This window comes from Ranitomeya imitator, chromosome 1, assembly GCF_032444005.1.
Source record: "Ranitomeya imitator isolate aRanImi1 chromosome 1, aRanImi1.pri, whole genome shotgun sequence".
Taxonomy (NCBI): Eukaryota; Metazoa; Chordata; class Amphibia; order Anura; family Dendrobatidae; genus Ranitomeya; species Ranitomeya imitator.
In genome coordinates, this window is record NC_091282.1 from 17,622,282 (window position 1) to 17,683,229 (window position 60,948).

Consider the following 60,948-nt stretch of genomic DNA (forward strand, 5'->3'; position numbering starts at 1 on the left):
GTGATAGAGACCCTGTAAAAAGGCTCGAGTCACCTGTCATACGGGTTTGTGTCTTAAGCTATATGGAGGACAGAGAGGAACTGTGAGAACCTTATCAGAAGCCATAGGCAGTAAGGGACTACATCACCACCGCGCTTTGAGGAAGGCTTTCATCTCCGCTTGGTAAAGGGGACTTTGGATTCACTTCCAAGCCGACCGGACCCTGTCTGTACCTGTGATCTGGTGCCCTGGACTGCAGTTGCCTGAAGCTTCAGTAAGCCAGGTAAAAAGACTGCAAACCTGTGTCTTTGTTCTTACTGCACCATTCACCATCTTCACCTATACACCGGGAGCCCTGGAGACCTACTTCGCCTGTGGGAAGTTATACAATCTTGCTGCTATTGCATCACCACAGCGGATCCCTTTCAGCAGCATCGGTCCCCTCTGACCGAATACCACAGGTGGCGTCACGAACATAAACTTTAATCAACATTCCTTTTACATGGGCGCCCAGGGCTATGGACCGGGTCGCCGCTGTGACACATCCCCTTAAGTACTGGACCCAGTACCGAGTGTCCCACTGCCCTGGCGAGTGTTCCATTTTTGGCATCACGAACAGGATGGACCGACCCATTGAAGTGGGTCATGTGCGCCTTAGAGACTGTGCTTAACTGTGTGACTATTGAACTGTAAATTGCACCAAAATCGCCACCATTATAGCACCATGTGGCGTGCAGGAGGAAATGGGCACGTTGTCGTGGGCGGCACCTGGAGGAACGATGCGAAAACCATGGCCACCCCTCATCATTACTAAGTGAGAGAAATATGGTCATCAACTAGAGAGGTCCGCCTCCTGATCTGGGATGGCAGGGCGAAAAGAAAGAACCGCCCATGAAGACGGGCGTGGTGCAGAAAAATCGCGGGAGCGAGGCTGAGGAGGTAGATCCGGAAATCAACATGGCGGAGGGAGGTGAGCGGACACCGGAGCATGGGATGGAGCAGGAGGACTCTCCCATCTGGGACCTACATGAACTGTACCTGTCACCATGGATGAATCCGGACCTCCTGTGAAGAGAAGTGGAGGAACTGACCCAGCAGCTCACGCAGATACAGCAGGAGACCATGGCCGGGTGGAGTGAGACCTTCATAGGGAGTCTTGCCGGACGACCTCTATCTACCCTGACCAGTCTGGAGCCAAAAAGATGTTCCGGTGCTCCGGAGGCAGAGGTAAGGGGCATGACCCTGACAACCCCGGCGGTGGAAGGCCCGACAGATATCCCCGACTCACCTCCACGGCTGTATACACCTGACCAGAGTTACGAGGCCCTCGATGAGACGCCACCGCACGTTGAGGGTATCCCTGCCGCCTGCTCTACGCCAACCCCTAGGCCCGACAACACCCTGCTAGGCCCCTTCCCGATCCCACCAGCATCGACACCTGGACGGGCATGTCACCGGCTACTGCGGGATGACAGCAGCCTGAGGCAGATGACAGCTCAGCTAATCCCAGTCAGTGGACCCCAGGCTAGCTCCCCAGAGCCCATGGCATTTGCAGGGGGAACCGCAGAGGACCTGATAGCGTTCCAGGGTGAGATCCCCATAATTACCTGGCGGGAGCACTGCAGACGTCGGGAGGAGAGGGAGAGACAGGAATCCCTAGCCCGTGAAGCAGCGTTTGAGAAGAGGAATCTGGCAGGGAAGGCCCGGATGCGTAATATCCCACGGGCAGAAAGGACCACTGCGGCAGGGGAAGGTAGTTGTCTTCAATAAGCAGAGAGGCTGGGGATTTATAAAGGAAGCCGGCATGATAAATGAGATCTTCATCAACCGGAGGGATGTGGAATCCCATTTAATGGAGGGACACCCTGACAGGGACCTAAACGCTGGTGACTGATTGACATACAGCCGCCACATCGGTGAAAAAGGATGGTACGCGGTAGACTGTAAGAGACATGTAACATCCTTAGTTCCTGCAGGCACAGCAGGCCAGGCCAACGCCCACATGTGATCAATCCACCCAGACACCAGTGGTGGAACCAGCCAGCAGGCCCTGGTGTGCAGTACCAAGGGAACGTTATGATTCTCAGTTTTGAATCTGCACGTTTGATATGACTGTGAATAGTTAAAAATTGAACGTTAACTTGAAAAGCTAAATGACTGTTAAAGTTCGATTAACCTGACCAGGTTTCCGTTTAAGGAGTTTATTTGTTTAAAAGACATTTGGATCATTGACAGTGAATGATTCACACAGTGTATTGTACATAGTTGGCACTTCTTAAGGTGCTTTCTACTGGTTTTACATAAAATTCTAAAAGGGACTGTGAATTAACGTTTGCCTTAAAGTTGAAATTTGTTTACAAAGACCTGAAGGAAAAAAAAAACCCGTTTGGCGCGGCAGAACACCGGGTCTGGATACACGTCTTGTAGCCCGCTCAAAGCCCACATTGGGGTTTAATGACAGGTCCCTCGCTCGTTGCTGCTGTTTAACTGATTGACTTGAATGATAAATTACACTTTTGAAAATGTTACCTCAGTTTATATAGTTGATAAGAAAATATGCAGAAGAAAGCATAGAAAAATGTTAAATTAGTTGCACTTTGTTTAATGCAGAATAGAAAGGAACAGTACTTAGAAATTCTTGAATGACTTGAAAAATGTTTGCACCCTTAAAGGAAATGTTGACTTGCTGCACTTTATTAAAGTGATAATTATTAATAGTATTAAAGTTAGTTCATGTATGCACAAATGATAGTGAGTACTACAGAGAGAGTCTAGTAAAAAGCTAAAGTTTGGTTTTGAATCCTACGTAGTTAATATGTTTAGTAACGTTAAAGAATCAATTCCTCCCATAAAGGGAAGCCAATATAAGCATTTAAAAATGTGTACGTCTTTTAATATCCTGTATTGTTGTTTTCTTTTCCAAGTCCAGGAGTACTGGATTTAACGGGGGGGAGTGTGATGCTCCAGGGTCCTGTTCATCACAGTGCCATTGCTTTCCCCACGGGGAGAGTGATGTCACGCTTGGATGCGATGAAGGATACCTTTCACCAGGTAATCACAAACACACAACACGTTCATACTCCATACCAGAAGGGGGAGCTCTGAACCCGGATTAAGGGGAACTTCACTGATATATTCTGGCTGGAAAGGAAGTGAGGGAGCATTCTGTCAGAGGACAGAGATGAAAGCAGACAGACATGGAGTGTCAAAAGGTCTGAAAGAGCCGTATAGTCAGATTTACTAGATCTCCTGGAGAGAGGAAACTTAGAAGCAAAGAACAACTTGTGGAAAATGTGCAAGAGAGAAAAGGCACAGGAGAGTGACACCAGGGGAGCAGAGCAGTGATTTGGCTACCTCCCTGGCTAGCGCAGATTCCGGTAGCTGGAAGATCGAGGCCGTGCCGGACTCTAAGGGGCATAGCAGAAACCAACAGGACAGCTGAACTTTAAGTTACCTGTCCGCCTTTACACCCAGGAGGCACAGTGACATATAGGGCCCGGGTTCTGATAGCGACCCTGTAAAAAGGCTCGAGTCACCTGTCATACGGGTTTGTGTCTTAAGCTATATGAAGGACAGAGAGGAACTGTGAGAACCTTATCAGAAGCCATAGGCAGTAAAGGACTACATCACCACCGCGCTTTGAGGAATGCTTCCATCTTCACCTGGTAAAGGGGACTCTGGATTCTCTTCCAAGCCGGCTGGACCCTGCCTGTACCTGTGATCTGGTGCACTGGGAGCCCTGGGGACTTACTTCACCTGTGGGAAGGTATACCATCTAGCTGCCATAACATCACCCCAGCGGACCCCTTTAAGCAGCTTCGGTCCCCACTGACCGAATACCACAGGTGGCGTCACGAACATAAACTTTAATCAACATTCCTTTTACATGGGTGCCCAGGGCCACGGACTGGGTCACCACTGTGACACTTCCCCTTAAATACTGGACCCAGTACCGAGTGCCCCACGGCCCTGGCGAGTGTTCCAGCTGTCCTTCAGTGATTTTGGAGAGGGAATTTATGGGATTAGGGCATTGGTCTGGCATACAAAGGGGTTGTGGTGGTCGGACAACAAAGATTTGCCTATCTTATTTTTGAAGTGTGTGGCAAAGTCCTCAGCAGAGATTAAGGAAGTCGGAGGGGGCAGTGGTGGGCGGAGGAGGGAGTTAAAGGTGTTGAACAACTGTTTGGGCTTGTGGGATAAAGAAGATACGAGGGTTGTGAAGTCGCCTGTTTAGCAGAGGTGAGAGCTGATTTGAATGCGAGTGTTGCTTGTCTGAGTGCAGTGAAATCATCTTGGGAATGCGTTTTCTTCCAACGCTGTTCTGCAATTCTGGATACTTCTCGAAGCTTTGTAGTGATGTTATTGTGCCAGGGTTGTCTCGTGATTTGTTGCACTCTGCTATGCATGACAGGGGCGACCGAGTCAATGGCTGATGCCAGAGTGGCATTGCAGAAACTAGTGGCAGTGTCTGTGTCGTGGAGTGAAGCTATGGAGGACAGTGGCTGAGTAGAGTCAGAGAGTGTGCAAGGGTCTAGATGTGTGAGGTTTCTGCCGGGGTGCGCATCTTGCTGGACATGTGTGACAGGTGTGGAGGACAGTGATGAGAAAGTGAGTAGATGGTGGTCAGATAGAGGGGAGGTGGTGAAGCTAGATAGGGAGCAGAAACGAGTGAAGACCAGGTCTAATGTATGTCCTGTGTGAGTGGCTGAGAAGAACCACTGAATAATTCCAAAAGATGAAGGGACAGGAGTTTGGAGGCTGTTGACTGGTGATTGTCAATGGGGATGTTGAAGTCATGATGATGGTGGGAATGTCATCAGACAAAAAGTGAAGGAGCCAGAGGAAGAATTGGTCAGTAAAGATGGTGGTCGGGCCCGGAGGTTGGTATATGACGGCTGTTACAGAACCCCCCAGCACCAAGAATGTTATGCAGTATATGTATGTATAATAGTTTCCATGTGAAATGCATCAGTCCACATGCTGTGCCCCTGGACAAGATATTCTCTTTCTGACCTCCCCCCACCTTTGTAATTCCCACAGTAAATATTGGCAGGCTCCGGCCCCCTGCGGCTATTGTAATGTGGGTCTGGCCTGCTGTGTTCCTATTGGCCTGCCCTGTGTATCTGTGTTATATATTCTGTGTGCTGTAAATAAAGGTTGTTCTTAGACTGGAAATACGTGGAGAAGCAGTCAGCTTTTATATGCTCTCATGTAATCAAGAAATTCCTGCCAGCGTCCTTCATTCAGAATCTACATTAAAAGCAGAGTGGACTTCCTGAAACACGGGGTGGTACTGAAAGAGGTACCCCAGCTTGGTAGACCCCGTTACAACGGCCATTTGGAGGCTGGAGGGAGAGTAGATGCGGACAGAGTGGACTTCAAAAGAGGGGAGGATAAGGGAGGGCATTGGGTTAAAGGTACAGATGGAAGAAAGGAGAAGGCCCACTCCTCCACCTTGTCTGTTGCCAGGACGAGAAGTGTGGGTGAAGTGGAGGCTGCCATAACATAGCGCAGCAGGGGAGGCTGTGCCAGAGAGTGTCAGCCATGCTTTGGTGAGGTCCAGGAAAAAAAAGAGTACGAGAGGTAAAGAGGTTGTGAATCACGTGGAGTTTATTGCAGATGGAGCAGGCATTCCAGAGTGATCCAGAGAGATGGAGCAGGGTGGTGGGCGTCAAGGGCACAGATTTGAGGTGGGCAAGAGTTCGAGTGTTTATGTTGGGTTGGGAGCGATAGAAGTGGGTAATAATGGGAGGTATGAGCTGTGGGGGTCCAGGATTGGGAGATATGTCGCCAGCAGTGAGGAGAAGCAGAGAGAGACGGAGCAGGTGGGAAAAGGAGAGTGGGCGGCTTGTTCTGTGTACTATTAGGAGAGATCTGAGGTTGAGGAGCAGGTCAGCAGAGGAGGTCAGGTGGGGAGGCAGGAGGGAAGGAGAGATTATTACTTGGTTAGAGGGTGCTGGGGCTTGGGGATAGCAAAGGAGAGGGAGGAGTAAAGGATCCAAAACTGTTAGAGCGTATGTCAACATGATGAGTAAGTGTGGTGGAAAGGGAAATTTAGAACATTTATTAACAGTGGTTAGTCGTACCTTCTGTTCACTTCTGGCATATTTCTGCTGTCATCCTTTTAGAGCCATCCATATAGAGACAGACCACGGTCCGACAGACCTGTGTCTCTGAATTTATAAGAAGCTAAGTGCACATGATATAGGCCGGGTGTGATCAGGAGGGAGGAGCAGTAGGGAGACTGATCACAGACACAGGAGGGGATTAATTAGAAGTCAGAAGGGAAAATGCCAAAGGAAATAGTCAGAATCAAATGGAAGGTTAAAGCCAACTGTGTGTTAGCATCAAAGAATTATGGTGGGAAAACATGCATTAAGGAAAAAAACTAGCCAGAGGACATACTAGGGCAGATACATGGCGAGAGGGATCAGGAAAGATGGGTGATGGTGATGATATTACAGCCACTGGACATACTAGGAATAGCAGACGGATACAGGGGGATAGGGATCAGGAAAGATGGGTGATGTTGATGATATTACAGCCACTGGACATACCAGGAATAGCAGACGGATACAGGGTGATAGGGATCAGGAAAGATGGGTGATGGTGATGATATTACAGCCACTGGACATACCAGGAATAGCAGACGGATACAGGGTGATAGGGATCAGGAAAGATGGGTGATGGTGATGATATTACAGCCACTGGACATACCAGGAATAGCAGACGGATACAGGGTGATAGGGATCAGGAAAGATGGGTGATGTTGATGATATTACAGCCACTGGACATACCAGGAATAGCAGACGGATACAGGGGGATAGGGATCAGGAAAGATGGGTGATGTTGATGATATTACAGCCACTGGACATACCAGGAATAGCAGACGGATACAGGGGGATAGGGATCAGGAAAGATGGGTGATGTTGATGATATTACAGCCACTGGACATACCAGGAATAGCAGACGGATACAGGGTGATAGGGATCAGGAAAGATGGGTGATGGTGATGATATTACAGCCACTGGACATACTAGGAATAGCAGACGGATACAGGGTGATAGGGATCAGGAAAGATGGGTGATGGTGATGATATTACAGCCACTGGACATACTAGGAATAGCAGACGGATACAGGGTGAGAGGGATCAGGAAAGATGGGTGATGGTGATGATATTACAGCCACTGGACATACTAGGAATAGCAGACGGATACAGGGGGATAGGGATCAGGAAAGATGGGTGATGGTGATGATATTACAGCCACTGGACATACCAGGAATAGCAGACGGATACAGGGTGATAGGGATCAGGAAAGATGGGTGATGGTGATGATATTACAGCCACTGGACATACCAGGAATAGCAGACGGATACAGGGTGATAGGGATCAGGAAAGATGGGTGATGTTGATGATATTACAGCCACTGGACATACTAGGAATAGCAGACGGATACAGGGGGATAGGGATCAGGAAAGATGGGTGATGGTGATGATATTACAGCCACTGGACATACTAGGAATAGCAGACGGATACAGGGGGATAGGGATCAGGAAAGATGGGTGATGGTGATGATATTACAGCCACTGGACATACTAGGAATAGCAGACGGATACAGGGTGATAGGGATCAGGAAAGATGGGTGATGTTGATGATATTACAGCCACTGGACATACCAGGAATAGCAGACGGATACAGGGTGAGAGGGATCAGGAAAGATGGGTGATGTTGATGATATTACAGCCACTGGACATACTAGGAATAGCAGACGGATACAGGGGGATAGGGATCAGGAAAGATGGGTGATGTTGATGATATTACAGCCACTGGACATACCAGGAATAGCAGACGGATACAGGGTGAGAGGGATCAGGAAAGATGGGTGATGGTGATGATATTACAGCCACTGGACATACCAGGAATAGCAGACAGATACAGGGTGAGAGGGATCAGGAAAGATGGGTGATGGTGATGATATTACAGCCACTGGACATACCAGGAATAGCAGACAGATACAGGGTGAGAGGGATCAGGAAAGATGGGTGATGGTGATGATATTACAGCCACTGGACATACTAGGAATAGCAGACGGATACAGGGCGAGAGGGATCAGGAAAGATGGGTGATGGTGATGATATTACAGCCACTGGACATACCAGGAATAGCAGACGGATACAGGGGGATAGGGATCAGGAAAGATGGGTGATGTTGATGATATTACAGCCACTGGACATACCAGGAATAGCAGACGGATACAGGGTGATAGGGATCAGGAAAGATGGGTGATGGTGATGATATTACAGCCACTGGACATACCAGGAATAGCAGACGGATACAGGGTGATAGGGATCAGGAAAGATGGGTGATGGTGATGATATTACAGCCACTGGACATACTAGGAATAGCAGACGGATACAGGGGGATAGGGATCAGGAAAGATGGGTGATGTTGATGATATTACAGCCACTGGACATACCAGGAATAGCAGACGGATACAGGGTGATAGGGATCAGGAAAGATGGGTGATGGTGATGATATTACAGCCACTGGACATACCAGGAATAGCAGACGGATACAGGGTGATAGGGATCAGGAAAGATGGGTGATGGTGATGATATTACAGCCACTGGACATACCAGGAATAGCAGACGGATACAGGGTGATAGGGATCAGGAAAGATGGGTGATGGTGATGATATTACAGCCACTGGACATACCAGGAATAGCAGACGGATACAGGGTGATAGGGATCAGGAAAGATGGGTGATGGTGATGATATTACAGCCACTGGACATACTAGGAATAGCAGACGGATACAGGGTGAGAGGGATCAGGAAAGATGGGTGATGGTGATGATATTACAGCCACTGGACATACCAGGAATAGCAGACGGATACAGGGTGATAGGGATCAGGAAAGATGGGTGATGGTGATGATATTACAGCCACTGGACATACCAGGAATAGCAGACGGATACAGGGCGAGAGGGATCAGGAAAGATGGGTGATGTTGATGATATTACAGCCACTGGACATACTAGGAATAGCAGACGGATACAGGGGGATAGGGATCAGGAAAGATGGGTGATGGTGATGATATTACAGTCACTGGACATACTAGGAATAGCAGACGGATACAGGGTGATAGGGATCAGGAAAGATGGGTGATGTTGATGATATTACAGCCACTGGACATACTAGGAATAGCAGACGGATACAGGGTGAGAGGGATCAGGAAAGATGGGTGATGTTGATGATATTACAGCCACTGGACATACTAGGAATAGCAGACGGATACAGGGGGATAGGGATCAGGAAAGATGGGTGATGGTGATGATATTACAGCCACTGGACATACCAGGAATAGCAGACAGATACAGGGTGAGAGGGATCAGGAAAGATGGGTGATGGTGATGATATTACAGCCACTGGACATACCAGGAATAGCAGACGGATACAGGGTGATAGGGATCAGGAAAGATGGGTGATGGTGATGATATTACAGCCACTGGACATACTAGGAATAGCAGACGGATACAGGGTGAGAGGGATCAGGAAAGATGGGTGATGGTGATGATATTACAGCCACTGGACATACCAGGAATAGCAGACGGATACAGGGTGAGAGGGATCAGGAAAGATGGGTGATGGTGATGATATTACAGCCACTGGACATACCAGGAATAGCAGACGGATACAGGGTGAGAGGGATCAGGAAAGATGGGTGATGGTGATGATATTACAGCCACTGGACATACTAGGAATAGCAGACGGATACAGGGTGATAGGGATCAGGAAAGATGGGTGATGGTGATGATATTACAGTCACTGGACATACTAGGAATAGCAGACGGATACAGGGTGATAGGGATCAGGAAAGATGGGTGATGGTGATGATATTACAGTCACTGGACATACTAGGAATAGCAGACGGATACAGGGTGAGAGGGATCAGGAAAGATGGGTGATGGTGATGATATTACAGCCACTGGACATACCAGGAATAGCAGACGGATACAGGGTGATAGGGATCAGGAAAGATGGGTGATGGTGATGATATTACAGCCACTGGACATACTAGGAATAGCAGACGGATACAGGGGGATAGGGATCAGGAAAGATGGGTGATGTTGATGATATTACAGCCACTGGACATACCAGGAATAGCAGACGGATACAGGGTGATAGGGATCAGGAAAGATGGGTGATGGTGATGATATTACAGCCACTGGACATACCAGGAATAGCAGACGGATACAGGGTGAGAGGGATCAGGAAAGATGGGTGATGTTGATGATATTACAGCCACTGGACATACTTGGAATAGCAGACGGATACAGGGGGATAGGGATCAGGAAAGATGGGTGATGTTGATGATATTACAGCCACTGGACATACCAGGAATAGCAGACGGATACAGGGTGATAGGGATCAGGAAAGATGGGTGATGATATTACAGCCACTGGACATACCAGGAATAGCAGACGGATACAGGGTGATAGGGATCAGGAAAGATGGGTGATGGTGATGATATTACAGCCACTGGACATACTAGGAATAGCAGACGGATACAGGGGGATAGGGATCAGGAAAGATGGGTGATGATATTACAGCCACTGGACATACCAGGAATAGCAGACGGATACAGGGTGATAGGGATCAGGAAAGATGGGTGATGGTGATGATATTACAGCCACTGGACATACTAGGAATAGCAGACGGATACAGGGTGATAGGGATCAGGAAAGATGGGTGATGTTGATGATATTACAGCCACTGGACATACCAGGAATAGCAGACGGATACAGGGTGTTAGGGATCAGGAAAGATGGGTGATGGTGATGATATTACAGCCACTGGACATACTAGGAATAGCAGACGGATACAGGGGGATAGGGATCAGGAAAGATGGGTGATGTTGATGATATTACAGCCACTGGACATACCAGGAATAGCAGACGGATACAGGGTGATAGGGATCAGGAAAGATGGGTGATGGTGATGATATTACAGCCACTGGACATACTAGGAATAGCAGACGGATACAGGGTGAGAGGGATCAGGAAAGATGGGTGATGGTGATGATATTACAGCCACTGGACATACCAGGAATAGCAGACGGATACAGGGTGATAGGGATCAGGAAAGATGGGTGATGTTGATGATATTACAGCCACTGGACATACTAGGAATAGCAGACGGATACAGGGGGATAGGGATCAGGAAAGATGGGTGATGGTGATGATATTACAGTCACTGGACATACTAGGAATAGCAGACGGATACAGGGTGATAGGGATCAGGAAAGATGGGTGATGGTGATGATATTACAGTCACTGGACATACTAGGAATAGCAGACGGATACAGGGTGAGAGGGATCAGGAAAGATGGGTGATGGTGATGATATTACAGCCACTGGACATACCAGGAATAGCAGACGGATACAGGGTGATAGGGATCAGGAAAGATGGGTGATGGTGATGATATTACAGCCACTGGACATACTAGGAATAGCAGACGGATACAGGGGGATAGGGATCAGGAAAGATGGGTGATGTTGATGATATTACAGCCACTGGACATACCAGGAATAGCAGACGGATACAGGGTGATAGGGATCAGGAAAGATGGGTGATGGTGATGATATTACAGCCACTGGACATACCAGGAATAGCAGACGGATACAGGGTGAGAGGGATCAGGAAAGATGGGTGATGTTGATGATATTACAGCCACTGGACATACTTGGAATAGCAGACGGATACAGGGGGATAGGGATCAGGAAAGATGGGTGATGTTGATGATATTACAGCCACTGGACATACCAGGAATAGCAGACGGATACAGGGTGATAGGGATCAGGAAAGATGGGTGATGGTGATGATATTACAGCCACTGGACATACTAGGAATAGCAGACGGATACAGGGGGATAGGGATCAGGAAAGATGGGTGATGATATTACAGCCACTGGACATACCAGGAATAGCAGACGGATACAGGGTGATAGGGATCAGGAAAGATGGGTGATGGTGATGATATTACAGCCACTGGACATACTAGGAATAGCAGACGGATACAGGGGGATAGGGATCAGGAAAGATGGGTGATGGTGATGATATTACAGCCACTGGACATACTAGGAATAGCAGACGGATACAGGGGGATAGGGATCAGGAAAGATGGGTGATGGTGATGATATTACAGCCACTGGACATACCAGGAATAGCAGACGGATACAGGGTGATAGGGATCAGGAAAGATGGGTGATGGTGATGATATTACAGCCACTGGACATACTAGGAATAGCAGACGGATACAGGGTGATAGGGATCAGGAAAGATGGGTGATGTTGATGATATTACAGCCACTGGACATACCAGGAATAGCAGACGGATACAGGGTGTTAGGGATCAGGAAAGATGGGTGATGGTGATGATATTACAGCCACTGGACATACTAGGAATAGCAGACGGATACAGGGGGATAGGGATCAGGAAAGATGGGTGATGGTGATGATATTACAGCCACTGGACATACCAGGAATAGCAGACGGATACAGGGTGATAGGGATCAGGAAAGATGGGTGATGGTGATGATATTACAGCCACTGGACATACTAGGAATAGCAGACGGATACAGGGTGATAGGGATCAGGAAAGATGGGTGATGTTGATGATATTACAGCCACTGGACATACCAGGAATAGCAGACGGATACAGGGTGAGAGGGATCAGGAAAGATGGGTGATGGTGATGATATTACAGCCACTGGACATACCAGGAATAGCAGACGGATACAGGGTGATAGGGATCAGGAAAGATGGGTGATGGTGATGATATTACAGCCACTGGACATACTAGGAATAGCAGACGGATACAGGGGGATAGGGATCAGGAAAGATGGGTGATGGTGATGATATTACAGCCACTGGACATACCAGGAATAGCAGACGGATACAGGGTGAGAGGGATCAGGAAAGATGGGTGATGGTGATGATATTACAGCCACTGGACATACCAGGAATAGCAGACGGATACAGGGTGAGAGGGATCAGGAAAGATGGGTGATGGTGATGATATTACAGCCACTGGACATACCAGGAATAGCAGACGGATACAGGGTGAGAGGGATCAGGAAAGATGGGTGATGGTGATGATATTACAGCCACTGGACATACCAGGAATAGCAGACGGATACAGGGTGATAGGGATCAGGAAAGATGGGTGATGGTGATGATATTACAGCCACTGGACATACTAGGAATAGCAGACGGATACAGGGGGATAGGGATCAGGAAAGATGGGTGATGGTGATGATATTACAGCCACTGGACATACCAGGAATAGCAGACGGATACAGGGTGAGAGGGATCAGGAAAGATGGGTGATGGTGATGATATTACAGCCACTGGACATACCAGGAATAGCAGACGGATACAGGGTGAGAGGGATCAGGAAAGATGGGTGATGGTGATGATATTACAGCCACTGGACATACCAGGAATAGCAGACGGATACAGGGTGATAGGGATCAGGAAAGATGGGTGATGGTGATGATATTACAGCCACTGGACATACTAGGAATAGCAGACGGATACAGGGGGATAGGGATCAGGAAAGATGGGTGATGGTGATGATATTACAGCCACTGGACATACCAGGAATAGCAGACGGATACAGGGTGAGAGGGATCAGGAAAGATGGGTGATGGTGATGATATTACAGCCACTGGACATACTAGGAATAGCAGACGGATACAGGGGGATAGGGATCAGGAAAGATGGGTGATGGTGATGATATTACAGCCACTGGACATACTAGGAATAGCAGACGGATACAGGGGGATAGGGATCAGGAAAGACGGGTGATGGTGATGATATTACAGCCACTGGACATACTAGGAATAGCAGACGGATACAGGGTGATAGGGATCAGGAAAGATGGGTGATGGTGATGATATTACAGCCACTGGACATACCAGGAATAGCAGACGGATACAGGGTGATAGGGATCAGGAAAGATGGGTGATGGTGATGATATTACAGCCACTGGACATACCAGGAATAGCAGACGGATACAGGGTGATAGGGATCAGGAAAGATGGGTGATGGTGATGATATTACAGCCACTGGACATACCAGGAATAGCAGACGGATACAGGGTGATAGGGATCAGGAAAGATGGGTGATGGTGATGATATTACAGCCACTGGACATACCAGGAATAGCAGACGGATACAGGGGGATAGGGATCAGGAAAGATGGGTGATGGTGATGATATTAAAGCCACTGGACATGAAGCAGATCGAATCTTGGATTGATAGCAATAATGAAGCATAGTAATAATAATGAAGCATCTATAGCAGGGGGTTATTTTTCTGACATATTTCTGCGGTCATCCTTTTAGAGCCATCCTTATAGAGACAGACCACGGTCACATGTCATGTGTTGTATCTGAACCCTGACATTGTCACTTTGCCCCGTGATCCCATTGGCGCCGTTATTTGAAATTCTGTATATATGTAAGACAGAATCCTTGTTCTGACTCTGTATTCGTGGGATATTTCCTGATGAAATCACTTAGACTTTGAAACGTGTTGAATTATCCACCTTTCATTATGCGTAATACAATTGGACATATGATTATTCAGCAGCGCGGACCATATCCACATTAGCCCGTACATTCATCTACAGTATGGTCACTTGCTGACCCGTGGATCTGCTGCAGCGGATAACTTTTTATGCTTTATCGTAAGCGCTATCTAGTGAGTAGAATTTGATTATATCAGTTCCCTTTGCTTTGATAAGACCCTATTTGCCCTGATCTCTCCAGCACCATTTATTGTATTGCCAATGTCAGACAATTTACTGATGGTGCATAGTGATCCCTAAGGGATTGAAGGGAAAAGTCAATGTAGAATTGTCATAACTTCACAGAGGATGACAATTCAACGTACACATAGACAAGAATCAGAAGGCAAATCATATACAGTGGGGCAAAAAAGTATTTAGTCAGTCAGCAATAGTGCAAGTTCCACCACTTAAAAAGATGAGAGGCGTCTGTAATTTACATCATAGGTAGACCTCAACTATGGGAGACAAACTGAGAAAAAAAAATCCATAAAATCACATTGTCTGTTTTTTTATCATTTGTTTTGCATATTATGGTGGAAAATAAGTATTTGGTCAGAAACAAACAATCAAGATTTCTGGCTCTCACAGACCTGTAACTTCTTCTTTAAGAGTCTCCTCTTTCCTCCACTCATTACCTGTAGTAATGGCACCTGTTTAAACTTGTTATCAGTATAAAAAGACACCTGTGCACACCCTCAAACAGTCTGACTCCAAACTCCACTATGGTGAAGACCAAAGAGCTGTCAAAGGACACCAGAAACAAAATTGTAGCCCTGCACCAGGCTGGGAAGACTGAATCTGCAATAGCCAACCAGCTTGGAGTGAAGAAATCAACAGTGGGAGCAATAATTAGAAAATGGAAGACATACAAGACCACTGATAATCTCCCTCGATCTGGGGCTCCACGCAAAATCCCATCCCGTGAGGTCAGAATGATCACAAGAACGGTGAGCAAAAATCCCAGAACCACACGGGGGGACCTAGTGAATGAACTGCAGAGAGCTGGGACCAATGTAACAAGGCCTACCATAAGTAACACACTACACCACCATGGTCTCAGATCCTGCAGTGCCAGACGTGTCCAACTGCTTAAGCCAGTACATGTCCGGGCCCGTAGGAAGTTTGCTAGAGAGCATTTGGATGATCCAGAGGAGTTTTGGGAGAATGTCCTATGGTCTGATGAAACCAAACTGGAACTGTTTGGTAGAAACACAACTTGTCGTGTTTGGAGGAAAAAGAATACTGAGTTGCATCCATCAAACACCATACCTACTGTAAAGCATGGTGGTGGAAACATCATGCTTTGGGGCTGTTTCTCTGCAAAGGGGCCAGGACGACTGATCCGGGTACATGAAAGAATGAATGGGGCCATGTATCGTGAGATTTTGAGTGCAAACCTCCTTCCATCAGCAAGGGCATTGAAGATGAAACGTGGCTGGGTCTTTCAACATGACAATGATCCAAAGCACACCGCCAGGGCAACGAAGGAGTGGCTTCGTAAGAAGCATTTCAAGGTCCTGGAGTGGCCTAGCCAGTCTCCAGATCTCAACCCTATAGAAAACCTTTGGAGGGAGTTGAAAGTCCGTGTTGCCAAGCGAAAAGCCAAAAACATCACTGCTCTAGAGGAGATCTGCATGGAGGAATGGGCCAACATACCAACAACAGTGTGTGGCAACCTTGTGAAGACTTACAGAAAACGTTTGACCTCTGTCATTGCCAACAAAGGATATATTACAAAGTATTGAGATGAAATTTTGTTTCTGACCAAATACTTATTTTCCACCATAATATGCAAATAAAATGTTAAAAAAACAGACAATGTGATTTTCTGGATTTTTTTTTCTCAGTTTGTCTCCCATAGTTGAGTTCTACCTATGATGTAAATTACAGACACCTCTCATCTTTTTAAGTGGTGGAACTTGCACTATTGCTGACTGACTAAATACTTTTTTGCCCCACTGTATACCAGACCACACAGGCACCTCAAATACATTGTCCAGGGTGCTAGGATGTAAATGCCTGTGTGGTCTGGTATATATGATTTGATTATAATACTGTGGATTTCCACAGCTTCTCTTACTTGACCAGGATGGATTATCGTAAAAGGGATGCAACCTGGTTGCTCAGGTTTTTGACAATGATTCTTCTAGCATGATGACTGATGATCAAGGGAATTCAAGTATTTTACAGACTCGGATAAAAAGACTGTTGCATAAACGTACCAAAATGTGGTGGAATAGGTCTTTTCTGGAGAATTATCTCAGGAAGAATCTTTTTCCACGGGGTCTACGTATTCAAATATTTCCATCGTTTCCAGTGACTGATGAACAATTTATTGCTGGTTGGGAGGAAGTGTGTAATAAGACCTCAATCCAATTCATGCAATTACTTATCAATTTTGATAAGAAATCCCTTGCAACATTAGAGACTTAAATTGACGATCTATATTCAAAATTCAAAAAAGTGGCCAGTGCCGATGTGGTTTCGGCTTTTAATAATTAATCTATGGATAAAGATTCTGCGGAATGGGAGACTCAAATTAAGACTACGCACGCCAAAAAATTACTTTGTGATACAACGGACTTTCAGAAAAAATGGCCTATAGATGGAGGCGTGTGGGCCATTCGGTGAGAGAACATAGGTCTCCGTCTGTGTCTTCAGCTTCCTCTTCAGGAGATGTGTTTGATACTTCTCTGTATTCTCGCTTTGGCAACACAGGCAAAAGGAAGTGGGAACGGAAATGTCTCACAATAAACGTGGCCCAAATTACTCAGCTCAAAAAGACACTTCTAAGGTAATTAACCTCTCAGAGCATTCCTTTAGTTCTGATGAAATTTCTCTTCTTACTAAAGGCCTTACATTTTCACCCATCATGCAGTTTGATCACTTTCTGGCCCTTATAGATCTACATATGTTTGCCCTATCTCTACTCTTCAAGAAATGGTATCATAATGAGGATATCCAGCAAGCTTTCCCATTACCTGAGGAACAATTGGCCCTTCAAACTCTAGAGGAACTGGCACGGAAACATATAAATCCATCACTGGGTAAGGTGCCCGCCTCCCTATATCCCAAGTCTAGGAAGTTCCCCCCCTTGTCATTATGCCCCGATGTGGACATTTTTGTCAAACTTGTTTCTAATGACTTTGACTCTATTGCTACTTCTATCAGACATAATAATCTTTCCGGAGCGAACAACAAGGTCTTAAAAGACTTAAACAGCTTAAGGATGTAGTTTTTAAACCATCTGACAAGGGGGGGAACATTGTGATTTGCCCAAATAAATTGTACCTAGCTAAGGCACATTGCCTCCTTAGGGACCCCTCATGTTACAAGAAGCTGACATTTAATTCTTTGATATCCTTTAGGGAAGAGCTATCCAAGATTTTACAGAGGGCTCTATCTGATGGGGTGATTACTATTCAAGTTCGGGATATCTTGTTGACTAAGGAACACTGTATTCCAACTCTGTATCTATTACCCAAGATCCACAAGCATTCTCAGACACCTCCAGGTAGGCCTATAATCTCTGGGGTGGGTGGACTTACGGAGAACATTGGTAAATATATTGATTCTTTTCTCAAGCCCCTGGTGGAAACTATTCCCGCTTACCTTAAAGATACATCTGATTTTCTTTAAAAAATTTACTCCGTTCATGTTGAGGAGGACATGCTCTTAGTCACATGCGACGTAGAGTCACTCTATACTAGTATTCGCCACCAGTATGGCTTGAGAGCCATCTCGCATTTTTTATCTATGACTAGTCTCTCCCCCAGTGACACTTATTTTTTGACTATTCTTTTGAAATTTCTTCTGACCCATAATTTTTTTCTTTTTAACTGATACTTCTAACTACAGCTCCAGGGGACAGCCATGGGTGCTGCTTGTGCACCTTCATACACAAACCTGTTCCTGGGGCTGTGGGAGATGGATCTTTGCTCATCAGATCGGACCTCATCGATGGAGCGGGTCATGTTTTGGGCCCACTACATCGATGACATTTTTCTGATCTGGCGTGGCACTCCTTTTGAGTTGCAAACCTTTATTCAGGAGTTAAATAAGAATCATTTGACTATACATCTTACTTATAAATTTGATTTTCGTCAGATTGAGTTTCTGGATGTCCTGATGGAGAGAGATGTGGATGGCTTACTTCGTACCAGTGTTTTCCATAAGGATACGGCAGTGAACTCTGTATTACATGCTTCCTCCTCCCATCCGCCCCATGTGATTAATGCTGTTCCCACCGACCATTTCCTCTGCCTCAAGAGAATTTGCACGTCCATTGAAATTTTTGAAATTCAAGCCGAGGATTTGAAAAATCGTTTTCTGGATCATGGATACAGGAAAAAGAGTATCAAAAAGGCATATAATAGGGCCAGGAATGCTAACCGTCACCAACTCCTTTTTTCTACCCCACAAGCTAAAACTAACAGTCAGGTAAGACTGGTCACACAGTATTATTCTCAATGGAGGGAGATGTCGAATGTGATAGCTAAATACTGGCCTGTACTTCTTGCTGATCCTATTCTTAAGCAATATTTGCCATCGCGTCCATCAGTTACAGCTCGTAGGTCTAAAAATGTAGGTGACCATTTAGTGAGGAACTATTTTTCACCAACTATCCTGTTATGACCTGGTGGTTAGGAGCACCCGAAATGACCTGATGGTTAAACCGATACAGGACAAGCTCTGGGAAGTGGGAACTCTGCTGACCGCAATCCCTAATCCTATCACACACACTAGAAATAGCCGTGGAGCGTACCTGACATGGCCTAGACGCCTCGTCACAGCCTAAGAACTAGCTAGCCCTAGAGATAGAAAATAAAGCCTACCTTGCCTCAGAGAAATTTCCCCAAAGGAAAAGGCAGCCCCCCACAAATATTAACTGTGAGTTAAGATGAAAGTCACAAACACAGAAATGAAACAGGTTTTAGCAAAGGGAGGCCAGACTAACTAAATAGACAGAGGATAGGAAAGGTATCTTTGCGGTCAGCACAAAAAACTACAAAAGACCACGCAGAGTGTGCAAAAAGACTCTCGCACCGACTCACGGTGCGGAGGTGCCACTCTGCATCCCAGAGCTTCCAGCTAGCAAGACAAAATCATGAAAGCAAGCTGGACAAGGAAACAATGAACAGAAAATAACAATCGGGGACTTAGCTTCTTGCAGGAAGAGACAGGTCACCAGAAAGATCCAAGAGCGAACTGAACCAGTACAGGAACATTAACAGCTGGCATGGAGTAACGATCTGAGTGGAGTGAAATAGAGAAGCCAGCCCAAGAATAACCTAGGTCACCTGTGGAAGGAACCTCAGAACCAGCAACTCCACTCACAGCCACCAGAGGGAGTCCATGGACAGAACTCGCCGAAGTACCATTCATGACCACAGGAGGGAGTTCGATAACAGAATTCACAACAGTACTCCCCCTTGAGGAGGGGTCACCGAACCCTCACCAGAACCCCCAGGCCGATCAGGACGAGCCAAATGAAAGGCACAAACCAGATTGGCAGCATGAACATCAGAGACAACAACCCAGGAATTATCTTCCTGACCATAACTCTTCCACTTGACCAGGTACTGGAGTTTCCGTCTCGAAATACGAGAATCCAAAATCTTCTCCACCACATACTCCAACTCCCCCTCGACCAACACCGGGGCAGGAGGGTCAACGGAGGGAACCATAGGCGCCACATATCTCCGCAACAACGACCTATGGAACACATTATGGATGGCAAAAGAAGCTGGAAGGGCCAAACGAAATGACACAGGATTGAGAACTTCAGAAATCTTATAAGGGCCAATGAAACGAGGCCTAAATTTAGGAGAGGAAACCTTCATAGGAACATAACGAGACGACAACCAAACCAAATCCCCAGCACGAAGTCGGGGACCAACACAGCGACGGCGGTTAGCGAAACGTTGAGCCTTCTCCTGGGACAATGTCAAATTGTCCACTACGTGAGTCCAAATTTGCTGCAACCTGTCCACCACAGAATCCACACCAGGACAGTCCGAAGGCTCAACCTGCCCTGAAGAAAAACGAGGATGGAAACCAGAATTACAAAAAAAAGGCGAAACCAAAGTAGCCGAGCTGGCCCGATTATTAAGGGCGAACTCAGCCAAAGGCAAGAAGGACACCCAATCAACCTGATCAGCAGAAACAAAACATCTCAGATATGTTTCCAAAGTCTGATTGGTTCGTTCGGTTTGGCCATTTGTCTGAGGATGGAAGGCCGAAGAAAAAGACAAATCAATGCCCATCTTAGCACAAAAGGACCGCCAAAACCTTGAAACAAACTGGGAACCTCTGTCCGAGACAATGTTCTCCGGAATGCCATGCAAACGAACCACATGCTGGAAAAACAGTGGCACCAAATCGGAGGAGGAAGGCAACTTAGACAAGGGTACCAAATGGACCATCTTAGAGAAGCGATCACAAACCACCCAGATGACCGACATCCTTTGAGAGACAGGGAGATCTGAAATAAAATCCATGGAAATATGCGTCCAGGGCCTCTTCGGGACCGGCAAGGGCAAAAGCAACCCACTGGCACGAGAACAGCAGGGCTTAGCCCGAGCACAAATCCCACAGGACTGCACAAAAGAACGCACATCCCTGTTGTGAATTCTGTGGCTGAATTCACTCCTGTGGTCACAAGTGGTACTGCAGCTTCTGAGCTTCCTCCCTCAGGTGTTCTGGTGAGCTCGTTAACTGCTTCATTACTTAACTCCGCCTGATTCTGCTATCCTTGCTCCTTGTCAATGTTTCAGTGTTGGATCTGAGCTTCTCCTGATTGTTCCTGTGACCTGCTGCTCTGTATAGCTAAGTGCTTTTTGCTTTTTTGTTGCTTTTTTCCTGTCCAGCTTGTCTTTTGTTTTGCTGGAAGCTCTGAGACGCAAAGGGTGTACCGCCGTGCCGTTAGTTCGGCATGGTGGGTTTTTTTTGCCTCCTTTGCGTGGTTTTGCTTTAGGGTTTTTTGTAGACTGCAAAGTTCGCTTTACTGTCCTCGCTCTGTCCTAGAATATCGGGCCCCACTTTGCTGAATCTATTTCATCCCTACGTTTTGTCTTTTCATCTTGCTCACAGTCATTATATGTGGGGGGCTGCCTTTTCCTTTGGGGAATTTCTCTGGGGCAAGTCAGGCCTATTTTTCTATCTTCAGGCTAGCTAGTTTCTTAGGCTGTGCCGAGTTGCCTAGGTAGTTGTTAGGCGCAATCCACAGCCGCTTTTAGTTGTGTTTAGGATAGGATCAGGTGTGCAGTCTACAGAGTTTCCACGTCTCAGAGCTCGTTCTTGTATTTTTGGGTATTTGTCAGATCACTGTGTGCGCTCTGATCGCTAAGCACACTGTGTTTCTGGATTGCCTTCATAACACCTGTCATTAGCAAACATAACAGTACAAGGAGCCTAACTAATTATTCTCAATAGAGGGAAAGAAAAAGTTCTGACATCATTTTTTTTTTTTCTGCTCTGTGTTCACTTTTTTTTTTTTTCCCTAGACATTTGGGTGATTCTGGACACAGGTGTGGACATGGATATTCAGGGTCTGTGCTCTTCAATGGATAATCTCGTTATAAATGTACAAAAAATTCAAGATACTATTGATCAGAAATCTATGTTAGAACCAAGAATTCCTATTCCTGATTTGTTTTTTGGAGATAGAACTAAGTTTCTAAGTTTCAAAAATAATTGTAAGCTATTTCTGGCCTTGAAACCTCATTCTTCTGGTAATCCTATTCAACAGGTTTTGATTATTATTTCTTTTTTGCGCGGCGACCCTCAAGACTGGGCATTTTCTCTTGCGCCAGGAGACCCTGCATTGAGTAGTGTCGATGCGTTTTTCCTGGATTGCTGTACGATGAACCTAATTCAGTGGATCAGGCTGAGAAAAATTTGCTGGCTTTGTGCCAGGGTCAGGATGATATAGAAGTATATTGTCAGAAATTTAGGAAATGGTCAGTACTCACTCAGTGGAATGAATCTGCGCTGGCAGCTTTGTTCAGAAAGGGTCTCTCTGAGGCTCTTAAGGATGTCATGGTGGGATTTCCTATGCCTGCTGGTTTGAATGAGTCTTTGTCTTTGGCCATTCAGATCGGTCGACGCTTGCGCGAGCGTAAATCTGTGCACCATTTGGCGGTACTGCCTGAGGTTAAACCTGAGCCTATGCAGTGCGATAGGACTATGACTAGAGTTGAACGGCAGGAATACAGACGTCTGAATGGTCTGTGTTTCTACTGTGGTGATTCCACTCATGCTATTTCTGATTGTCCTAAGCGCACTAAGCGGTCCGCTAGGTCTGCCACCATTGGTACTGTACAGTCCAAATTCCTTCTGTCCATTACCTTGATATGCTCTTTGTCGTCGTTTTCTGTCATGGCGTTTGTGGATTCGGGCGCTGCCCTGAATCTGATGGATTTGGATTATGCTAAACGTTGTGGGTTTTTCTTGGAGCCTTTGCGGTGTCCTATTCCATTGAGAGGAATTGATGCTACACCTTTGGCCAAGAATAAACCTCAATACTGGGCCCAGCTGACCATGTGCATGGCTCCTGCACATCAGGAAGTTATTCGCTTTCTGGTGTTGCATAATCTGCATGATGTGGTCGTGTTGGGGTTGCCATGGCTACAAACCCATAATCCAGTATTGGATTGGAATTCCATGTCGGTGTCCAGCTGGGGTTGTCAGGGGGTACATGGTGATGTTCCATTTTTGTCGATTTCGTCATCCACCCGTTCTGAGGTCCCAGAGTTCTTGTCTGATTATCAGGATGTATTTGAAGAGCCCAAGTCCGATGCTCTACCTCCGCATAGGGATTGTGATTGTGCTATCAATTTGATTCCTGGTAGTAAATTCCCTAAAGGTCGATTATTTAATTTATCCGTGCCCGAACACGCCGCTATGCGCAGTTATGTGAAGGAATCCCTGGAGAAGGGACATATTCGCCCATCGTCATCACCACTGGGAGCAGGGTTCTTCTTTGTAGCCAAGAAGGATGGTTCGCTGAGACCGTGTATTGATTACCGCCTTCTTAATAAGATCACTGTTAAATTTCAGTATCCCTTGCCATTGTTATCTGACTTGTTTGCTCGGATTAAGGGGGCTAGTTGGTTCACTAAGATAGATCTTCGTGGTGCGTATAATCTGGTGAGAATCAGGCAAGGAGATGAATGGAAAACTGCATTCAATACGCCCGAGGGTCATTTTGAGTATCTAGTGATGCCGTTCGGACTTGCCAATGCTCCATCTGTGTTTCAGTCTTTTATGCATGACATCTTCCGTGAGTATCTGGATAAATTCCTGATTGTTTACTTGGATGACATTTTGATCTTCTCAGATGATTGGGAGTCTCATGTGAAGCAGGTCAGAATGGTTTTTCAGGTCCTGCGTGCTAACTCTTTGTTTGTGAAGGGATCAAAGTGTCTCTTCGGTGTGCAGAAAGTTTCATTTTTGGGGTTCATCTTTACCCCTTCTACTATCGAGATGGATCCAGTTAAGGTCCAAGCCATCCAGGATTGGATTCAGCCGACATCTCTGAAAAGTCTGCAAAAGTTCCTGGGCTTTGCTAATTTTTATCGTCGCTTCATCTGTAATTTTTCTAGCATTGCCAAACCATTGACCGATTTGACCAAGAAGGGTGCTGATTTGGTTAATTGGTCTTCTGCTGCTGTGGAAGCTTTTCAGGAGTTGAAGCGTCGTTTTTGTTCTGCCCCTGGGTTGTGTCAGCCAGATGTTTCTCTTCCGTTCCAGGTCGAGGTTGATGCTTCTGAGATTGGAGCAGGGGCGGTTTTGTCACAGAGAGGTTCTGATTGCTCAGTGATGAAACCATGTGCTTTCTTTTCCAGGATGTTTTCGCCCGCTGAGCGTAATTATGATGTGGGCAATCGAGAGTTGCTGGCCATGAAGTGGGCATTCGAGGAGTGGCGTCATTGGCTTGAAGGAGCTAAGCCTCGCGTGGTGGTATTGACTGATCATAAGAACTTGACTTATCTCGAGTCTGCCAAGCGCTTGAATCCTAGACAGGCCCGTTGGTCGTTATTTTTTGCCCGCTTCGACTTTGTGATTTCGTACCTTCCGGGCTCTAAAAATGTGAAGGCGGATGCTCTGTCTAGGAGTTTTGTGCCCGACTCTCCGGGTTTATCTGAGCCAGCGGGTATCCTCAAGGAAGGAGTCATTGTGTCTGCCATCTCCCCTGATTTGCGGCGGGTGCTGCAAAAATTTCAGGCGAATAAACCTGATCGTTGTCCAGCAGAGAAACTGTTCGTCCCTGATAGGTGGACTAATAAACTTATCTCTGAACTTCATTGTTCGGTGTTGGCTGGTCATCCTGGAATCTTTGGTACCAGAGAGTTAGTGGCTAGATCCTTCTGGTGGCCATCTCTGTCACGGGATGTACGTACTTTTGTGCAGTCCTGTGGGATTTGTGCTAGGGCTAAGCCCTGCTGTTCTCGTGCCAGTGGGTTGCTTTTGCCCTTGCCGGTCCCAAAGAGGCCTTGGACACATATTTCGATGGATTTCATTTCTGACCTTCCCGTTTCTCAAAAGATGTCAGTCATTTGGGTGGTCTGTGATCGCTTTTCTAAAATGGTCCATCTGGTGCCCTTGGCTAAATTGCCTTCCTCCTCTGATTTGGTACCTTTGTTCTTTCAGCATGTGGTTCGGTTGCATGGCATTCCTGAGAATATTGTTTCTGACAGAGGTTCCCAGTTTGTTTCAAGGTTTTGGCGAGCCTTTTGTGGTAGGATGGGCATTGACCTATCCTTTTCCTCGGCTTTCCATCCTCAGACTAATGGCCAGACCGAACGAACCAATCAGACCTTGGAAACATATCTGAGATGTTTTGTTTCTGCAGACCAGGATGATTGGGTGTCCTTTTTGCCGTTGGCTGAGTTCGCCCTTAATAATCGGGCCAGCTCGGCTACCTTGGTTTCTCCATTTTTTTGCAATTCTGGGTTCCATCCTCGTTTCTCTTCAGGACAGGTTGAGTCTTCGGACTGTCCTGGTGTGGATTCTGTGGTGGTTAGGTTGCAGCAGATCTGGACTCAGGTAGTGGACAATTTGATCTTGTCCCAGGAGAAAGCTCAACTTTTCGCTAATCGCAGACGCCGTGTGGGTCCCCGACTTCGTGTTGGGGATCTGGTTTGGTTATCTTCTCGTCATATTCCTATGAAGGTTTCCTCTCCTAAATTTAAACCTCGTTTTATTGGTCCGTATAGGATTTCTGAGGTTCTCAATCCTGTGTCTTTTCGTTTGACCCTCCCAGACTCCTTTTCCATACATAATGTATTCCATAGGTCGTTGTTGCGGAGATACGTGGCACCTATGGTTCCATCTGTTGAGCCTCCTGCCCCGGTTTTGGTGGAGGGGGAATTGGAGTATATTGTGGAGAAGATTTTGGATTCTCGTGTTTCTAGACGGAAACTCCAGTAACTGGTTAAATGGAAGGGTTATGCTCAGGAAGATAATTCCTGGGTTTTTGCCTCTGATGTTCATGCTTCCGATCTTGTTCGTGCCTTTCATGCGGCTCATCCTGGTCGGCCTGGGGGCTCTGGTGAGGGTTCGGTGACCCCTCCTCAAGGGGGGGGGGGGGTACTGTTGTGAATTCTGTGGCTGAATTCACTCCTGTGGTCACAAGTGGTACTGCAGCTTCTGAGCTTCCTCCCTCAGGTGTTCTGGTGAGCTCGTTAACTGCTTCATTACATAACTCCGCCTGATTCTGCTATCCTTGCTCCTTGTCAATGTTTCAGTGTTGGATCTGAGCTTCTCCTGATTGTTCCTGTGACCTGCTGCTCTGTATAGCTAAGTGCTTTTTGCTTTTTTGTTGCTTTTTTCCTGTCCAGCTTGTCTTTTGTTTTGCTGGAAGCTCTGAGACGCAATGGGTGTACCGCCGTGCCGTTAGTTCGGCACGGTGGGTTTTTTTTGCCCCCTTTGCGTGGTTTTGCTTTAGGGTTTTTTGTAGACTGCAAAGTTCGCTTTACTGTCCTCACTCTGTCCTAGAATATCGGGCCCCACTTTGCTGAATCTATTTCATCCCTACGTTTTGTCTTTTCATCTTGCTCACAGTCATTATATGTGGGGGGCTGCCTTTTCCTTTGGGGAATTTCTCTGGGGCAAGTCAGGCCTATTTTTCTATCTTCAGGCTAGCTAGTTTCTTAGGCTGTGCCGAGTTGCCTAGGTAGTTGTTAGGCGCAATCCACAGCCGCTTTTAGTTGTGTTTAGGATAGGATCAGGTGTGCAGTCTACAGAGTTTCCACGTCTCAGAGCTCGTTCTTGTATTTTTGGGTATTTGTCAGATCACTGTGTGCGCTCTGATCGCTAAGCACACTGTGTTTCTGGATTGCCTTCATAACACCTGTCATTAGCAAACATAACACATCCCGTGACAAGGAAGGCCACCAAAAGGATCTAGCCACCAAATCTCTGGTACCAAAGATTCCAGGATGACCAGCCAACACCGAACAATGAACCTCAGAGATAACTCTACTAGTCCATCTATCAGGGACAAACAGTTTCTCCGCTGGACAACGATCAGGTCTATCAGCCTGAAACTTCTGCAGCACCCGCCGCAAATCAGGGGAGATGGCAGACAAAATTGCCCCCTTCTTTGAGAATTCCAGTCGGCTCAGGAACATCCGGAGAGTCAGGCACAAAGCTCCTTGAAAGGGCATCTGCCTTCACATTCTTAGAGCCCGGAAGGTATGAAACCACAAAATCGAAACGGGAGAAAAACAGCGACCATCGAGCCTGTCTAAGATTCAACCGTTTGGCAGACTCGAGATAAGTCAAATTCTTGTGATCCATCAAGACCACCACGTGATGCTTGGCTCCTTCAAGCCAATGTCGCCACTCCTCGAATGCCCACTTCATAGCCAACAACTCTCGATTGCCAACATCATAATTGCGCTCAGCAGGCGAGAACTTTCTAGAAAAGAAAGCACATGGTTTCATCACCGAGTCATCCGAACTTCTTTGAGACAAAACAGCCCCTGCTCCAATCTCAGAAGCATCAACCTCGACCTGAAACGGGAGCGAAACATCTGGCTGACACAACGCAGGGGCAGTAGAAAAACGACGCTTCAACTCCTGAAAGGCCTCAACGGCCGCAGATGACCAATTGACCACATCAGCACCTTTCTTGGTCAAATCAGTCAACGGTTTAACAACACTAGAAAAATTAGCGATGAAGCGACGGTAAAAATTAGCAAAGCCCAGGAACATCTGCAGGCTCTTCACAGATGTAGGCTGAGTCCAATCATAAATGGCCTGAACTTTAACAGGGTCCATCTCGATAGTAGAAGGGGAAAAAATGAAACCCAAAAATGAAACCTTCTGAACCCCAAAGAGACATTTAGACCCCTTCACAAACAAGGAATTCGCACGAAGGACCTGGAACACCATTCTGACCTGCTTCACATGAGACTCCCAATCATCTGAAAAGACCAAAATATCATCCAAATATACAATCATGAATCTATCCAGGTACTTTCGGAAGATGTCATGCATAAAGGACTGAAACACAGATGGAGCATTAGAGAGCCAGGTACTCAAAATGGCCCTCGGGCGTATTAAATGCTGTTTTCCATTCATTGCCCTGTTTAATACGCACAAGATTATACGCCCCTCGGAGATCTATCTTGGTGAACCAACTAGCCCCTTTAATACGAGCAAACAAATCAGACAGTAGCGGCAAAGGGTACTGAAATTTGACCGTGATCTTATTAAGAAGGCGGTAATCAATACAAGGTCTCAAAGAACCATCCTTCTTGGCCACAAAAAAGAACCCTGCTCCCAACGGTGATGACGACGGGCGAATATGCCTTTTCTCCAAGGACTCCTTTATATAACTCCGCATAGCGGCGTGTTCTGGCACAGATAAATTGAACAGTCGGCCCTTAGGAAACTTACTACCAGGAGTCAAATCAATAGCACAATCACAATCCCTATGAGGAGGTAGGGCACCGGATTTGGGCTCATCAAATACATCCCGGTAATCCGACAAAAACTCAGGGACTTCAGAAGGAGTGGAAGACGAAATTGACAGCAATGGAACATCACCATGTACCCCTTGACAATCCCAGCTGGACACAGACATTGATTTCCAATCCAATACTGGGTTGTGGACCTGTAGCCATGGCAACCCCAAAACGACCACATCATGCAGATTATGCAACACCAAAAAGCGAATATCCTCTTGATGTGCAGGAGCCATGCACATGGTCAAATGAGTCCAGTACTGAGGCTTATTCTTGGCCAAAGGCGTAGCATCAATTCCTCTCAAAGGAATAGGATACTGCAAGGGCTCCAAGAAAAAACCACAGCGCCTTGCAAACTCTAAGTCCATCAAATTCAAGGCAGCGCCTGAATCCACAAATGCCATAACAGAATAGGACGACAAAGAGCAAATCAGAGTAACGGACAAAAGAAATTTAGACTGTACAGTACCAATGGTGGCAGACCTAGCGAACCGCTTAGTGCGCTTAGGACAATCGGAGATAGCATGAGTGGAGTCACCACAGTAAAAACACAGCCCATTCTGACGTCTGTGTTCCTGCCGTTCAGCTCTGGTCAAAGTCCTATCGCATTGCATGGTGTACAGCTTTGCGCTCACGCAAACGCCGATCGATCTGAATGGCCAAGGACATAGACTCATTCAGACCAGCAGGCGTGGGAAATCCCACCATAGTATCCTTAAGGGTTTCCGAAAGACCCTTTCTGAAAATTGCCGCCAGGGCACACTCATTCCACTGAGTAAGCACAGACCACTTTCTAAACTTCTGACAATATACCTCCGCTTCATCCTGACCCTGACACAAAGCCAGCAAGATTTTCTCTGCCTGATCCACTGAATTTGGTTCATCATAAAGCAATCCAAGCGCCAGAAAAAACGCATCAACATCACGCAATGCAGGATCTCCTGGCGCAAGGGAAAATGCCCAGTCTTGAGGGTCGCCACGCAAGAAAGAAATAATAATTTTCACTTGTTGAACGGGATCACCAGAGGAGCGGGGTTTCAAAGCAAGAAACAGTTTACAATTATTTTTGAAATTCAGAAACCTAGATCTATCCTCAGAAAACAAATCAGGAATTGGAATTCTAGGTTCTAACATCGGATTCCGAACTGCAAAATCTTGAATGCTTTGTACCCTTGCAGTGAGATGATCCACACAAGAGGACAGACCTTGAATGTCCATATCTACACCTGTGTCCTGAACCACCCAGAGATTAAGGGGAAAAGAAAGACAAAACACACTGCAGAGAAAAAAAAATGGTCTCAGAACTTCTCTTATCCCTCTATTGAGATGCATTAACACTTTTGGGCCAGCTGTACTGTTATGACCTGGTGGTTAGGAGCACCCGAAATGACCTGATGGTTAAACCGATACAGGACAAGCTCTGGGAAGTGAGAACTCTGCTGACCGCAAGCATTAATCCTATCAGACACACTAGAAATAGCCGTGGAGCGTACCTGACATGGCCTAGATGCCTCGTCACAGCCTAAGAACTAGCTAGCCCTAGAGATAGAAAATAAAGCCTACCTTGCCTCAGAGAAATTTCCCCAAAGGAAAAGGCAGCCCCCCACAAATATTAACTGTGAGTTAAGATGAAAGTCACAAACACAGAAATGAAACAGGTTTTAGCAAAGGGAGGCCAGACTATCTAAATAGACAGAGGATAGGAAAGGTATCTTTGCGGTCAGCACAAAAAACTACAAAAGACCACGCAGAGTGTGCAAAAAGACTCTCGCACCGACTCACGGTGCGGAGGTGCCACTCTGCATCCCAGAGCTTCCAGCTAGCAAGACAAAATCATGAAAGCAAGCTGGACAAGGAAACAATGAACAGAAAATAACAATCGGGGACTTAGCTTCTTGCAGGAAGAGACAGGTCACCAGAAAGATCCAAGAGCGAACTGAACCAGTACAGGAACATTGACAGCTGGCATGGAGTAACGATCTGAGTGGAGTTAAATAAAGAAGCCAGCCCAAGAATAACCTAGGTCACCTGTGGAAGGAACCTCAGAACCAGCAACTCCACTCACAGCCACCAGAGGGAGTCCATGGACAGAACTCGCCGAAGTACCATTCATGACCACAGGAGGGAGTTCGATAACAGAATTCACAACACTATCCCTCCCCCAATTTTTTCCACAAGGTCAATCCACCATCTTTCCCCGTGGGGCTGTAGGCCCTATGGTAAGTGTGTGGCATGTCCCATCATGGATGGTGCGACCCATTTTATGTCTTCTGATGGTCGAGAATTTACAATCACTCAGACAATTAATTGTTCCACCACTATGTTGGTATACCACGGGACATGTCCTTGTAATAAGATCTACATAGGACTTACGATGCATGCCCTTAAGGTATGAGCACGTGAACATGTCCGTGATATTTTGGCAGCTGCTAAAGAAGTTAATGCCGAGTGCCTTAAAACGGTTCCTCGACATTTTAAGCTATACCATGCGGGTGATCCCTCAGGTTTCAAGGGATAGACCTTCTCATTGTTAACCTGCGAGGAGGTAATCTTAGTCGTCATTTGGCACAGAGGAAGGCACGGTGGATTTTGAGACTCCAGACATTGCAACCCCACGGTCTTAATGAAACTACGTTTTTTCTTTCCTGTGAATCATTCGTCCCATGCTTTTTAATTCTGTTTTTTAGAATTTCTTATTTTAAACTTTATTTTTATTTCCTATAGTTCTTCATGGTTTTTTGCTTGTTCAGACGTCTCTTTTTGCGGCGTGACTACGCTTTATTTCAGTCCTGGGGAGGACTGCACTTCACTGAATCATCACTGTTCCTCTCTTAGAGGGGACTGCATGTCACTGTAATATTTATAATATTATTATATGTGAATCTGTTGGCCCTCACTGAAACCTGGATTCAGGATTCTGTCACTGTCTCTCCTGCCGCCATTTCCCATGGTGGCTTACAATTCTCACATTCCCCGAGACGCACAAACAGACCTGGTGGTGGAGTCGGCATACTCCTGTCCCCACAATGCACTTTCAAGGTCATCCCCCCAGTTCCATCACTCTCATTCCCTTATTTTGAAGTCCACACTATCAGGCTCTTTCGTCCCCTCTCCCTCAGAGTAGCGGTCATATACCGGCCTCCAGGCTCACCCACCCACTTCCTGGACCATTTCTCAGCCTGGCTGCCGCACTTCATGTCCTCAGAACTACCAACCCTTATCCTGGAAGACTTCAACATCCCCATTAATAGCCCCACTTCCACATCTGTATCCCAGCTTCTATCACTAACCACTTCTCTAGGCCTCTCACAGCTCTCAACCTCTGAAACACACAAAGACGGTAACACCCTGGACCTGGTTTTCGCCCGCCTCTGCTCAATCCCCTACCTAGATAACTTACCGCTTCCCCTCTCTGACCACAACATTCTCTCCTTCACACTCACAATTCCTCGCTCACCCCAGCACCCTCCTACCTACCATTCAGTCAGAAGAAATCTACAAGCCATTAACCCTCATACACTTTCAGACTCCCTACGCTCATCATTGTCCCCAATCTCTTTGTTTTCCTGTCCTGATCTGGCTGTACATCACTTCAATGACACTCTTAGAAGCACCCTTGACCAAGTAGCTCCCCTCACCCTCAGAACCTCCAAACACAGAGTGAAACAGCCCTGGCTCAAACCGCAAAGCCGATTTCTCCAGCGATGCTCTAGGTGTGCTGAACGCTTATGGAGGAAAATACGCACACCAGAACACTTCATACACTTCAAATTTATGTTAAGGACCTATAACTCTACCCTTCACCTCGCCAAACAGATCTACTTCACCACCCTGATCTCACTATCCAACAACCTCAAGAAACTTTTTGACACCTTTCACTCCCTCCTCAGGCCAAAAGCACAAACTCCTATCACAGACATTTGTGCTGATGACCTGGCCTCCCACTTTATAAAGAAAATAGACAATATCCGTCAGGAAATCCGCTCCCAATCACCAAGTTCAGTGACTCCCATCCCTCCCTGCGTTTCCCCTGGCTCACTCCCCACATTCAAGATTCAAAGAAGCTTTATTGGCAGGACCAAATACACATCAGTTTTGCCAAAGCAAGTGTATAAAGGCAATAGGGATAGGGACTGTGGGGATGTTGGGTATTCTATCCCATCACAGAAGAAGTCTCCAGGCTCCTCTCTTCTTCTCGTCCGACTACATGCACCACCGACCCCATTCCCTCACATCTCCTCCAGTCTCTCCAGTCGTCACAACTCACCTAACTACAATCTTTAATCTCTCCCTCTCCTCTGGCATTTTCCCCTCCTTCAAACACTATCATTCCTCCATTACTAATGAAACCTACCCTCGACCCATCCTGCTCAAACAACTACAGACCAGTCTCCAATCTCCCCTTCATCTCTAAACTCTTGGAGCGCCTGATATACTCCCGCCTTACCCGTTACCTCTCCACTCACTCCCTCCTAGACCCTTCACAGTCCGGCTTCCCCCCCCCCCCCTACATTCGACAGAAACTGCACTCATCAAAGTGACCAATGACCTTCTGACAGCAAAAAGTAATGGTGACCACTCTGTGCTCATACTTCTCTACCTTTCTGCAGCTTTCAACACTGTTGACCACCCTCTCCTACTCTCTAGGCTCCAGTCACTAGGCATTAAGGACACTGCTCTCTCCTGGTTCTCTTCCTACCTTTCTGACCGCTCCTTCAGTGTTCTGTTCTCTGGCTCCACTTCATCTCCTTTTCCTCTCACTTTCGGGGTACCTCAGGGCTCAGTCCTTGGCCCCCTTCTCTTCTCCCTCTACACGGTCCCAATTGGACAGACCATCAGCAGATTTGGCTTTCAGTATCATCTTAATGCTGATGACACACAGCTATATACGTCATCCCCTGACCTTACCCCCGCTGTACTAAAGAACACCACTGACGGTCCGCAGTCTCCAACATCTTGTCTGCTCTCTATCGGAAACTCAACCTCTCCAAAACTGAACTTCTTCTGCTCCCGCCATCTACTAACCTCCCTAAATCTGACATTTCCCCCTCCGTGGGTGGCACCATAATAACGCCCCGGCAGCAGGCGCGCTGTCTGGGTGTTATGTTTGACTCCGATCTCTCTTTCACATCCCATATACAATCTCTTGCCCGCTCGTGCCGCTTACACCTAAAGAACATCTCTAGAATCCGCCCTTTTCTCACCATGGAAATGACAAAAACCCTCACTGTCGCCCTGATCCTCTCCCGCCTGGACTACTGTAATGTTCTATTAATTGGCCTCCCCCTCACTCGACTTTCCCCTCTCCAGTCCATCCTTAATGCAGCAGCCAGGGTCGTCCATCTGGCTAATCGTTACTCGGACGCGTCCGCTCTTCGATTAACCTCTGCACTAATCTGTACCTCCCACTCCCGACTCCAAGACTTCTCCCGCGCTGCGCCAATCCTCTGAAATGCTCTACCCCAAGATATTGGGACCATCCACAATTTGCATAGTTTTAGGTGCTCGCTCAAAACACATTTGTTCACAGCGGCCTATCATGTTCCCTAATCAAAGTCATTTTATGTTTGTGTGTGTGTAACCCATTCACTATCTCCATCTATCCCCCACCCCCTGAAGATAGCTGGACCATCATTGTAAATACATCATTGTAAATACACACCTGTACTTTGTATCTCCCCCCACCTCATTGTAGATTGTAAGCTCTCACGAGCAAACTGTTTAACTGTAAAGCGCTGTGGAATATGTTGGCGCTATATAAATAAAGATTATTATTATGTGCTTTTAATGTTTGTAGCATTTTATGATTCTATATTTCTTTAGACTCTTTTGCCATGCTTGGGCTCCAATAAGGTTATGTCTGTTTGATGTTCGTAGTCTTTATTTATTTTTCATTATGGTGCAATTGGTATTTTTTTACATATATCGTATCACATTTTAATTTCTCTTTGATATAATGCTTTTTTATTTTATTTTTTTAGATTTTACATAATTTATGCATACATTATATATGCCATACGCACAGCACACTTTTGTTCCTCTGAATATTTGCTTCACATCTCAGTCCCTTAGCCTCTAGTTTCACTGTTGATTTTCTATCAATATACCTGCTCAGTGCGCATGCGCGTCGGCACTACGTTGCTGGGCATCACTGACGGCGGCGCTCCAAGGTCAAGTGGGCTCGTGTCCTTGTTCCTGCTCACATCTCCAGTGTGCGCGTGTCCGAGTGACACAGGCCTCCTCGTCCTATGACGCCCTCATTGTTGCCGGGTTCGGGATGTGGACTGATAACAGCGTGCACCATCACAGTGAGCGCACACAAAGATGCCAGCAAACACTTGCCTTCCAGCGTGAGCGAGGCTTTCTAGGATGTTACTTGTAGACAGGACTGTCATTTTGTAGAGATCTATTAATATAACAACTAGTGATGAGCAAATTGACTTGTGTCAAATTTTAGGAAATTTGTTGAACCCGATGAATTCGAATAGTTTTTGATTTGATTCATGTGAATAAAAAAAAAAAAAAAGCAGAAGACAGCACCAGCCAGAGAACGCTCACATGACATTCGGTGTGTCTGAGAGCGCTTCCCATGATGCCTTGCAGCTATCACGTTGCATAGTATAGCACAGCCAATCAGGATGTATTATCGTAGCCTGTATAAAAGCCGAGGCAGGGAATGCGGCAGACATTTCTGAGTGAATCTGGATAATGAAAGAACGTCACAGCTCAGCAGTATAGATAGGGAGTTAAAGCCTTGGAACACAGGACAACAGTGATAAACAGCTTCCATCTGTTTGCCCATAGCCATATGTGTTACACATTAAAGGAAATGTCTCTTTCCATGAAATCTTTGTCCCCCAGAGCAGTTTGGTAGATGACAAACACAATGTGCTATATTCACCTTCCTCGGATCCACCAATGAGTGACTGGCATTGGCTCGAGTGCTGATGTCAAGTTGACAGCGTGACAGCCAATGCCTGACACCTGAGGCAGCACAGATTCCGGATAAACATGCGCCGGTTCCCAGACTGCAGTACACACCACACTGCTGAGGCTATTAATAATAGTCAGCAGCGCCATTTACTGCCATCATTATCACTTCACCGAGTGACAGATCACACACATGGAGCCATTGTGTTTAATTCTGATTTTTTATGTAGTTATAAAGGACAAAGGCAGGAAAGGACTCATCACATCCATATAGGCAGATCATGGGGCAGACTCCTTACATGGCGGCCTCGTGGTCTATGTAAGTTAGTGCGGGTGGTACAGGTGGTCTCGATCTTCTTCTGGTCCCTTGAGGACTTCCTTAACCTGCATTCTTAATTTCTGTCTAGGTAAATTTTGCTGGTCGTGGTCCCGTGCATGATGGAGGTGGTCCCGGTCCTCTTCAGCTGAAATGCAGTAATATTAAATATGAGTGTTCTCACCAGCAGTGGTGCATATTTTACTTCTAAACTAGATGTTCCCAAAAGATGGGTGACACATAATGTAATACCTGCTTTTCTTCATCTCCTCAGTAGTTGCCTAACACTTTTTTAATTTTCTGGCCAGCGGCTGCCACTAGGGGGAGCTGAACGTGAATGTAAAGACAGCGCCCTCTAGTGGCATCTGGGTAGACAGTATGTTCTCACTGTAATTTTACTGCTTAAAAAATAAAGTGGCCATTCTGTAGCTCTGACTCCTTTAATGTCTTTACGTACACGGACATAACTGTAGGTCCTCACTGGCATCCTCCTGCATGGAGCCCACTCAGTCGCTTCAGCTTGTGCAGAATCGGCATCACGGGCTGCTAACAAGTTGTTATGGCAGGCGAGGATTACTGCCGTTGTGGTACTTCTACACAAAAGCACATCATTTTCACTTATACTCGTTGGCCACCATTTTGCTGAATCATACAAGGCCAAAACTACCCTGCTCCTCTCTCTGGGCATTCCGGTAGCTCGCCCTCCCCCATACGGTCCTCAGTGCCTTTTCTTACTGCTGCCGCACTAAAATCCCAGGAATCTTCGTGCTGAAACCCCAGGGATGTCTCAGGTCTAGTTGCAGTCTAGAGTGCACCACGTAAGGTCTCCGTGCACGTCGTCGTATAACAACATGCGTCACATGATTAATAACTGATGAGCTTAATCCTTCTAAGGCTACGTTCACATTTGCATTGTGCGCCGCTGCGTCGGCGACGCAACGCACAACGCAAATAAAAACGCATCAAAACGCACGCAAAAACACTGCGTTTTGCGACGCATGCGTCGTTTTTTGCCGAAAATCAGATGCCAGAAAAATGCAACTTGTTGCGTTTTCTGCGCCCGACGCTTGCGGCAAAAAAAAACGCTTGCGTCGCACAACGCAGCACAACGCATGTCCATGCGTCCCCCATGTTAAATATAGGGGCGCATGACGCATGCGTCGCCGCTGCGTCGCCCGACGCAAACGGGCACAACGCAAATGTGAACGTAGCCTAAGCTCTATGTAGAAACAGGAGGTCATTGTCTGTACGAGTCTTCATTGAAAAGCTGAGTCATGAGTGGGATGACTCTTGCAGGACAAGCGACTTCCTGTTTCTTCATAGAGCAGAGAAAAGAGAACAATTATCTGGGTAAAAAGGCAAAATGAGCAATTGTAAGAGCACAATGCTGTATAATATGATGAATACAATATATTAAGGGGCTGGCTGCCTCCTTGTCTCTGTATCAGCCATCAAATTTTGCAAAAATCTGTTTCCTCTGGAATATCATTTTTTGCCATCCACTCTACACAAATTCAGTAAAATGTCTGCCAACTGGTGGTCATTACACTGAAACATTGAGAGTTGTCCCTGTTCGGTCCTTCCCAGCTCTTCTTTTCATTTTCCCCCATCACACACATCTTCAGTCTTTATCAATCAGCGCCATGGCTTTTAGTGGGAATAAGGTCTCTGATATCACTGTGCACCATGCTGTTCCAGGACACATCGCAACGTGCGCCCTGAGGCGCCAACAACATTTTGAGGCGACGCACTTCACAATGTCAAGACGTCAGCTACTACAGCATGATGCGCAGGAGCCACAACACTGAGTGAAAAAGGCCTGAGAAATGCGCGAATTAGGGAAAAGAAAAAAAATTGCTGCAAAGCAGCAAGCAAGTTTGGCCAGACAGAAGGACAGTGAGTTATTACATTATTTTTAACATCCTCCATTTATTATAATCTGAGGTCTATGGAGACCCCACAGCATAATAAGGAACATTCAATTTGCGCTTAATAATTTCGATGCAAATCAAATTTCCCTAAGAAATTATCGGGATTTGCCGACTTGATCATCTCTGATAAAAACAATTTCCTCGTTTTAGTTCTACATAAATTTATTCTCCACTGTTTCTTAGAATATTATAATCTGGAAGTTCTGCCATGGAGATAAGAAGTTATTCACATACGGCATCAACAAAGCAAAGTATCTTCTCCCACATTTGGTTTCTGTTACCTTTTGGAATTCTGATGTCGGTATCGGAGGCCACTGCGGTGTCGTCCTTCACAGGCGGCTCGATTGCCAATAATCCTCGCTCACTGGAAATGGACAAACGCAACCGTTCTTACAATCATCAGGACATTTCTATGTAGGGTGACGGCTACATGTAACATGTACAGACATAGCTGTCTAACCCTCTAACCTTATTAATATTCCCTGCATGCCTTCTGTCTCTTTCAATTGTGTCCTTTGGAATTCTCGCTCTGTGTGTAATAAACTCCTTCATTCATGACTTCTTCCTTTCTAATTCTCTTAATCTCCTGGCTCTTACTGAAACCTGGATCCAACAGTCAGACACCACCGCTGCTACTCTTTCATATGAACTACTCTTTTCTCATACCCCAAGATCGGACAACAAAGCAGGTGGAGGTGTTGGTCTGCTCCTTTCACCCAAATGTACCTTCCAAGTTATCCCCCAAGTACCCTCACTTGTCTTCCCTTCCTTTGAGGTCCATGCTGTCAGACTCTACATCCCCTTCTCCATTCGAGTGGCAGTGGTGTATCGTCCTCCCGGCCCGTCTCATGAATTCCTGGATCACTTTGCCACCTGGCTTCCACACTTTCTCTCCTGTGACACCCCCACCCTCATCATGGGTGATTTCAACATCCCCATTGCTTCTCCCCTCTCCCCATCTGCTTCTCACCTTTTATCTCTAATCTCCTCTCGCAGCATACTAACTCTCAACGCATGAAGATGGAAACTCCCTCGACTTGGTCTTCTCCCGACTTTGCTCAGTGGATGATTTCACAAACTTCCCTCTCCCGCTCTCTGACCACAACCTTCTTTCATTCTCTATCAAGAACTGCCATCCCGCTCAGGTCACCCCCACTTTCCACACTTATAGAAACATACAGGCCATTAACACCCAGAAACTTATGAAGAACTTGCAGTCCTCATTGGCCCCAATCTCCTCAATCTCATGTCATGATTCTGCTGTGAAGCATTACAATGAAACCCTGCAAAGTGCCCTGGATGAAGCTGCACCTGCTATGCATAGAACAACTCGGCACAGATGGCGACAACCGTGGCACACGCTGCAAACACGTTTCCTGCAGCGGTGCTCCAGGTGCGCCGAACGTCTGTGGAGAAAATCTAATCTACCTGAAGATTTCATCCATTATAAGTTCATGCTATAAACATACAACTCTGCCTTTCACCTCTCCAAGCAAACCTATTTCATATACACTTCTTCTCCTGATATCTCATGTCGACCTTTTTAGAAAACACCAGTGATTGTCTTACCGCTGTCTCTAACATCATGTCCTCCCTCTATCTGAAACTGAACCTGTCAAAAACTGAACTCCTCGTGTTTTCTCCCTCTATTAACCTACCTTTGCCTGACATTTCCATCTCCGTGTGCGGTTTCACCATTACTCCAAAGCAACATGCCCGCTGCCTTGGGGTCATCCTTGATTCTGAGCTTTCATTCACCCCCCACATCCGATCACTGGCTCGCTCTTCTTATCTACATCTCAAAAACATTTCTAGAATTCGACCTTTTCTTACTTTCGACTCTGCAAAAACTCTTACTGTTTCACTTATTCATTCTTGTCTGGACTATTGTAACTCTCTACTAATCGGCCTCCCTCTTACCAAACTCTCCCCGCTCCACTCTGTCCTGAATGCTGCAGCCAGGATCATATTCCTCACCAGCCGTTACACCGATGCCTCTACCTTGTGCCAGTCATTACACTGGTTACCCATCCACTCCAGAATCCAGTACAAAACTACTACCCTCATCCACAAAGCACTCCATGGCTCAGCACCACCCTACATCTCCTCCCTGGTCTCAGTCTACCACCCTACCCGTGCCCTCCGCTCCGCTAATGACCTCAGGTTAGCATCCTCAATAATCAGAACCTCCCACTCCCGTCTCCAAGACTTTACACGTGCTGCGCCAATTCTTTGGAATGCACTACCCAGTTTAATACAGTTAGGGCCAGAAATATTTGGACAGTGACACAAGTTTTGTTATTTTAGCTGTTTACAAAAATATGTTCAGAAATACAATTATATATATAATATGGGCTGAAAGTGCACACTCCCAGCTGCAATATGATAGTTTCCACATCCAAATCGGAGAAAGGGTTTAGGAATCATAGCTCTGTAATGCATAGCGTCCTCTTTTTCAAGGGACCAAAAGTAATTGGACAATGGACTCTAAGGGCTGCAATTAACTCTGAAGGCGTCTCCCTCGTTAACCTGTAATCAATGAAGTAGTTAAAAGGTCAGGGGTGGATTCCAGGTGTGTGGTTTTGCATTTGGAAGCTGTTGCTGTGAGCAGACAACATGCGGTCAAAGGAACTCTCAATTGAGGTGAAGCAGAACATCCTGAGGCTGAAAAAAAAGAAAAAATCCATCAGAGAGATAGCAGACATGCTTGGAGTAGCAAAATCAACAGTTGGGTACATTCTGAGAAAAAAGGAATTGACTGGTGAGCTTGGGAACTCAAAAAGGCCTGGGCGTCCACGGATGACAACAGTGGTGGATGATCGCCGCATACTTAATTTGGTGAAGAAGAACCCGTTCACAACATCAACTGAAGTCCAGAACACTCTCAGTGAAGTAGGTGTATCTGTCTCTAAGTCAACAGTAAAGAGAAGACTCCATGACAGTAAATACAAAGGGTTCACATCTAGATGCAAACCATTCATCAATACCAAAAATAGACAGGCCAGAGTTAAATTTGCAGAAAAACACCTCAAGAAGCCAGCTCAGTTCTGGAAAAGTATTCTATGGACAGATGAGACAAAGATCAACCTGTACCAGAATGATGGGAAGAAAAAAGTTTGGAGAAGAAAGGGAATGGCACATGATCCAAGGCACACCACATCCTCTGTAAAACATGGTGGAGGCAACGTGATGGCATGGGCATGCATGGCTTTCAATGGCACTGGGTCACTTGTGTTTATTGATGACATAAGAGCAGACAAGAGTAGCCGGATGAATTCTGAAGTGTACCGGGATATACTTTCAGCCCAGATTCAGCCAAATGCTGCAAAGTTGATTGGACGGCGCTTCATAGTACAGATGGACAATGACCCCAAGCATACAGCCAAAGCTACCCAGGAGTTCATGAGTGCCAAAAAGTGGAACATTCTGCAATGGCCAAGTCAATCTCCAGATCTAAACCCAATTGAGCATGCATTTCACTTGCTCAAATCCAGACTTAAGACGGAAAGACCCACAAACAAGCAAGACCTGAAGGCTGCGGCTGTAAAGGCCTGGCAAAGCATTAAGAAGGAGGAAACCCAGCGTTTGGTGATGTCCATGGGTTCCAGACTTAAGGCAGTGATTGCCTCCAAAGGATTTGCAACAAAATATTGAAAATAAAAATATTTTGTTTGGGTTATGTTTATTTGTACAATTACTTTTGACCTCCTAAAATGTGGAGTGTTTGTAAAGAAATGTGTACAATTCCTACATTTTCTATCAGATATTTTTGTTCAACCCTTCAAACTAAAAACGTTACAATCTGCACTTGAATTCTGTTGTAGAGGTTTCATTTCAAATCCAATGTGGTGGCATGCAGAGCCCAACTCGCGAAAATTGTGTCACTGTCCAAATATTTTTGGCCCTAACTGTATGATTAATCCCCAATCCCCACAGTTTTAAGCGTGCCCTAAAAACTCATTTGTTCAGATTGGCCTACCACCTCAACGCATTAACCTAACTATCCCTGTGTGGCCCATTCAAAAAAAAACAAAACTTAAACCATAATGAGGTTCCTCGCATCATGTTCTCATTCACGTTATACAGTTAATAGCCCTCTGTGTCTGTACTGCTACATACTTAGGCTGATAACTGGTTCATGCAGCTTTACATGAACACCTGAGCCTTACACTATGGCTGGTCCGAATAACTAAAGCAATTGTTACCATCCACCTCTCGTGTCTCCCCTTTTCCTCATAGTTTGTAGCTTGCGAGCAGCAGGACCCTCACTCCTCCTGGTATCTATTGTGAACTGTGATTTCTGTTATGCTGTAATGTCTATTGTCTGTACAAGTCCCCTCTATAATTTGGAAAGCGCTGCGGAATATGTTGGTGCTATATAAATAAAATTATTATTATTATTATATCAGTTCTATTGCTTGGGACATTGTCTGAGAGCTAGGACCGGGCACATCCGTTCATTACATGGACAACCATTCAAATTATTATTGTCTTGATATGGATTTCAGAGGATAATCTGGTTTTAATAAATTAGTTTTAATAAAAGTTTTATATTGTTACAATTTACAGTTGGGGCCAAAAGTATTGATTTCGGACACAAATTAATTTTTTTTACAGATTACTGCTTCAATTTTTATTGTGGGAATTTGCACCCACTCTACAATGTTATGGGGAATGATCAAATGAGTTGTAAATAAATTACTAAGTTATTTCTGGCCATGAAAATGAACTTCATCAAAATCCCAACATTTCGGGTAAATTTCAGTTAGCTCAGAAGAGAGTATTAATGAAGAAAACACATTTGATATCGATCTATCACACTGATGGAATTATAAGAACAGACTAGATGCCTTAAAGCTGATCTGGTTCTTAAAATCGCGGTCTTCATCTGTTTGCATGTTTTATCGAAGATAAACATGGCTGTTATCATTACTTTGCGTCAACGGTCTTTACAGGTAAGAAAATTGCTGATTGTAAGATTGTCCTTAAATTAACTATTTTTTTCAGATAATTAAGAACTTCAAAGAGGGAGGTTCATTTACTGTGAAGAAGTCTTCAGGGAATCCAAGAAAGTCCAGCAAGTGCCAGGACTGTCTCCTAGCAATTTTGTTGAACTGATCTCATAGCTGAATCCTTTTTAGGATCCAGCTATGGGATCAGTTCAACACAATTGCCAAACTTGCACAGAACTGGCAGCAGGAAATTAGGGCATCTGTACGTACAGTGAGGAGAAGGCTTTTCGAGACTGGTCTGGTGGCAGGAATGGCAGCAATGAAGCCAGTTCTCTATAAGTAGAACATCAAGGACAGACTGACATTCTGCAGGGAATACAGGGAACCGTTAAACAATGCAGCATTCTCTGATGGAGCAGCTTCACATTGTTTGGGTTTATCATGAGATCTGTCTCATGCCTACAGTAAAGCATCCTGAGACCCTTCGTGTGTGGAGTTGCTTTTCATCCAAATGGCCTCACTCACTATTTTTGTGAGGAACACTCTGCCATGAATAAGGAACTGGATCTAAGCAGCTTCCAAGAGCTACTTCTTCCAACGATCCAGGAGCAATATGAGGATAAATAATGACTTTTCACCATGATAGAGACCAAGTCACAATTCAAACCTAAGTCACAATTCAAGCCTAATAACTAAGTGGCTCTGTGAACTTGAACAGTGAAGTTTTGGATCCATGACCAGGAAACTCTACAGATGTTAATCCCATTGTGAACTTGTGCTGAATCTTCTAAACGTAGGTGGAGAAACTAAAACCTAGAAATTGTGATAAACTCCAAGCACTGATTAGACAAGAATGGGTGGTCATCAGTCAGGATTTGGCCCAAAATCTGATATTCAGTTGCTGGGGCAAAGGGCAGAAGTCTGGAAATATAAGGGTAAAAAAAAAGAGGTGAGCTGTTAGGTGTAGGGATTCTTCCTCTACACAGGATGGATCCCAAGCCTTGTCTTCTCCTGCAGTCTCGACCGCAGTGAATGCTGCTGAGCAAAGACGTTAGTCTCAGCATCTTGCTCAGACTCGGGCTGTTCATTTGGTTACTGCTGCCTCTTCAGGTTCAGCTATAGTAACTGGCATTACTCAGCGGTGAGCAGTCACTCCTGGGACTAAGTCCAGTTTTTGCTCTACTGAGCATGCTCCTGGGTCAACTTCTTGTTGGTGGTCGCCCGTCAAATGCTCAGGTCCTGGTCCAGCGTCGGATTGGCCAGTGAGCAAGGTCCTGTCAGATTGACAAAAACTATAAAAGGATCTTTGGCATGTCCGTCGGTGCGCTAAGACCATTTGTGTTATGTGTGGAATTCTATGGTGGTTTGGACTAGTTTGCGTTCGTTCAGGGCCGGCTTATTGCCTATTAGAATTCCGGCTTCTCCGGAGAGGAGTTTGTGTGTAATCAGGGCAGGCTTATCGCCTATTTGAATTTCGGCACCTCCGGAGAGGAGTTCGTGTGTATGCACTCGCTGTGCCTGAGTCCACCACCTGTTCCTTTGCCCCAGTGGGGCTTGCTTACGCCTATGACGGTAAAGTGGTATGCGATTAGCACCATATTCACTCTGCGGCTGTGTGCCGATAAACACAGTCCTGTGGCAGAGCTCCTTTCTGTCGTGTGCGATTGGCGCAGCCACGTCCTTCTCCACTAAATGACGCTAGCTCAGTGCAAGTCATTTACGTTCCCTGCAAGTATCGCCATTGTTCTTTAGCTGCAGTTTGCCATCTCTGCACGGTGGACCTCGGGTGGCAAACGCACTTTACTATTATATTTCATTTAGTGTGTTCCGCCAACCCTAACATGAGCAGATCGCTTTGTGCAACCATGGTCCACGATTCATGTCAATGTTCTCTGGCTGTGGACAGGAGCTGTGTGATCTTCCTGAGTTTCCTGGTTCCCCAGCGCTATGTTTAATTTGCAGGCCTGGTGTGACATTATCTGTGCACTACATAAGTGACATCTCGTCAGCCCGGCTAATCATAAGCTGATCCTGGGTTTCCAGAAGGTAAAGAAATTTGCGGAGCTCCTGTCCACAGCCAGAGAGCATTGACCTGGACCATAGACCATGGTTGTGTGAAGTGATCTACTCATCTCTAGTCAGCACTGGAAATATTGAGCCTTTACATAAGTTTCATAGATTTGTCAATAAAAGTGTAAAAACTTCTGAAATGTTTATAATTGTCCATCTGTAACCGGAGAATCATCCAGTTAAAAGATCCAAAACAGTGATGCAGCAAATGTTCTGAAAAGCTAAATTTGTATTAGTCTAAACTCTCTTTGCCAGGATTGTAGTTTCTATATCAATTTCACAAAATTTCTAACATTGAAAAAAATCTTTGTGCACACTGAGGTTTTTCTTTTTTTTTGAGGCATTCAAAAATAACAAGTATTTTCCTGGAAACCACTTCATAAAATTTTCCTTTTTTGGTGAGGTTTTTGGGAGAGTTTCCGGAAGAGTTTTTCAAAGGTTTTTGATTGGACATTGCCTAGTTTGGAGCCTTTTTAATCAGCAGATGCTTCAGAGAAGTGGCATCTACTTTTTTTTCTACCACTAGGTGTTTTTCAAAATTTGAAGTGGAATAAAAATGTTCAAGAGATAAAAGATATGATCAGTAAAGTGGCTTTCCAACAGAAATGAAAAGGAAGAGTTTTTCAAGGGTTTTATGCTGAAGGAACCATAACCAGCATGAATCAGGGACTGGCGTCCTGTCAGGAACACCGCACTGCACTTGCTAACTGTGCCAGTGCGCGTGTTCTGAGTAAACAAACTGTGCCCAAAGATACCAGTGGAGCAGGTCAGCAGCGATGAAGATGTGTGCTTCAGACAAACATGACCTGAAGCACGTGACTTCTGGGGGCATGGCCTAAGTCTGGAGAGTTAGGAGGAGAAGGAAAACTCCTTGAAGGATAACTACTGGACAAAGTTATCAAGGGGCAAAGACAGAACCGATAGTCAGAACGTAGCCAAGGGATCACACTCAGAGAGGGCAGTGCAGTACAAGAAAAGCAGGCAGAGGGTAGTCAGGACGTAGCCAAGAGGTCATACACAAAGACGGCAGCGCAGTACAAAAGGGGCAGGCAAAACTCGCAACAGGGACACAGCCAAATCAGAACCAGACAGATGAAACGTAGCACAGGCACAAAGCACTGGCACAGGCGCAACAGGTTCAAACACATTCAGCCAAGGGTCAGAGTATAAGCGACAAGGAACGGACCCACAATGAGGCTATAAGAAGCCTCCCAGAGTGAGGCCATCCAGCTTGTTATCGTAGACAGGGATCATCCAGCTTGTTATCGTAGACAGGTATCATCCAGTTTATCATCGAGGAGAGGGACCATTTAGCTTGTTATCGAGGAAAAGGACCATCCAGCTGGTTATCAGCAGACAATTCTAAATCTCTGATGTATGGGGGGCATTAGTGCTTATGGCAGGGGCAGCACACACATGAGAGGTGCCATCAATGCTGAGCATTATATAGAGGTGATAGAACAACATCTGCTCCATCCAGGCATCTATTCCAGGGAAAACTTTGTATATTTCAGCAGGACAGAATAAGAGTCTGGGGGCACGAATTGGCCGCCTGCAGTCCGGACCTTTCACCAATAGAAAACATTTGGCGCATTATGAAATGAAAAATCTGGCAAAGATCCCAAACTGAGGAGCAATGAAAATCTATCATCAGACAAGAAGACGACAATGTTTGTCACACAAAAAGTCAAGACATTGTCTCCACACTTCCCTGACATTTATAGACTGTTGTAAGGAGGAAGGAAAGGGGGCGCTGCACAATGGTCATAATGGTGGACATGGCCTGCCACAACTTTTTTGAGATTTGTTTCTGCCGCCAATTGTTAAATGAGATAATTTTATCAAATATAATAGAAAAATGTCCAACGTTCAACTTCTGATCTGTTCTATGTTCTGTTGTGAGTAAATTAAAGCATTTTACACAAGTCTTTGGGAATTGGGCTTGTATATCATCTAGAGAGAATGAGGTTCCAACAATATTATAGAATGGATTCTTTCCGGTAAGAGTAGCAAGACTATGGATGCTTTACTGTACAAGTAGTGAGAATGAATACTTCATAGCTTATTGGATTTTCTGTAGGTTATTATTAGTATTGGGATATCCACTGAGTATCTATATTACTTGTATTATCATTTGTAGGCTACTTTGAATACTTTACTTTCGCTACATGGCTCCAGGAAGTCTAAGGGGTGCAGTTTGCAAATCTGGACAAGTTGACAGTGAGATTTATAGGCCAAGCATTGCGCCCTTGGGAGTATAAATAAGCAAATAGCCACTTCAGGAAAGACGACAACAGGAACTTGATCTTAAAAGGCAATACTGACCCTATAAAAGGCCTTTCCGCAGAACCTAAGATAGGAAGCCCAACCAGCAAATCAATTCACAGACAGATTTCTGGCCTCTCACCCACTTCTGCTATTCACTGATGAGGGGCAACAACACCGAAATGCGTGTCTGTATATGGAGGTCCTGGTTTGCCTTCCTACAGTAAGATTGTGTCTGTCCTCGCCCATGGTCGGACGTCCTGACAGGTGACCACAGTTGTCTCAATAAGGCAATGCCATTAATATAGTCTAGTAAGGAATACTAAGCAGATAACAGGTGTCCTGCACACTTACATGTCACGCTTCATGGCTCTCTGCTTCTCTTCTTCTGTCAGAGCCTGGAAAGAAAAAATCATTCCCTTATAGTAAGAGTATTGACCCCTTGACCACCTTAGAATTTTCTGGTTTTGAGTTTCCGTTTTTTCCTCCCGTTCTTCCCAGAGCTATAACTTTTTTATTTTTTTGTTAATATGGCCATATGAAGGCTTGTCTTTTGCAGGACGAATTGTACTTTTGAACGACACCATTGATTTTTACCATATCCTGTACTGGAAAACGGGAAAAAAATTCCAAATGCGATGAAATTGCAAAAAAAAGTGCAATTCCACAATTGTTTTTTGGATTTTTTTTTACCATGTTCATTAACTGCTAAAACTGACCCGCCAATATGATTCTCCAGATCATTACGAGTTTACAGACATCAAACATGCATAGTTTTTTTTTTATTTAAGTGGTAAAAAAAAAAGCCATTTTCCTATACTCGTAGCGTTTCCATTTTTCTGGGTCTGGGTGAGGGCTTAATTTTTGTGTGCTGAGCTGACGTTTTTATTGATACCGTTTTGGGGTAGATACGATCTTTTGATCGCCAGTTATTGCTTTTTAATGCAATGTTACGGCTACTAAAAAAAGGAATTGTCATTTTGATTTTTTCTCATTCCGCCGTTTACCAATTGGATTAATTATTTTTATATTTTGATAGATCGGGCGATTCTGAACTTGTCGATACCAAATATGTGGGCTTTTTTATTTTATTTTGAATGGGGCGAAGGGGGGTGATTAGAACTTTTTGAATTTTTTAAATAACTTTTTTACACTTTTCACTTGCTTCAATAATCTCCATGGGAGACTAAAAGCTGCGATGATCGGATCGCATGTGCTACGCATAGCAGGGCTTCAGCTGCAGTCCTGCTATGTGTAGCAGAAATGCTCATCACAGGGGTCTTCTGCAGACCCGGCTTGTCATGCCAACCCATGGCGACCCGGGATCATGTGACAAGGGTGCCGATGGGCGGGTCTTACGATGTGCTTCCTGCACGGCCTTGTTAAATACCCCTATCAGAGATTGACAGCAGCATTTAACATGTTAGGGGCACAAGACAGCTGATCCGATGTGAACTCAGTGCTGGAGCTCGCATCAAAGAGGTCATAAAGAGATTAATGGGAACCTGACGGCTAAGAACCTCGGGCAGCAAATGTCAGACACCGGCCCTATCATTCCAGCCAGGTATGTTTTACTCTGACACTGCGGCATTTCTTTTTTATTGCAGCACTGGATTGGTGCTTCTAATGTAAGGTCCTTTCATCCAATCTGATAGCTACCAACCGCTGTCTTTGCCTTCTTTCGCCACTGCTCCCAATGGTCTCAGGCGGTTAGTCACAACTGAATACAAGACTATGAAAGCCTCGTTCTGGCCATGTTCTGGCTCTCATAGACTTGCATTGAAAGCTTGTGATGTAACTTCTGACTTTCAGCCATTCAGAAGGTTAGGTTACAGGTTGGCGTCACAGGACTGGAGTGCTACCAAAAAAAAGGTGAAGACGCTAGAGGGTGAGTATAAGTTAGGGAGCATGGACCTTAGTTTAGTATTGAAACCCACATGACTGGTGCTTTGAAAGCGGAGATCATGCAGCTCAGATGATTGGTCGCTGGGAACTTCTACGTGCCCTTCATCTCTTGAGTGACAGGACTCATGCACACATACAGCGACTTAGAAAAGTATTCATACCTCATTAACTTTTTCACATTTTTTGACGTTGTACCCTAAAGCTTAAATGTATATTATTGGGATTTTATGTGATACCAACACACTAAGTATCAAGTATTCGTGACGCATAAAGGAAATAACAGAGTTTCCTAATTATTTTAAAAATAAAAATCTGAAAATGGTGAGGTGCTTTTTTTCCCCCACCACCCACCCAGAGTCAATATTTTGTAGGACCACCTCTTACCACTGCAGCCTTTTGGGGTCTGTCTCTCCAACTTTGCACATCTAGAGGTGGCATTTTGCCCCTTCTTCTTTGCCCCCTCACTCTTGCTCAGTGACATTGGATGGAGACGTCTGTGAACAGTAATTCTCATGTCTTTTCACAGATGCCATGGGATTTGGGTCTGGACTGTGACTGCGCCATTCACACACATGAATATGCTCTGACCTAAACCCTCCATTGTAGCTCTGGCAGGATGATGAGTCATTCTACTGGAAGGTGAACCTATGCCCCAATCTCAAGTCTTCTGCAGCCTCTAACAGGTTTTACTCCAGGATTGCCTTCTATTTAGCTCAAGCCATTTTCCCATCACCTCTGAACAGCTCTGCCCCTGCTAAAGAAGAAAAGCCTCCCCACAGTAGGATGCTGCCACCACCATGTGTGACGTTGGGTATGGTGTTTTCAGGGTGATGTGCAGTGTTAGTTCTTTGTGGAGCATATCACTAATAGTTGCCCTGTGGACAAATTCTCCCCTTGAGCTATGGATCTCTGCAGCTCCCCAGTGACCATGGGCATCTTGGCTGCTTCTCTAATAAGTTCTGTCCTCGCTTGGGATGTCAGTTTTGGAAGAAGGCCATGTCTTCCATGGTTTGCAGTTGTGCCATACTCCTTCCATTTTTTGATGATGAATTGAACAGTACTCCGTGAAATGTTCAGAGCTTGGGCTATTTTTTATAACCTAACCCTGCTTTACTTTTCTCTATCACTTTATCCCTGACCTGTCTGTTGAGCTCCTTGGTTTTCATGATGTTATTTGATCCCTAATGTTCGCACACAAACCTCTGAGGCCTTCACAGAACAGCTGTGGTTATACTGAGAAGAAATCACACCAAGGTGGGCGCAATGTACTAATTATGTGACTTCTGGAGACATTTGGTCCCTAAGGATGTTATTTAGGGGCATCAAACCATAGCGGGGTCTGAATACAAATGCACTTCACAATACTCAGTGTAGAAGTGGAAGTGCCCCAAAATGTATATCTTTACATAGAGATGTGTTTAGTGATATAATCCCCCACATGTATACCACATAGAGCAAAGCCCCCCTCCAGCCTGCTGTAAAACAAAGCTGCCATGAGCTGGAAAAACAAGTTTCATTTAGGACTGAGGGGGTGTATCTTCGTGGGCAATAGACCATGACCTCATCTCACACACCTGGGGCTGGACACACCTCTTTTAGCTGGTCACATAAAAGGGCCAACTCCATGTTGGTCGGTCTCTTTTGCTGGGCCTGCATGTTGGAATGATCATGGATGCACATGGTGGTTGAGTATATCTGTATCCCCTTTTCTTACTAGGCCCTGTAACCTCTTAGGTCTTATGGTTAGTAAGCTATAGATGGGAGGGCTGATATTGCATGTGTGATTTGGGTAATCGGGCAGTTAATTGTGGGTTTTTATATTGTGGTGATATTGTTGTGATATTACTGGATATTGTGAGTTATTACTGTGTGATACTGCTGGGATATCACTGTATACTGTAGTGATATTACTGTATTAGAGTTGTAATATCCGTATATTGTGTATATATATATTTTTATAGTCGCCAGCTTGGGTATAAATATATATGTATGTTATAAACTGCAATGAAAAAGAACCCAGCACTCAACTGATGCTTTAGTGCAATTTTAATCGTAGTAGTACCCAATAAACGTTTCGGTCCTAAACATGGACCTTCGTCAGTAACGTACTAAAGAATAATAGGACAGACCATAGGGTCATAGGGCACAAAGAGGCAGCGTCTTGTAAGTGAATCAGATAGGAGCGGTACTGAGGAGACCGAGCTGTATGGTGGTGCTGTCAGACGCGGTGTCCACCGTGTCTGACAGCACCACCATACAGCTCGGTCTCTTCAGTACCGCTCCTATCTGATTCACTTACAAGACGCTGCCTCTTTGTGCCCTATGACCCTATGGTCTGTCCTATTATTCTTTAGTACGTTACTGACGAAGGTCCATGTTTAGGACCGAAACGTTTATTGGGTACTACTACGATTAAAATTGCACTAAAGCATCAGTTGAGTGCTGGGTTCTTTTTCATTATAGTCTATGAAGGTGTGGGAACCTAACCTAGCACCATCCTTTCCAGTAGTGCACACGGTATTTTTGTCTGTTATAAACTGCAGACTTGTGTGTGTGTGTAATAAATACCCTTTATTGATACATGGTTTTATCTCAGTATATAGTATAAGGAATAGATTACAGTTAGTGTATAGTATAAGGTAAAGATAACGTTGTGGTATTAAGTGGATATTAATTATTAGTAGTCAATTTTGGCGTTAATAGTTGATATCGGATCTCATTAGAGGTGTAGGGAGGTTTCCCCCTTTTGGTAACTATAGGTTCAGTAATTTGTGGAGGAAAAACCCTGCCCTTTTAACACTCAGATTTTTATTTTTAAAATAATTAGAAAACCTTGTATCATTTCCTTTACACATCAAAAATACTCGCTACTTTGTGTTGTATCACATAAAATCCCAATAAAATACATTTAAGTTTGAGTATGTAATGTGACAAAATGTGTAAAAGTTAACAGGGTATGAAAATTTTTTCAATATACCGTAAATAGAGACATTTGTTACTCAAGGGGAGAAGCACTGGGACCAACCTCATGGACTGGTCATCCGATTGGTATGCTCCTCAGCCCGCTTTTAAATGGATGTTTTTCTATTAAGTACTCCAGAGTCAGAGTAAAACATACCTGGCTACAATTATAAAGCCAGTGTCTTACTCGTGTCTCCGAGGTTCTTAGAAGTTGTGAATCTTGTGACCTTTGTCTGAACACTGGATGATAAAGGACTCCATATGCAGTGAACTCTTCATTTTACAGTGTTACTCCCAACATTGCAAGTTATCACCCATCATTGCTGATCAGTGAAGGCTCAAATGCTGGGCCCCACTAGGCGGGCTGTAAATCTCCCTGTAGGGTTGGAGCGGTGGTCGCTCGTGTGTTTCTGTTCCATTCACTGTCTATAGGGCTGCTGAAGATAGTGGAGTACAGCCCCAACGTTGTGTAATTATTAAAGATGAGCGAATCAATTCGAGGAGTATCGGTCTTGTTTTGAATTTTAGGATATTCACTGGACCCAGTAAATTCGAAACAATTTTCAGTTCAATTTGCATAAATCACCCAAAAAAATTCCCACCACCACTTGTCACATTGCAGAATATTGCATCAATTATAAGGATGACACCGGCCAAGGTGTTCTGTCACAACTAGAGGTGATCTGAGAAAATTCACCAAATTGCAAATGAGCTTCCTAGGAAATTAGATTTGCCATTATTCTCCACAAATTGTATGTTATCTAAAACCCCAGAATGTAATAAACTTAAGATATACCAAGGAAAAACCATTTGTTTGCTGCTCACCTCTATGGCCGCCCTCACTGCTGTCTGCCCTATGTCTGATCCTCTGTCGCTCTGCTTCTCCTGCCCGGTGTTCTCTCTACGCTGAGGCTTCCAGCCATGATCATGTGCTGTGAACTCTGGGGCCTACTTGTGGCCACAAAGCCTGGCCTAGAGTGAACGTGCAGCTAATAACAAAAAAATCTGTATCTTTCAGAATTCGGATCTTTATACAATTCAATTCCACTCAAATAAATTTGCTGATCTCTAGTCATGACCCTTGGCATCAGTGAGAGCGGCTCCTCTAGGTGTGCTATATGCTGATCATACTTCTCAGTCAGGCCACAAACCCTCAGATAACACAGGAGCAAGAAACAAGCCAGTCTTATTAGCAACAACATTTCAGCAAATCGCATACTGAAGTTGAAATACTTCATTTTTACTTTCTCCACTTCTCAGAACACCGACCACTTTCTTGCAGGTCCAGAATTCCTTCACTAAAACTCGCAGGTGCGGCCTACACGTTGCCTCTGCCGCCCTACTTCACCTGTGCTGTCTCAGGCTTACCCACAACCCCAGCTACACATCTTTAGGATGGAGCTCCCTCTTCTAGGATATTCTGCCATACGGAGTCCAGGACTCGCTATCTCAGTTCCTTACACACCCAGAGTGTGGCCTAGATTGTCACATTCCCTGTGACTGGCTTCACTACTGACTGCTGACCCTCTAACTAGGAAGTCACTCTCTTCTTACTCCCAAAACACCTCTAAAGTGCAGGGCTGATTAACTCTCCCTTGTCCTGTCCTTCAATGTTACCTTCACTTCTCCCCCAGTACAATTCCAGGAGGCAGTAATCATACATTAATCATACATCAAACAGGTACATAGCAGAGTACAGTAGAATATCACATTGCAATAGCAAAACCACGATGGCAACGTCTTCAGTGGGTGTCAGCCATCTTTTCTCTCCCTTACAAAGTCACAAAGTAACTGGTTTAATGAGAACTTGAAGCAGAATATCTGTGTCTGTATCTCTGTATAGCTCTTCCCTCCTCTTTGTCTGTGCCTGCCTCTAACTTGTCCTCCTCCTGTCTTTAGCTCCTCCTTCCTCTGTAGCTCCTCCTTTGTCTGCCTATAGCTCCTCCCTCCTCTGTCTGTGGCTTCCTCTGGCTTGTCCTCCTGTCTTTAGCTCCTCCTCCTGTCTTTAGCTCCTCCTTCATCTGTAGCTCCTCCTTTGTCTGCCTATAGCTCCTCCCTCTGTGGCTTCCTCTAGCTTGTCCTCCTGTCTTCAGCTCCTCCTTCCTCTGTAGCTCCTCCTTTGTCTGCCTATAGCTCCTCCCTCTGTGGCTGCCTCTAGCTTGTCCTCCTGTCTTAAGCTCCTCCTTCCTTTGTAGCTCCTCCTTTGTCTGCCTATAGCTCCTCCCTCCTCTGTCTGTGGCTGCCTCTAGCTTGTCCTCCTCCTGTCTTTAGCTTGTCCTCCTCCTGTCTTTAGCTCCTCCTTCCTCTGTAGCTCCTCCTTTGTCTGCCTATAGCTCCTCCCTCATCTGTGGCTGCTTCTAGCTTGTCCTACTGTCTTTAGCTCCTCCTTCCTCTGTAGATCCTCCTTCCTTTGTAGCTCCTTTGTCTGCCTATAGCTCCTCCCTCCTCTGTGGCTTCCTCTAGCTTGTCCTCCTCCTGTCTTTAGCTCCTCCTTCCTCTGTAGCTCCTCCTTTGTCTGCCTATAGCTCCTCCCTCCTCTGTCTGTGGCTTCCTCTAGCTTATCCTCCTCCTGTCTTTAGCTCCTCCTTCCTCTGTAGCTCCTCCTTTGCATGCCTCCAGCTCCTCCCATCTGTCTCTAGTTCTTCCTCCTCTGTCTTTAGCTCCTCCTTCCTCTGTAGCTCCTCCTTTGTCTGCCTATAGCTCCTCCCTCCTCTGTCTGTGGCTTCCTCTGGCTTGTCCTCCTGTCTTTAGCTCCTCCTCCTGTCTTTAGCTCCTCCTTCATCTGTAGCTCCTCCTTTGTCTGCCTATAGCTCCTCCCTCTGTGGCTTCCTCTAGCTTGTCCTCCTGTCTTCAGCTCCTTCCTCTGTAGCTCCTCCTTTGTCTGCCTATAGCTCCTCCCTCTGTCTGTGGCTGCCTCTAGCTTGTCCTCCTGTCTTAAGCTCCTCCTTCCTTTGTAGCTCCTCCTTTGTCTGCCTATAGCTCCTCCCTCCTCTGTCTGTGGCTGCCTCTAGCTTGTCCTCCTGTCTTTAGCTTGTCCTCCTCCTGTCTTTAGCTCCTCCTTCCTCTGTAGCTCCTCCTTTGTCTGCCTATAGCTCCTCCCTCATCTGTGGCTGCTTCTAGCTTGTCCTCCTGTCTTTAGCTCCTCCTTCCTCTGTAGATCCTCCTTCCTTTTTAGCTCCTCCTTTGTCTGCCTATAGCTCCTCCCTCCTCCGTGGCTTCCTCTAGCTTGTCCTCCTCCTGTCTTTAGCTCCTCCTTCCTCTGTAGCTCCTCCTTTGCATGCCTCCAGCTCCTCCCATCTGTCTCTAGTTCTTCCTCCTCTGTCTTTAGCTCCTCCTTCCTCTGTAGCTCCTCCTTTGTCTGCCTATAGCTCCTCCCTCCTCTGTCTGTGGCTTCCTCTGGCTTGTCCTCCTGTCTTTAGCTCCTCCTCCTGTCTTTAGCTCCTCCTTCATCTGTAGCTCCTCCTTTGTCTGCCTATAGCTCCTCCCTCCTCTGTCTGTGGCTTCCTCTGGCTTGTCCTCCTGTCTTTAGCTCCTCCTCCTGTCTTTAGCTCCTCCTTCATCTGTAGCTCCTCCTTTGTCTGCCTATAGCTCCTCCCTCTGTGGCTTCCTCTAGCTTGTCCTCCTCCTGTCTTCAGCTCCTTCCTCTGTAGCTCCTCCTTTGTCTGCCTATAGCTCCTCCCTCTGTCTGTGGCTGCCTCTAGCTTGTCCTCCTGTCTTAAGCTCCTCCTTCCTTTGTAGCTCCTCCTTTGTCTGCCTATAGCTCCTCCCTCCTCTGTCTGTGGCTGCCTCTAGCTTGTCCTCCTCCTGTCTTTAGCTTGTCCTTCTCCTGTCTTTAGCTCCTCCTTCCTCTGTAGCTCCTCCTTTGTCTGCCTATAGCTCCTCCCTCATCTGTGGCTGCTTCTAGCTTGTCCTACTGTCTTTAGCTCCTCCTTCCTCTGTAGATCCTCCTTCCTTTGTAGCTCCTCCTTTGTCTGCCTATAGCTCCTCCCTCCTCTGTGGCTTCCTCTAGCTTGTCCTCCTCCTGTGTTTAGCTCCTCCTTCCTCTGTAGCTCCTCCTTTGTCTGCCTATAGCTCCTCCCTCCTCTGTCTGTGGCTTCCTCTAGCTTATCTTCCTCCTGTCTTTAGCTCCTCCTTCCTCTGTAGCTCCACCTTTGTATGCCTCCAGCTCCTCCCATCTGTCTCTAGTTCTTCCTCCTCTGTCTCTAGCTCCTCCATAAAACTTTAAAAGCACTAACTGTCATTTTTCCTATCTCAGTAATGGCAAAATCTGTGTGCGCTAAATACAGAGTTCAGAGAGTAAAAGACCGGTCGAGGAGGAGAAAGGAGCAGATTTCTCTGATCTATTAGACATTTTCTTATTTTCAGCTCTACTATTGATTTATGGAAAAACATTAAAACATCAGTTAATCGTGAGTTTACTCTGAATTTTCGGCATGAAGCCTACCTTAGTCGTAGATGAGATCACTGCTAATAACAGCAGAACACAGGACAGTAAGAGCGGGGGTCTGCAACACAAGAGAAGATCAGCGAATGCTACAGGTCGTATGAAGACGTTTTCTACCTGCTCAGAAAATGATTAGCAAAGTTAATGGAACACAATATAGATTTCTGGCAGGAACAGGTTCCCTTATTACCAGTGTGTGTTTCACTCTAGGATGTTGTATGTTTCATAAAACAGGAGACCGGGAGCAACGTGACAGATTACTAGTCCCCAACGTGGGACCCCCAACTTCTCCACACTCAGCTCTGTACTAATGGAGGGTCCCTGCCTGTTTGTGTACAGACTTGGCAGAGATCTGCCCCAGTGACAAGTAGAAATGGGCGAATATATTCCAGAGGACTGGAATGCTAATCCCAACATTACAAAAATCCCCATGGATTCAGGAAAATTTTGGCCTCTGGCTGCCATTTTTCTGAACTATGAAGAGTCGTAAAAAGGTTAAAAATTAAAAGAATATTACGTTACCGCTATAATTCTCCATTTAGCGCTTTTTTTTTGGCCTTTTGATTTTTTTTTCCTTCGAATGGTGTCAGTTTGGGGTACTTTCTGTCATATAGATTTTGTTAGAAAAATTAGAAAAGCGGTGGTCAGCTTCCAAAAAATGTTATTTAAAAATTTGTTCTGACGTAAAGTAGACATGTGGGAAATGTTATTTATTACCTGTTTTGTGTGATATATCTCTCTGGTTTAAGGGCATAAGAATTCACAATTTGAAAATTGCAAAATTTTCCACATTTCTGGTTTTTATTATTTCACAAATAAACGCAAGTCATGTCAAAGAAATTTTACCGCTATCATGAAGTACAATTTGTCACAAAATAAACAATATCAGAATCACCGGGATCCGTTGAAGCTCCAGGGTTATAACCTCATAAAGGGACAGTGGTCAAAATTGTAAAAATTGGCCCGGTCATTAACGTGAAAACCACCTTGGGGGGTCAAGAGGTTAAACATCCAATTGTGGAGTTTATTTGTATTCCAAGAGCTGTTGATTAAAATATACGTTTGTTCGTGGCACAACCCTTTTAAGCAAAATAATGGCCATATGGTCGCAATTTTGCTGAATTTGCATGCAGCGAAGCTCATAAAACTGAATTCTCGCGAATTAAATCTTTTTGTCAAATTTTTGGTGAACAGATTGTCTCCTCTTTACTATTGGAAGAAGTTGTCCTATACATTAGTGTAAAACTTTGCAAGATCACAAAGTCATTTTCACCGAATCAGACTCATAATTATCCATAATTTATGGACATCTCTTGTGATTTCTTCCCTGTGTGTATCGTGCGGGTTGTTACCAACAGCTGGTGAGAATTTCATGGACAGGACATTTCGAAATTGATTTACATCGAAAAATGATTTCCTACATGATAGATTATCCCAACATAGAAAATAAACATATAATTAACAATTCAGTATGTATACATGTATGTGTATACAGTTAGGGCCAGAAATATTTGGACAGTGACACAATTTTCGCGAGTTGGGCTCTGCATGCCACCACATTGGATTTGAAATGAAACCTCTACAACAGAATTCAAGTGCAGATTGTAACGTTTAATTTGAAGGGTTGAACAAAAATATCTGATAGAAAATGTAGGAATTGTACACATTTCTTTACAAACACTCCACATTTTAGGAGGTCAAAAGTAATTGGACAAATAAACATAACCCAAACAAAATATTTTTATTTTCAATATTTTGTTGCAAATCCTTTGGAGGCAATCACTGCCTTAAGTCTGGAACCCATGGACATCACCAAACGCTGGGTTTCCTCCTTCCTAATGCTTTGCCAGGCCTTTACAGCCGCAGCCTTCAGGTCTTGCTTGTTTGTGGGTCTTTCCGTCTTAACTCTGGATTTGAGCAAGTGAAATGCATGCTCAATTGGGTTTAGATCTGGAGATTGACTTGGCCATTGCAGAATGTTCCACTTTTTGGCACTCATGAACTCCTGGGTAGCTTTGGCTGTATGCTTGGGGTCATTGTCCATCTGTACTATGAAGCGCCGTCCAATCAACTTTGCAGCATTTGGCTGAATCTGGGCTGAAAGTATATCCCGGTACACTTCAGAATTCATCCGGCTACTCTTGTCTGCTCTTATGTCATCAATAAACACAAGTGACCCAGTGCCATTGAAAGCCATGCATGCCCATGCCATCACGTTGCCTCCACCATGTTCTACAGAGGATGTGGTGTGCCTTGGATCATGTGCCGTTCCCTTTCTTCTCCAAACTTTTTTCTTCCCATCAGTCTGGTACAGGTTGATCTTTGTCTCATCTGTCCATAGAATACTTTTCCAGAACTGAGCTGGCTTCTTGAGGTGTTTTTCTGTCTATTTTTGGTATTGATGAATGGTTTGCATCTAGATGTGAACCCTTTGTATTTACTGTCATGGAGTCTTCTCTTTACTGTTGACTTAGAGACAGATATACCTACTTCACTGAGAGTGTTCTGGACTTCAGTTGATGTTGTGAACGGGTTCTTCTTCACCAAATTAAGTATGCGGCGATCATCCACCACTGTTGTCATCCGTGGACGCCCAGGCCTTTTTGAGTTCCCAAGCTCACCAGTCAATTCCTTTTTTCTCAGAATGTACCCAACTGTTGATTTTGCTACTCCAAGCATGTCTGCTATCTCTCTGATGGATTTTTTCTTTTTTTTCAGCCTCAGGATGTTCTGCTTCACCTCAATTGAGAGTTCCTTTGACCGCATGTTGTCTGCTCACAGCAACAGCTTCCAAATGCAAAACCACACACCTGGAATCCACCCCTGACCTTTTAACTACTTCATTGATTACAGGTTAACGAGGGAGACGCCTTCAGAGTTAATTGCAGCCCTTAGAGTCCATTGTCCAATTACTTTTGGTCCCTTGAAAAAGAGGACGCTATGCATTACAGAGCTATGATTCCTAAACCCTTTCTCCGATTTGGATGTGGAAACTATCATACTGCAGCTGGGAGTGTGCACTTTCAGCCCATATTATATATATAATTGTATTTCTGAACATGTTTTTGTAAACAGCTAAAATAACAAAACTTGTGTCACTGTCCAAATATTTCTGGCCCTAACTGTATATCATACAGTATATAATATGCAGTAGATCAAGGTATATACTATTATATAGTCACACAGAGGGTGAAATTAGTATTGAACACGTCACTTATTTTCTAAGTTAAACTAGAAGACATCGTTTTATGGTGTCCATGTTAAATGACCCCATCCTCGTCTCCATCTACTTTTCTTTACGTTTTTATGAAAGAATTTGTTCAGTAATAAGTAATATTCCCATAAATCACAGATCTTTACAATCTAAGTTTAATATCTGTATATTTACCTCCTCATGTTGTCAGACTGGGAGCAAACTTGCCAGAAAGAGCTCGGAGACTGGAGATTCAGCTTTAACTTGAAGACAAAGTTCAACACTAACTTAACATAAGGAACTTTGAACTTGACTTGATAAGAAGTCGTCAGGTGACCGCTCTATTGATTTCTGGGAAAAATGGTTGAATGCTGCAGTTTTATTGCGCTGTATACATAACTGATCTAACAATTATTAGTTTTTTACATTGTTATATGTTTGTCTCAATACTTTCTTAGGCTACTTTCACACATCAGGTTTTTGCCGTCAGGCACAATCCGGCGAGTTTTGAAAAAAAACGGATCCGTTTTTTTTCCGCCGAATCCGTTTTATTCTCATAGAGTAGTATTAGCGCCAGATTGTACCTGATGGCCACATGTTTCATCCGTTTTTTGCCAGATCCGTAGCCCTAATCACTTTAAAGCAGGGAACGAACATGTACATGTGGTCAGGAGCTGGGCCTGCTCCATACATGGTTATTTGGAAAGTAAAGAAGTAATGGCTTTTAGAAAATGCAGTAAATAGAAATATCTGTCATCCCTTTTCTTAGGAGAAGTTGCTGGTTAGAGTTTCCATTAGAAGAAAAGTATTGCTGTAAAGCACAATAGACAAATATATAACACACTAGTAGGTAGAGGGCACCATCTATAATTATCTACGTGTTCAACCTGCTGCATGCCAAAAACAAGTCGTAGCTAAACACAGAAAAAATTAACATGCAAAAACGCAGGGATTCACAGGTATAGCAAATTTTATTTATTACAAGACCTTAGACCACACACTATTGATTATTTAAAAACATTTAAAAAACACAAAGTAGAAAAAAATTACCCAAGAAGACTAATATTTCACAAGAGATCTGATGTCCTACAGAAATCCCTCTATAATCATAAACTGTCCTAAGCGCTTATCTGCACCAATATAATAATAATAACCAGTGTCAACCGCAAAGTGCAATAGTGCAAATAGCTATGTATACGTTATGACATAAGCAGTCTAACAATGTTCCAAATAGACATACTCACAAGCCGCAGGACAGAGATAGAAATATAGCACTATCCATGTTAGAGCATACATTTACCAGAATAGGTTCCCAATGGACATGCTCATAGCTGAACAGTTCGCTAAGGTAGAAGAGGTCAAAAGGAAATCAGCCCCCTTGTGGCCCACCCA

The 60,948-nt window shown here is 45.1% G+C and overlaps 1 protein-coding gene across 1 annotated transcript; it reads right to left on the minus strand.

Annotated features, from left to right (window-relative positions):
* Positions 1-35,721: 35,721 nt before the first annotated feature.
* PRAP1 (proline rich acidic protein 1) lies at positions 35,722-59,878 on the minus strand. The gene is made up of 5 exons (XM_069745743.1): positions 59,752-59,878; positions 56,364-56,424; positions 47,408-47,451; positions 38,048-38,130; positions 35,722-35,983 (listed from the first exon to the last, which is right to left on the minus strand). The coding sequence occupies exons 1-5, from the start codon at positions 59,757-59,759 to the stop codon at positions 35,844-35,846; spliced, it is 336 nt and encodes a 111-aa protein (XP_069601844.1). The 5' UTR covers positions 59,760-59,878; the 3' UTR covers positions 35,722-35,843.
* Between the last annotated feature and the right edge of the window lie 1,070 nt (positions 59,879-60,948).

Bases quoted from the DNA above. Each gene is read 5' to 3' on its own strand.
- PRAP1 (XM_069745743.1), bottom strand. The intron at 47,452-56,363 runs GTAGGCTTCATG...TTTTCTTTCCAG, and splicing joins TGATCTCATCTACGACTAAG to GCTCTGACAGAAGAAGAGAA. The intron at 35,984-38,047 runs GTAACAGAAACC...ACTGCATTTCAG, and splicing joins CGACATCAGAATTCCAAAAG to CTGAAGAGGACCGGGACCAC.